The sequence below is a fragment of the Gastrolobium bilobum genome, unplaced genomic scaffold (assembly GCF_033153095.1).
Source record: "Gastrolobium bilobum isolate Gb01-03AN ecotype WA unplaced genomic scaffold, APGP_CSIRO_Gbil_v1 utg31796, whole genome shotgun sequence".
NCBI classification, from domain to species: domain Eukaryota; kingdom Viridiplantae; phylum Streptophyta; class Magnoliopsida; order Fabales; family Fabaceae; genus Gastrolobium; species Gastrolobium bilobum.
Window position 1 is genome coordinate 49,969 of NW_026898399.1, and position 50,544 is coordinate 100,512.

Genomic DNA, 50,544 nt, shown 5'->3' on the forward strand with positions numbered 1-50,544 from the left:
TTCGTCTCGAGACTGCCTCCGAGATATGGGATGCTTCTCTTCGAACATTTTATGACGGGTCGGATGAAACCTGTCTTTTTGAGCTCAATCAGCGGTCGTTCACTACGAAGCAACATGGCCGTCCTCTTTCGGTATATTACAATGAATTGGTTTCCATCTTTCAGGATATTGATTATCGTATGTCTTCTCAGGCCACTACGGTTGCAGAGGTTGTGGAGATGCACTCCACCGTGGCTCGCCTCCGTGTTTATATATTCCTGAGTGGTTTGGACTCTGAGTATGATTCGGTTCGTGGGGAGATACTTCGCAAGGACCCCAAGCTGGACCTCGAAGGGAGCTATGCTTACGTCCGTCGTGAACATCAACAACGTCTGACTATGGGACGTCCTCCAGTTGGTTCTGAGTCATCGGCTCTCTTGACTCACTCTGCTCGTCCTTCTCCTGGTGGTTCCGGTTCCTCCAAACCACGCAAAGCACCATTTCCCAGCAAGACTAGTCCTCTTCTTTGTTCTCATTGTGGTGATTCAGGTCACACTAAAACTCGTTGTTATGAAATCGTTGGGTACCCTGAATGGTGGGATTTCTCTAAGCGCCCTCGCCGAAACGTTCTTAATAAAGCTCTTGCAACAAAAAATGGTGCTGACTCGTCTGCCCCTCCCATTGCTAATGCTGTCTACGAAGGTATCTTAGGTAAGTCCTATGGTTTCTCCACTCAATCTCGGAATTCTACTTGGATAATAGATACTGGTGCGTCTGATCACATGATTTCTCATTCCCATGCTTTAACTGACTTCCGTTCCACTTCTAAAACCATGATTTCCACTGCCAATGGAGGTACTTCCGTTATCACTGGCCAAGGTTCTATTGTTTTATCTCCAAAATTAACTCTCCATTCTGTTTTAGTAGTTCCTTATCTTGAATTTAATCTTCTGTCTGTAAGTCAATTAACCTCACAACTTGATTGCAGGGTTATTTTTTGGCTTAATTTTTGTGTCTTTCAGGGAAACCAGAATCAGGAGATCCTTGGTTATGGTGTTAGACACGGCAAGCTGTATTTCTTGGACTCTTCCAGTTGTTCCCTTTCTCCTTCTGTCTACTCTTCTGCTGTTTCGACTTTGGATAATAAAACTGATTCTGTTTGGCTCTGGCACAAGAGACTTGGCCATCCATCTTTTAGCTATCTTAAAAAATTATTTCCACAGTTTTTTGTTCATTTAGATGTTGCTGATTTTAAATGTAAAATTTGTGAGCTGGCTAAAAACCACCGCAATTCTTTTCCTCCAAGTACGAATAAAAGTTCTATTCCTTTTGAAGTAGTGCACTCTAATGTATGGGGTCCCTCTAAAGTCTCCTCTCTGTCTAAATCTCATTACTATGTTTCTTTTATTGATGAATGTACTTGAATGGTGTGGATTACTCTGCTTAGAAATAAAAATGAAGTATTTTCTGCATTTAAGAAGTTTTATGCGATGGTACAAAATCAATATTCTTCCTCAATAAAAATCTTTCAATCTGACAATGGTTTAGAATATATGAATGGTTTGTTCTCAGATTTTCTATCATCTCATGGCATAAAACATCAATCTTCTTGTCCGTATACACCTCAGCAAAATGGCTTAGCTGAGAGGCGAAATCGACAATTGTTAGAAATTGTGCGGGCTTCTTTATTTGGAATGAATGTACCTTCTTTTTATTAGGGGGAAGCATTTGTCTCTGCTGCTTATCTCTTAAACAGAACTCCCTCTAGTGTACTCCATTTTAAAACCCCACAACAAACTCTTGAATCCCATTTTTCTATTCCTCATGTTCCTAATCTTGAACCGCGAGTTTTTGGCTGTACTACTTATGTTCATCTTCCCAAACCTACTCGGACAAAGCTAGAACCATGTGCAAAAAAATGTATTTTTGTTGGCTACTCTGATTCTCAAAAGGGATATAGATGTTTTGATCCTCTTTCTCATAAAATGTATGTCTCTGTGGAGGTCTCGTTCTATGAATCTGAACCATATTACTCATGGGGAGACTCAGTTTCTTCTTCTCAGGGGGAGCTTGTACTTGATCAGTTTGGAGAAGCAGAAATCTGGTTCTCTGATCCCACCAAACTAGTTGCACCTGTTATTCCTTCGGTTGTTGTCCATGATGCACCAACTATTCCTACAGCTGATTCTCTGACACTTGAAACACTGAGTCTAACTTCCATACCCGAGGACTCACCTCCACACATCCCTGAAAGATACACTGAATAGGTTAGTGACATACAAACTGAATTATTAAATCCTGTGGAATCTCATAATTTTCCTACTGAAGTTAGAAGGTCTACTCGAACAAACAAAGGCATACCCAAACACTTTTATGAACCAGACCCCAAAGTGAAAACCAAATACCCATTAAGCAACTTTGTTTCTACTCAAAACCTATCTGAATCATGTGCTCTAACCATCAATCAATTGTCTAGTGTATGTATTCCGAATAATGTGCAGGAAGCATTGGATGATCCAAAGTGGAAGGCTGCTATGAATGTTGAAATGGAAGCACTTCAAAAGAACAATACCTGGGAGCTTGTGTCTCTACCAAATGAAAAGACAACAATAGGCTGCAAGTGGGTATTCAATGTAAAGTTAAAGGCTGATGGGAGCATTGACAGATTTAAAGCAAGATTGGTGGCTAAAGGCTACACCCAAAAATATGGAGTAGATTACCAAGAGACATTTGCTCCGGTTGCCAAACTCAATACAATTCGAATCCTAATTTCCTTGGCAGCAAACAGAGATTGGCAATTGAGCAGTTTGATGTAAAAAATGCGTTCTTAAATGGAAAATTGGAAGAAGAAGTGTATATGGATGTGCCACCAGGAGTAAAACTTTCAACCTCAAAAGAAAATGTAGTCTGCAAGCTGAAAAAGGCACTATATGGCCTCAAACAGTCACCAAGGGCATGGTTTGGTAGATTTTCTGAAGCAATGAAAAAATTTGGGTATACACAGAGCAATGCAGATCATACCTTGTTCTTCAAACATAGAGAAGGGAAAATAACTATACTCATAGTCTATGTAGATGATATGGTGTTAACTGGAGATGATGTACATGAAATGAAGTCACTTGAACAACACTTAGCCACTGAGTTTGATATGAAGGATTTGGGCCAGCTGAAGTACTTCTTGGGAATTGAGGTGGCAAGATCTAAACAAGGAATAGTGTTATCTCAAAGAAAGTATATCCTGGATTTGTTGTCAGAGACAGGAATGCTAGCTTGTAAACCAGCTGACACACCAATAGAAATGAATCATAAACTTGGTATTTACCCAGACCAAGTTGGAACCGAGATCAGCAAGTACCAAAGGCTAGTTGGAAGGCTTATTTACCTATCACATACAAGACCTGATATTTCCTATGCAGTAGGAGTGGTAAGTAAATTTATGCATTCTCCTAGTGTAGAGCACATGAAAGCTGTCTTTAGAATTCTGAGGTACCTAAAAGGATCACCTGACAGAGGCATCTTATTTTCTAAAACTGGAAAAAAAGGCATAGAAGGGTATACTGATTCAGATTGGGCTGGTGATCATACTACAAGACAATCCACTTCGGGGTATCTCACATTTGTTGATGGAAACTTAGTCACATGGAGGAGCAAGAAGCAAAAAGTGGTTGCTAGATCAAGTGCAGAAGCTGAGTTTAGAGGTATGGCTTATGGCATCTGTGAACTGTTGTGGGTTAAAAATGTCCTTAGAGATTTAAAGTTAGAAGATGATCAACCTATGAATCTTTATTGTGACAACAAGGCTGCTATTGAGATAGCTCAAAATCCGGTTCAACATGATAGAACTAAACATGTTGAAGTGGATAGACATTTCATAAAAGAGAAGCTAGATCAACGAATTCTTAGTATTCCCTTCATCAAGTCAGAAGATCAACTAGCGGATGGTTTAACAAAAGCAATCTCTGGGAAGGCACTTGGAAATATAATTTGCAAGTTGGGCATGTTGGATATACATGCACCAACTTGAGGGGGAGTGTTAAAACTGAAAGTTTAATTTGAAAAATGAGTTTAAATTTCTGTTGTAAAGTCTGAAGATCTCTTAGGATTTTTAGGATATTTTTGAGGTGTTTGTTTATTAACAAATAGGTTAGTAGTTTGTTACTATCTTGTATATTTGTTTCATAGAAATTAGGAATTTGTTTTCATTCTTGTGTATAAATATACCTCACACGAGGAACAGAAATATGAGAGAAATGTACCAAACTACCAGTATTAAAGTTTTGACAGTATGGTTATGATCTTTTCACATGATCATATCATGTTTTTGTTTTTCACTATGAGATGATCTATTTCCCATAAAGAATGATGCAATTAATTTATATCGTAACTCCTTATCATATGTCTTAATTTGATCTTGATTATTCTTTGCTAAGAAAATGAATAGATTGAATGCATAGTTTGGGAGTCCCACCCGAAGCCATACGAAGCAAATTGGGATCCTGAAGCCTTCTCAAGGATGTATAATCTTAAATTACTTATCATTAATTTTCATAATATAAAACTTTCTCTTGGCTGCAAGAGTCTTGCGGTTCATAGAAATTTCTACGATGGACAGAGTATCCTTTGGAAGCTCTGCCCCCTGATGCGCAGCTAGATGAAGTTGTAGACTTGCAAATGCGTTACAGCAAAATAAAAAAAGATTTGGAATGAAATTAAGATCTTGTGCATTTAATTTAATACTAGCACAAAGTCTTCTAAAGCAAGTTAATTTTATTATTTACCTTATGTTCTGATAATTGGTCAGCATTTTGCAAAGCTGAAGTTCATTGATTTGAGCCATTCCAAAGAACTAAGTCAAACTCCTATCTTGAAAGCTTGTTTCTTGAAGGTTGTATAAACCTTGTTAAGGTTCACCAATCTGTTGTACAGCACAAGAAGCTTGTTCTATTGAACTTGAAAGACAGCATAAATCTTCGAACCCTTCCAAGAAAACTTGAAATGGATTCTTTGGATGAGTTTATTCTTTCTGGCTGCTCAAAAGTTAAAAAGCTCCCGGAGTTTGGAAAGAATATGAAATGCTTAACACTGCTTAGTTTGGAGAATTGCAAAAATCTTCTTTGCCTACCAAATTCTATTCGCAATTTGAAATCTCTTAGAAAACTCTATATTTCTGGGTTGCTCAAAATTTTCTGAGCTGCCTGACAGTGTGAATGAAAATGAGTGTTTGGAGGAGTTTGATATGAGAGGTACTGCTATTAGAGAAATAACTTTATCCAAAATTTGTTTAGAAAATCTTAAAGAACTCTCCTATGGTGAAGGAAAGAACTTCCATCCAACTCTCATAACTTACTTCTATGGATGTCGACATTTAGGAGGCAACAAGATCCAAAGGAGTTGATCTTGCCTCCTATCTCCAGCTTATTCTCCTTGACTTGATTGGATTTGAGTTACTGTAACCTTACCAATGAATCAGTTCCTGTTGATCTTGGTTCTTTATCGTTGTTGTAGGACTTAGATCTAAGAGGGAACAATTTTGCTAACCTACCATATGTTAGATAAATATAAAACTATTAAGGTAACCTCATTCGATAACTTACTCTTTTGGGTTGAATTGATTCTTTATACAATATTAAAGCCTCTATGATCAAGTGGTCATGAGTTCAATTTTACTTTCTTAGCACAGGTAGGTTGGTCTGATGCATCATCCACCCTTCAAGTCCAATAGGCTCTCGCGTGAGGGGCGTGTTAAATAAATATAAAATTATTAACTTAGTCTCACCCAATAACTTAAACTTTTGAGTTAAATTGATTTTTTAGCTACCGGAGCTTAGTGTCTTAGTAATCTTTCTATGTTGGGCTTGACTGGTTGTATTACTTGTATATCATCATGTATTTGTGATTAAAAAAAAAAACTACATAAGAAAATCCAAGCTGACTTTTTTTTTAGGTTCAAAAATCGCTATTTGACTGAAAAACAGTTGAGGTTAAGAAATGAATCCAATTGATCCAAACACAATTTTGACGTTGATCTGTTGATATTCATAATGGACTTCACCTCCAAAACCCAAACTGAATGAAACCCAAAACATCACTGTTTTACCAAAAATAAAATAAAATGAAATTATCCGTGAAACAAGCATATCCAATTATCCAATTACATATGGCCACAATGTCGCTCACTCTGACAGTGACGGAATCTGAAACCACAAGATGAGATCTAAGATCTGATTGTTGGTGTGGAAAGGATAATGCAAGCCTTTGATATCAGTGTATAATGCGCAATATGATCTTGGTCAACAATACACACTCTCATTGAGTCACTTGTAGCAACTGTGACATAAGACAATGCCCATAAATGAATGTTTGGAATTGCTGGGAGAAACATCATAGCATGTGACTTAGTGGTAAATGACAATTTGGGTTGCATTGATCTGACTAGTGCAACAGAGCTCGTGCTTGAAGCTTCAAGATAGCCCGACACACCAGGTGCTGCACCACCTACTCTATTTGTGTGCTTTCTATGGAACGTGAATGTGGCTTATCCTCTTGTTTTTACCCTTTTATAACCTTTACTTTCTAATTGAATCATAATATTGCCGAACAAGGATGTGGGTGATAAAAGTCCTCTTGATTTAATTTTTCCTAAATAAAACCCCAACACAATAAAAAATAAAATAAAAAAAGGAATCAATAGGACATGATAAGATCCTCATTGTTTAATTGGCAGAGTTGCATCACTTGCATGTTCTTCAATGATCATAGGATTTGAGAACTAGAAAAGACTATGTCAATGGGATTACTCATTGTGTTGAACACTTGTACATTTATGTAAGTAATCATCCAATGAAGACTGCTTCCACAAACTATGATGTGAAGATCCACCTCATATGCAACGAAGTTCACACACTACATACGGAATTGTATTAAAAAGTTACCAATTTTTAAACACAAACTAGCATAGTTGCATTATTGCATACATACATAGATGATACATAATGTCATAGGGTAACTGTAGGAACCTTTTGTCACATGGGTTCAACTTACCGGGCCCAGTCGGGGATATAAAAGGGAAAATGTATTATATAAAGAAGGTGCACTTTTAGGTTGTCAAATTGCCATTTTGATGCGGAGAATGTCATGTTTATTTTATGGCCAACTTTTGGACGTTTTTGTCTTTGAAAATTGTTGCCATTAGCTACTGTAGAAGGCCGTTGATGCCATTTCCCGTTCAGCGCTTCCCCCACCTAATTAAAAATTAAAAACAAACAGTGTTTATTTTTTTTTAAAGAGAATAAGAAATGGTAGAACTATTAAGTCATCAATTGCATCTGGTAGATTGAATTGTGTGGGATATTCTGTGTTCGTTGTATAAATGACAAAAAGAAATTGATCCAATCGAGATCCATATTAACTTTGAGCAGCATTTGTTGAAAATAAACTCTGCAATCACTAAAATTGCAAGCAGGAACTCTTGTTCGCTATTACCTTATCTGCTGAGAATTGGCTTTTACTTTTCTGCGGCCGTAGGCTGTTTGAGAGCTTCCCGTTCCCATTGACACTTTTTCCCTTCTTGTTTTGACTGCAACCAGATTATTCAATTCACGAAGGCTTGAACTAAAGTTTTAATTAAAATTTATTATTATTATTTATAACTGTTTTTATATTAATAAATATAAAAAGTATGTGAAAAAGGATTTGGTAGTTATGTGAAGAGAAGAGATATCAAAAGATATGCGAGTTTTTTTAACATGAAACTTAAAATGTTTATTTGTTACATAATTTTTTACGGAAATATCTTTCTTATGTTGAAATACACAAAAATGGATAGATCCATTTTTTTATTTTTCTCTTTTTTTTAGTGGATTTTATTCATTTTTCTGTGTATTGCATGACAGAAATTATCTGATGTAACATAAAAAATATATTTCCCAAATATTTCCCAATTTTTTTGTTAAAGTTATAAATAGTTGTATTAGAAATTGCTTCATTCGCTTTCTCAAAACTACTGTCCAGCACCTCCAGCTTGAGGTGAAATCTTGGCCTGGGGCAAAGTTTAGATAGGCCGAGTCTAACGTTGGAATGAAAGTAGGTGATTTTTTTTTCTTTAATTTCATGTATTTATGCTTATTTGTGAAAAATGGGATGTGGCATTACAGCTTGCGTCTTTTGAGTTTCCGCCTATTCAGAATCATAAACAGGCCCATATAAAAGGATTGAATGGGATACAATCTTATTCAAAGAACTCAAAGTCACGATGATTTGTAGAAAAGCACCAAGCTCTTTATATTCTTTATTTGACTGTGCTCCATTCGGCGTATAAATCATCTTTGATTTTTAAATTTCAACTATAGTGCATGTGATCACCACTTTGTTTTCATAAGATAAAAAAGCAGTACTCACTGATTTTTTGGATGGGTTACACCGCAACGTGTATGCAGGCCTAAAGGGCGCGAAACTAAGCACACTTGGATGACCTACCCGCCCATATAAAGCTAAATTTACTAAGTCAACTGCAAATCATAGTGGATACCCTGCTTCGTAATGATCAATAGTTGCAAAATATTTAAGTTCACGAGGAATTACAGTATACTCATTTTATTCGCCCAAAAAGACCGAAGGTGGTTGAGTTACATTCGTTAACGAAGAGATTAAACACAAGAAGGAATCAGTTCTTAACAGAAGTTACTTATATTATTCTTAGACATATTATGATTTTATTCTGATTAAATTTTCATCTATAAGAGTAGTGAGTTAATTTCCGAGGTGAAAAGATATAAAAGATTGTAATGCAGTGGAAGAAAAAGATATATTTCCCTTCAACTCTTTGCTTCAAATATACATAACGAAACCTAAAGAACAATGACCACTACTGACTGAGGTCACAAAATAAAAGACTAATGCAAAGTAAAAACTTAGATGCAATTTAGTCACCACCAACTGATTATTTAACTAATACAATCCAGAGAACCCCAAAAAATCTTCAAACTGATCATCAACAAAATAACTTAGCTGCTCTATTTCTAGCCCCTTGCCCTTCCAGACACTCCACCACCTTCTCATACTTTACACGAAAGCAAAATCAGCCAGATGCTATGTCAGTCCTCTTATGCCTTCAGTATCCAGTAGGAAATTCGCAGCTACCATACTCTGCACAAAAATGAAACTCTCTTAGATCATAAAATGATCCAATCATAAATGCAAAATTTGAATAAAAACAAGATAAAGTAGTACAGTTTTTGTTAGAAAAAGGCACCCATAAATTAAGATGGGATTTTTCAAAGGCAAAAGAAGAATCCAATGTGATCACACAACTCCATCTTTGACTAATTGACTGTCTTAATGACTGTTACCAATTTACTTGTAACGTTCGAATTAACCTTGTCCCTTCGGGTTCTCCAAAGTAGTTAAAGACATATAATTCCTGCTCCCAAGGCAACACTGTAGTGTACCCTAGTTGTAATGGGCCTATTGGCCTCCCATAGTACACTCTACCCAATAAAGGTACCACGTTGTTGTCAGAAAAGATTCCCTCTTGTCAACCTTATCGAGCACCATTAATCACCCGCTCACATTAGAAATCCAGTGCAACATTATTCTAAACTACGCCCATTTAAGTATCTAAGAAAATAAACCGAGACAAAAAGGGTTCTATTAGAATACTCACTGGGCTCCTGCGTGACCACATACGACGTACCCCCGAAATAGCAACTACCACCCGCGCGTGCTTTCTTCTGGTAATAACTGTTGAACGCGAACGAAGCATGGGCCACAAGCGTGTTAGGATCGTAACACGTGGCACCACGCTGGATCGGACGGCAATCAGCACCTCCCTCCCCACAAGCAAAATCTAGAGCCGCCTGCAGCTTAACTTTTTCCACATCCGGGTTCGCAACGCACCACGTGTTCCCAGTGGTGCTCTTCGAAACACCGCCACCGCCGACAACGACGGGGGCGGGGGCCTTCGGCGGCTGCTTCTGGCCGCCGCTAACCGGTGAAGGACGGTCGTGGTAATCCTTAAGCTTCTCCGCCGTTAACGGAATGTCGTAAACCTTCCTCTCGTCTGGGTAAAACAGACCGAAGTTCCTCTCCGAGGTGGGCCCCCCTTTCTGGTTCTCGTTGAAAAGCGCGAATAAATAGACGGTGAGATCTGCTTTGGGTCTCATGGGGGTCCCACCACCCGTCAAGATCTTGCGGACGAGATTGCCGTTGTACGCAGCTGCGTTCTGTAGGCTCGCACCCACCTCATTATTATCCCCCTTGGAAGGCCAACCTGTTTCCGTCACAACGATCTTAACGTCGTCGTATTTCAAAGCAGATAGTGCGGCAAAAACGGCGTCGATTTGGGCGTCGAACAGGTTGAAATATCTTAAACCGTTACCCGGATCCACCACTCCCGGGTTGTCCCGGAACAATGCGTAGTCCAAGGAGATGACGTCAGCGTTGGACTCGTACGCGAAAAAAGGGTACACGTTCACCATGAGGTACGACCCAGTTTGACGGAGAAAATCCAACATGGGTTTGAAAACGGGTTGAACGAGTTCGGGTCGGAACGACCCGGATGAAGAAGGGTATGAGTTTCCGAGTGCGGAGAGAGCAATAGGGGAAGAAACTTTAATGTCGGAGTGAAGGTTGTGTTTGACGAGAGCTTGGTAGATGTTTTTCATGGCGGGTACGAGGAACTTGGTAGTGTGGGCGGGATCGACGAAGACCTCGTTGCCGACGGCAATGGCTTCGATTTGGGTGTGGGGGTGGTAGGCGGCGACGTTCCTCTCGACCCATGAGAGTGCAAAGGAAGGTGCTTTGGCTGCTGCGAAGAGTTGCTGGTTAGGTAGATCCACGGTTACTTTGATTCCGGATCCGGATAAAGCCCGAAGCACTGACGGGTCGGTGTCGTAGACCTTGACGCGGTCTAGCCCCTGAGATTTTAGGAGCTGAACAACCTTCACCGCCGAGGGAAGGTTGTTAGCTATGCGACCGTAGTTCACTCCAATGGAGCCACCATCTGAAACAAACCAAGTAGAACAGAACAGAACAGAACTGTGTTAGCAAGCATTATGCAAAAATAACAGTTAACAAAAAAAAAAAAAAGCAAGTGATAGAGGTGAGCATTGCCTGAGAGAGTGAGAAGGGTGAGGGAGAAGAAGATGACGGAGACGGTGAAGCGCTGCATGCTCTGCTTCGTTGGGAAGAAACAGAGCGTGTGTGGTTATTAGTTTTGTTTGTTTTCGGTGTTTTCGATGATGTTTCTGAAAATGTGGGTGGAGAGGAGTGAGTTGTATGTATCTGTTGAGCAAGTGAGTGAGGAAAATGTGGTGGATTGGTCTCAGTAATGTATGAAGGAGGCATTGAGGGAACCGAGGTGGTGGTAAGGTGAGGGTAGTGGGACCCACTTTGTGGCAGTCACAGTAACAAAAGGACGAGTAATTATAGGACCACCATCCCTATTTCCCCCAAGTTGCTCCTCTTAGCATTCGGAGATGAACTACTGAAGCATGAATCCGTGTTTTGTTCCCTTGGTCCCACCCAAATAACACCGTTGGTTATTGGCTTTGAAGCCTTTTTATTGTTAAAATAAAATTTTAAATAAAATAATTATACACATTTCAATAGTTTTTGAAAAAAAATATGTGTATCTTACGTCCTTTTATTCTTACAAAAAGATGAAACACATATTTTTAAAAAAAATTTCTTCTACTTTCTCTTCCATGATTTATCTTTTTCTCTTACTTAAAATGACATAATTTTATATTTTTTTTAAATGATAAATATTTTTCACATAATTTTTTTGCATGGCTTATATGTTTTTTTCTTTTGTCTAGATTTTCCATATAACCCTTTCTTTAAATAAAGAAACGGCCAAAATTGAGTTGCCAGCTAAAAAAAAAAAATTAAAAATTAAAAAGAGCCAAAAATAAAATAAAAATAGAGCATTATAATTTTCGATCATTGCTGAAATAAAGTGTAGATGCTCGTGGAGTAATGTTTTGGAGCTGCTATCATCAAAGAATAATAAAAACAGCAGTCATGTTACTTTCATTGCACCCAAAATAAATGTGTACGTTCTCCCCCCTTGCATAATTGAAGCCTCTGTGAAGTGTGAAGGAGTAGGAGGCTCGAATAAATGAGCACGTTGTCGTTGGGGACATGATCAAACTTCCTTACCACTTATTTTCCTCAAAAGTATGAAGGTACCCCAATGCAAATAATTTATATCAATCCAAAAAATACTAACAAAGCTTAAATATTCAACCTAACATAAATAAGTTTTACGAGCACTTTTCTTTAACAAACACTATTTTTTAATTTTGGTACATTCGTTACCCATTCCACAACGGCGAACACCTATAAACTTCACTAACTTAAAAATTACAATCAAAATAAACCCCAATCTAGACCATTTATATTAATCAAAAAATAATAGCAATGCTTAAATATTCAACCTGACATAAATAGGGTCAATGAACTTTTGATGCAAATATTATTTTATTTTTTAAAAAACTAAGAGAACATAATATCAATTTAAGGCAATAAGTCTCATATTCTATCTACACCAATCTCATTAGGACTCCTATATAGGGCTGGCAAAAAAGGGATCGGTGTGTCCACCAAATAGGCTAGGATGAGTTGAGCTTTACAATTCACTCTCAAAAGTAGAATAGAGCAGGTTGATTCATTTTTTGACAGGTTGACGGTGATAGAGGTGATAAAAAAACTAGAGGTTTTTGACCCGACTCGTGAAGGTTCGAGTTTATATATCTAAAATTGGTTATTGGAATTATGCTTGAACTTGTATAAAAGCTCGTTCAATAAAGAGGCTTCAGACTCCAATTCAAAAGCCCGACTTTAGAATCTATTAGGCTGGCCTAGTATATATTAACTTTTATTTTTATTTTATATTTTTCATACTGCTCATACCAACCCCCTCTCTCTCCAACCCATTTCACCCTATTTTATTGGTTAAATAAATTTGTTGAATGATTTTGTTCTATGTTATGTTGTTTGAATATAAAAAAATTTATGAATCTTTGTGCAATTATTACCTAGAAAGCACAGACACGCAATTCGAATACGTGTCCGACACGGACACGCTCAGACACGCGTCCGACACGCGGTCAACTCTCCGACACGTTTTTCCGACACGCATTCAACTTTTTTCGACACGCGGTCAACGCTCGGACACGTTTTGGAACACGCTCGGACACGTTTTTTTTTAAATCTTAATTTTATTTTGTTAACTAAATATAAAAGAAATCATTTATAAATTAATTTTTTTCTATTATGAAATTTGACATGAAAAATTATTTCTATTTATATTTATGTTATGAAATCTAAATATTTGATTGGTTATATGACTTATTATAGACTCTTATACGTATTAAATATAAATTATATTATATATATTAAAAAATTTATTTAATATCAAAACGTGTCCCAACGTGTCAAAATATAACATTTTTTAGAATTAACGTGTCGGCGTGTCGTGTCGTGTCGTATCCCGTGTCCGAACATCGTAGATTATTACTGTTGTTGATCGTATATATTCTATTTGAATAATTTTTTGTTGTCTTATTTTTATTACTAGACTTTTATTTTTTTGTAAATAAGTCAGGTCACGAATCGATAATTATATTCATAACGGGTAACAGGTTAGGCTAGACTGACACATTTAAACACATGCTTAGTCTTTTAAAATCAAAGTCCGGCCCGTTAACACACCTAGATGGCGTGGTGCGGCGGGTTAGTATAAAACATATTTGGGTTGGCAGGTTGAGATTTTTTGTGAGTTGATAGCGAGACGAACTGACTCATTTTTTGATAGATTGATGGCGGAACGGAATGGGTCGCCCACTTTGTCATCTCTCTCATGTATTATTAAAAATATTAAGCATTTACTTTAAAAGAATTAATCACAATTTGAACCGTAACTAATTTTATAAAATTAGTTTCGCACCTTTTTCATAATATTTTTTTTTCAAATATGCATATATATAGTGATATGTGCTAGTCCTGCATAAGAAACGTGCTATATTAATCTTGCGTGAATAAGATGTGGAATCACTTTATTAAGCTAATATTATATTGAAAATAATTTATCTTTGAGAAATTTAAAAACAAAAATATTTTTTCAAATATTTTTGCAAAATAAATAAGTTTTTAAAGCATTTATTTTCTTTTCTTTAACAAACACTATTTTTTGTTTTCGGATACATTCGATAAACATTCTACGACAAAGGACACTAGAAATTTCAATAATTTAAAGATACAATTTTAAAAACTCCCTTACAAGTTTTCTCAAAATCATTTTTCCCTTTATTTAATTTTTTATCACTTACTTCCTTAATTTGATTTTTCATCCAAAATTTTGTTAAGAGAGTTAATTTTTTTTTAAAATTATCCTTAATAAATAGAAAAATATAATTTCCACACAAAGACAAACTCACGGAAGCAAGACATGAATGTAAATCAACGATTAAATTCTCCCTCTACTCTTAGCGACACAGAAAGACAATGAAATAGCACCTTCTGCATGTTTGCTTGGTAATACAACTAAGCATGGCTTGAGTTGATATATACTTGGACAAAAGGTCCTCCAAGCATTCATTCCATTAGGAATAGTGGAAGGTGAGGGACAAGATTGTATTACCAAGCAAACATATTTTGTTGTCTTTCTACAGCAATGAGAGTAGATGGAGGTTTCTATAGTTGATTTACATCCACGTATTACTCTTGTGAATTTGTTTAAAATTGCGTTTATGAGAAAATTGTATTTTTTTTATTAAGGCTAATTTTGGTATTTTTAAAAAAAATTAACTCTGTTAATAAAATTTTAGATGAAAAATCAAATTATGAGGTAAGTGATAAAGAAATTTTAAGTAAAGGAATAAATGATTAAAAATTTCAAGAAGAGGGTAAATAATTTTGAGAAAACTTGTAAGATTTTTTTTGAAGTTTTCTCTAACTTTAAAATTACAATCAAAATTAAAATTTTGATTTGCACTCTGTCGGCAACGCACTTATTAAATTAGTTGTTCGAGCTTGCAACAGATTATGTTCAATTATAGATGTTTGATATTCAGGTTACTTAAAACCCAAAGACTCAAGTCCAAAGGCAATAGGCACGGTCCACGGTTAAAGCTGGGAAATAGAAAGAGGTTGAGCTCAATGAGTTTCTTCCAAAACTGCCATAGACATATAGTATTGTTTGATTATGTGATAGAAAACATGTCTTGAGACATCAATTACTATGTTTTTAGAAATAATTTTTTCATCAAAAAAGTAAAAGTTATTTTTAACTTCAATTTTGGATTCACATAGTATTACTTTCTCGAGTAAGGTTATACTTACAATTTATTTTTTTGTTTACAACTAAAATTTAGCCGTTGATTTTCGTCAATCAACGGTTATTATTTTCACAAATCAAATTCATTAATTAATTATTAATTCACAATAAATGAAAGTTTATCTAATTAATTAATTATTTTTGCCAATCAACAATTAAGATATGATTGTAAGAAGTTATAAATGAAGATAAGTTGTATATATAGTCTTCCTCTATTTTCTCTCATGATAATTTTCATAAGATAAAAAATATAAAAGCAACATTAATAGATCTTATACCAATAAAAATAGATCGTATTATAAAACACTTGTACAAGTGATGGATGCTACAATGACCCAACATTAGGTGTGGATAATAAATATGACCAATTCGTTAGATACCTTTGGGAATTTGCAGATGTTTCAGAAAAGATCAACAAATTTAAGTTTATATTTTACTTCAGTCAAGGGAAAATAATTTTATTGCAAATCCTTATTTGGAACAACCACAATTTTGTTGTTTGAACCAAACATGTGGGTCTAATGTGACAGGGATGTGCTATCCAATGGGCTAATATCTACAGCCCGGTATACCAATTCTTGGCCCATAAGTGCTGCGTAATCAAAATAAAAAAGCGATTCCCAGAAAAGAAATAATCAAAATCAATATAAAACCCTAATTTTCAGAGGGAGTCACAGAGACGAAGAACGATGTCTGGGGCTACTCCTAACACGCACGCCGAGGAAGACAAGAAACCTAATGATCAAGCTGCGCACATCAATTTGAAGGTCAAAGGACAGGTTCGTTTGTTTGTTTTGGGCAATTTTTTCGGTTGATTTTTTTTTTTTTTTAAATATTCATTTTGGGTAGGTTCTTCTATACTTTTGTGAATTTTCGGTTCAGGGGTGTTCATTCATTATTAGAAATTTTCCGTTTTCAAGTGCGCTAAAGATCGTTCACCCATTCCGCGTTCTGATTTTATTTTCAGTTTCTTTTTCTGTTTTCATTATTTTTTAATTTAGTTTTTATTAATCTGCGACTGGAGATGAAGGGTCTGTTTGATCGTATTCTATTATTTTTCCTTAAAATTATTTTGTAAAATAATTATAAAAACATGTGTTTGCTGAGTTTTTTTTTTTAAGTTAAAAGTAAAAACGAAAAAACAAACACAACGTCACTCTATTGCCTTATCTTTAGGTCCCGTGTGCTAGGTGGGATTCTTCTGAATTTCAGGAAACTGAATTTTTTTAAATTTTTAATTTTCAGATATTATAAAAATCATATTTTTTAAAATTGAGAATTTTGGAATAAAAAAAAAAAAATTTGCGGGAGTGGATCTTGGTATGTTATTTGATCACACTCGTTGATGATGAAATAACTAAGAGAAAAGTGTATAATTTTTAAATAAGCAATTGTGATCAAATAACGTAAGTATTTGGATCCGCTCTCACCAAACGCCCCCTTAACACTTATACTTTGTTATTGTACTAATGACCCGTTGACGCTCTTGTTACTGTTTCGGAATACAAGTAACACATGTATACTAAATTCCCGTTCTAATTTAACTCCGGTATCAATATAAAATTCTTATGTTTTGATGTAGCAGCATCATATTCAAGTAAGAGAGTATCAGATGCGAGTTAGGCAACTGATTTTTTTATTGAGTTATTTCATTTTTTTTTTCTAAAATATTGGAACACCTTGGGATATTTGTTTCTAAATTTATTATAAATAAGCTATGCGTAGCAGTGCATACATGATACATGTCGTGTCGGAAGCTGAGCGATACCAATCGGTTGATGGGAGGTTTTGTACCAGACTGTAAACCGCTGTACCCTACAATTCAATATTGTACAATTCAAAAATTAAAGTAAGATTTGTGATTTTCAATTCCAAATTTTTTTGAGAAGTCAATATTAATTTGGGAAAGGAAACAAAAATAGGATTTGTGATTCAAATTTAAAAATGAATATGGAAAGTCACTATTGATTAGGGAAACAATACAAAAATATTTAAATTAATACAAATCTCTTTGTTCTTAAAAAATGACACCAATCCAAATCATGAAAAACAGAGACTTAAGCAGAAGAAGAGGAAAGACTCTTAGGGGGTGTTTGGTTCAGGAATTTTTTTTGGAATAGTAGGGAAATGAGACAGATAGAGAAATGATTGAAAGATAGATAAAGTGAGATAGGTAGAAAAATGTAAAAAAAAATTGTTTGGTGGGGAAAAACTTTATTGGGAAAATTAGGTAGCTTTATGAAATCAACAGTGTATTAAAAGTCAGATAACCGGTTTTCCGAAAAATCCCACCTTCAAATTGGGTTTCTAAACAGTGCGGATATCTATGTTTCTCATAAATCCAGACAAATTGGATAGATGGGTTTTTGGTGAAAAACGTTGAAACAAACATGGTATTTCTAAAAGCCATACTTGAGAAAGATAGATATCCGCTGAAAAGCTCCAACCAAACACCACCTAAGAGAAGTATTCAAAGAGCTACCGCAAAAATACAGGGAGAGAAGTTGAAGGCTTAGAATACGATTAATATATTATGTATTTTTCAATTATTTTTTATCATCTTTCTGAATTTTATGATTCCATACGATTTAAGATATAAAAAATCAGCCAAAAGAGAATTGTGATTCAACAACCTTATGGCAACGTAGGTTTAAATCCACACGATTGTGTGGAACCTAATACTGATATCACTTAATATTACTTATTTATTGGAGTGTTGGATAGTTTTCTTGGTAGATGTGGGGTTTTTCAGGGTATCTCTTACTGGCCCAAGGCTTTTTACCTTGACAAGAGAAAGTGCTGTTTTTTTATATTTGCTCAATTGTAGGGCAGTTATACCTCTAAAATGCTTGTTTGATTTCTTTTTAACGTTCTGATCTGGTTGAATGATCTATGAGATGTATATTTGAATATGACTTTTGATTCAAAGAATCATATTTGCCAGTCTTTGTCCTTTTTGATTCGTTGGACTGTTCCTGCTTCATATTAATGTTCACCGACCAACTTAATAGTGTTGGTTATTTCTTTCCCCTGACCCCCTTCTCTGTCCTCTCCCCCACCCATCAAAAAGTGTGTTTGTTTTATTCAATTTTACTGTGAAATCACTTAGTACCTTTTTGTTTTTATCTTTTTTTGGCACATCCCCTGTCATTATGTAGGCTTAAAGTCATAAGAGAACATTTTAATATTCTCAGTGTGTTAAAAGTTCCTCTAAGCACCCTTTCAAGCAAAGCATGATGTCCCCCTACCTCATAAATTCATTGCTGTGACTGTGAATTCAATCCTTTTAAGTACTATTAGTTAATGAATGGTTACTTAGTGTTTGGCGTATTACATTTCTTTGATGTGATGTTTTTATGTGTAACATGATGAGCATATGATCCATTCGAGGCTATATTTCGTTATTTATTTGATTATTTATATTTTTAAATATCATGATGAGCACGTGGTCTAAGACATTTTTATTTCATTGTAGGATGGAAATGAGGTATTCTTTAGGATCAAAAGAAACACTCAGTTGAAGAAGCTGATGAATGCATATTGTGATCGTCAATCTGTGGACTTGAATTCAATCGCTTTCTTATTTGATGGTCGCCGTCTCCGGGCAGAACAGACTCCTGATGAGGTTTGCCCCTCACCTTGACTCTTTCTTCATACTGGGAAATATATGTAACCATGCATCATAACCCTGCTTGTTTTATGTCTTTTGATTCAGCTAGAAATGGAGGATGGGGATGAGATCGATGCGATGTTGCACCAAACTGGTGGAGCCCTGTTAACTTAATCTGTTTCTACTGGTTTGGTGAAAATTTGACACATAATATAGTGTAGTTACTTTGGTTTATGTAATCTATGGATTTGAATTATGGGAATTGTGTTAGACATCTTCATTGTAGACCTTGTTTAAAAAATCTGACTTGCTCTTTGGGAGTTTTGTCAGTTACAAACTCGTATGAAATCAGGAGTCTGAGTTAATAGTTTGATCTTTTGAGTGGAGTACACTAATGTTGTCGGATGAGAGAGCTCTCTTTCTTGCTGGTATAAGAATTGCTAAGAAATAATATTGTTCATATTTAATCGTGAGGATTTTTTCCCTAGAAGCGAGTTTGTATCTCAAATGAGCAAATAAAAATGGATTTGAAATATAATATAGTTTTTGTTTAATTTAAAGCATTATATATTAGTAATTTATCATAATTTTGTGAAACATACATCTTATTGACTTATTTTAAAGATAATTTTATTTTAAAGGATTCTTGTCCTTTGGTAAAGTAATATTTTAGGTACTCATAAGTGGTATAAAATGGAAAAGGGTAAAATTTGATACATAATATAGGGTAGCTATCTTGTTTTATGTAACCTAGGTATTTGAATTATGGGTATTGTGATAGACATCTTCATTGTGGACCGACCTCGTTTGAAAAACTGACATGCTCTTCATGAGTTTTCTCAGTCGTATGAAATCAGAGTCTTTAAGTTAATAGTTTGATTCTTGAGTAGAGGTTGTCTTCGGAGAGCTCTCTTTTTCGCTCATCCAAGAATTGCTTAGAAATAAAATGTGCAAAGGAAAAAAAAAACAAAATCTATAGTTTGCGTCTAAAATGAGCAAATAGAGATCGATTCACTTCTGATTTAATTTAAAGTACATTATAATATTATTTTAACAAATTTTTACGATTGGATGTATTTTTAGACGCTTATTTTTAAGGATTTTTAGACGCTTATTAGTGCAATAACGCTACAATATTGTGTAATTTAACAAAGGGATAGTCGGGAGATTTTAAATTGGCATATCTGAACTTATTTGGAAAAGAAAAAAATTACTACTACCCTTACTCACAGTCACAGCACAATGGGAATATCAATTGATCATGAGAAGAGGGTACTATTGACGTAATAAAATTGATGATATGATAATGACGAGAATCTAAAAGTAACCCATTAACAATGTAAGAAATGATTGTCACCATAATTTAATTATTCAATAAGCATTACTCATTGATTATATATACTTACCTTACAAATACTTCGGACCTAAATTGGCAGCTATTAAAAGTGAATTTAAAAAAGAAAATTGACAAGAAAATTTGAATTGGAAGATAAAATCCGACATTAGATTTCCATCTTGGCTGGTTCTTCATTTAATCGGTGTATCTCAAATTACAATACAGACTTCGAACACAATCACTCGATCAACGCATTCAACTCATACACACTTCATCTCTGCCGTTCTTTTTGGTACATTCGATTCACAATTACTCTACAATTTCGAACACTTCAACTTCAATAACACATAAATTACAATATCTCTAATTTGCGCTGCTTTAACAACTCCTTTATTAGATTAGTTATTCTTTTAATTAGTATTATATTAAATGGACAACACTAGTATTATATTTTTTAAATCGACTTTTTTATCATTAAAGTTAATTTTACTTTTTTTTTTAATATGTGATAACAATAACATTAGGTCATGTTAGAAAAGCACTTATACAAGTGATGGATGAAAGTATGAAACAATGAACCAACATTAGGTGCGGACAATAAAAATGACCAATTCGTGAGATGTCTAATAGGAATTCTTAGTGTGGGTAAATGGGCCAGCCCACCATGTCCTATATAATGGGCCAATCTCTCCAGCCCAGTATACTAATTCTTGGCCCTTTAGAGTACAACGCAATCAAAATGCGAAAGTGACTCCTCTGACAGAAGGAAAAATCAAAATCAAAAATAAAAACCCTAATTATCAGAGAGAAATACAGAGACGAAGAACGATGTCAGGGGCTACTCCAAATACGCATGCTGAGGAAGACAAGAAACCTAATGATCAATCTGCGCACATCAATTTGAAGGTCAAAGGCCAGGTTCGTTTTTTTTTTTTTTTTTTTGGCAATTTTCGCAGATGATTTTTTTATTTATTATTTTAGGAAATGATTTGATATTTATTTTTTTGGTGAATTTTCTGGGTGCTCCTTCATCCTTGGTTAGTTTCCGTTTTCAAGTGCACTCTAGTTCAACCCCTTCTGCGTTCTGATTTTATCCCGAGTTTCTTTTTTTATTTTCATGATTTTTTTTATTTTTTTTATTGTTTCTGCTTTTGGAAATGAAGTTTTCAGGCGTTAGTAATGCGCTTCAATCTGTTTTATTCTTTCTTTTCTTTTGGTCTAGAAATCATTTGGTCATCTGAGAAAAAATGGAGTGAGAAACGATTGCATCAGGGAGTGTTTGATTTCTGCTCTTCGTTATTGATGTTTGTGTTTCAATGTCTATACTTATGGCCTATATTCATGGCCATCGCTCATTAGTTTGACACTTTTTTCAATTCTTTTTTTTTCAAAAAAAAAAAAATGATAAATAGGTTTGATCCCTTATGGGTTCTTATGCTTGTGTTGTGTGTGTTTACGCCTGCGGCGGGGTTGGCTACAATTTTTTAATCATTGGAAATGAAGGTTCCGTAAACGATTGATTTATAAAGATGTGTAGGATAAACAAAATATTAATCGTGTCTCTAGAATAGAGGTGTTCTGAATGGATGCATCACTTTATTGCCTTAACTTTCATATTTTATTGTTTCACTGATGACCCGTCGACTCTTTTGTTACTGTTTCGGAGAACGTGTTACTCAGTTATGCTAAATTCCCGTTCCCAATGTAACTCTGGTATCAATATAATATGCTTGTGTTTGATTTAGCGGAAGTATTATATTCAACTATGAGAATGTGAGATACGGGCTAGGTACCTGGCTTTTTTATTGCGTTATTTCATTTTTGTATACTATTGGAATTGGAGATACCTTTGGATGGAACCAACATTGATATTACTTATAGGTTGTGTTCTTGGTCTCTTGGATAGTGTACTTGGTAGCTCTGGGTTTTTTTCTATGTATCGCTTCATAAACCAAGGCTTTTACTTTTACAAGAGAAAGTGCTGCGTCTTAAATATTTGTCGGGCAATTATGCCTCTAAAATGCTTCTTTGAGCTCTTTTTCATGTTCTGATCCACTTGAGTGATCTATGAGATGTGTGTTTTCAATATGACTTTTTTAATTACAAGAACTATATTTTGATGTAGACTTTTTCATCAATTTTATTCTAGAGTTTAATATTTGCAAATCTTTATTCCTTTTTGATTTGTTGGACTGTTCCTGCTTCAGGTTAATGTTTACCAACCAACTTAATGAGTTGGTTATTTCTTTCCCCTCCCCCCCTTCTCTGCCCTCTCTCGCACCCATCAAAATATCTATCTATTTTGTACTTTTATTTCAATTTTACTGTTAAATCACTTAGTAATTTTTTGTTTTTATCATTTCTCTGGCACATCCCCTGTAAATATGTAAGCTTAAAGTCATAAGAGAACATATTAAGATTCTCAGAGTTAAAAGTTCCTTCAAGTAACCACAGGGCGGGCACAGTTGGTAGCGAAATGTGCCCCAAGAATCAGGTCATGTATTCGATCCTTGGCAGACGCTCTACCCTTGCACTCTAAGCCTCGGTTGGGGGATTAGTCTCATCTTCTCTACGTTGACAAATGTCCAAAGCTCCTGCTGTACCAACGAGGAGCTAGCCTTAAGGGCTGTACTCTGAGGGCAAGGTGGCTAGAGGGGTTGAATGAGGATACCTCGTTCGTTCCAACAAGAAAAAAAAAAGGTTCCTTTAAGCTCCCTTCCAAGCAAAGCTTGGTGTCCCCCGACCTTATAAATTCAATCCTCTTAATTACTATAAGATAATGAATTTGTACTTTGCTTAGTGTTTGGTGTATTATTTTTCTTTGAACTGATGTTTTTTGTATGTAACATGATGAACATATAATCCATTCCAGGTTATATTTCGTTATTTGTTGGATTATTTGTTTTTTTTATAGATCATGATAAGCACATTGCCTAAGACTTTTTTTTTTTTTTGGTAGGATGGAAATGAGGTATTTTTTAGGATCAAAAGAAACACTCAACTGAAGAAACTGATGAATGCATATTGTGATCGACAATCTGTGGACTTGAATTCCATTGCCTTCTTATTTGATGGTCGCCGTCTCCGGGCAGAACAGACTCCTGACGAGGTTTGCCCCTTGCCTTCACTCTTTCTTCATACTGGGAAATATATGTAGCCATGCATTTTAACCCTACTTATTTTTTGTATATTGATTCAGCTAGAAATGGAGGATGGGGATGAGATCGATGCGATGTTGCACCAAACTGGCGGAGCCCTGTGAACGTATTCAGTCTGTTTTTGCTGGTTCTTGTGAAAATTTGATACATGATATAGGGTAGTTATTTTGGTGTGTGTAACTTATGGATTTGAATTATGGGTATTGTGATAGACATCTTCGTTGTAGACCTTGTATGAAAAATCTGACATGCTCTTCGGGAGTTGTATCAGTTACAACTCGTATGTAATCAGGAGTCTTGAGTTAATAGCTTGATCCGTGAGTTGATTACGCTACTGTTGTCATAGGAGAGCTCTCATTGCTAAGAAATAATAATAATGTTAATATATTAGTCGTGAGAATGTGCGCTCCTTTTTCTTCTCTCTCCTAAAAGTGAGTTTGTATTGAAAATGAGCAAATAAAAAAGTGGATTTACTTTTGATTTAAATTGAACTATGATATACTTTTTGTTTAATTTAAAGATACATACATTTTAATGGCTTATTTTATAATAGTCTTAACTTAATTAATTAGCAAATTACATGTAATTAAATAATTAAGCATGTTTTAGTGAGTAAAATTAAGTATAAGGCTTAATTAAATGAATTTGAGTCACTTTGGAGTTAAAAAGTGTACTCAGTGAAAATTAAGGGGTATAAATGGGTGTAGGCAAAAGTACCTAAAATATAAAAATAAAAGTGGAAATATTCGTAGAAAAATATTTCAGACTTTTGGATAAAGTTTGGTAATTAATGGAGTTGAATAGATAGATGAATCAAAATCCGCATGATTCTACTTAACATGTGTTAAGTGATAAAACAACTAAAAGAACCCAAACCCCCCCCCCCCCCCAATTCCCCGTCGAGGAGAGGGAGAAAAGGGAAGAAGAAGGGGGAAACCATAGAGTGATCAAACTTTTGCCAAATCGACTCATTCCAAAGCCTAAACCACTCCAAATCTTCTTCTCTTTCATAATCCTAGCTTAGTTTTTAGTGGGGAGCATTGTGGATAGGGATATCCTCCTCCAAAAATTTGGCCCATTGGAGAAATTGAGGTGTTTGAGAGCTTCAACCTCCATTGAAGCTTGAGGAGCCATCAATCCTTGGTTGTGTGACCATTGGTGGTAAGATTCTAACCCTTGAACCTTGCTCTCTTGAAAATTTCATGATTTAGGGTTTTGAATGAATAGTGTTATGGGTTTTATGAAAATGTTAGTAGATTGGAGCTTAGTGTATGTTATGAGAAATGCTAGGAATGATGATTAATCGGTGAAAATGAGCTTAGATAGTTATATGACTATACTATGAATATTGCAAGAATATGATACTTGGTTGTGAGTTTTCTTGCAATTACGCTCAATGGTTTGGCTTGGTTGATTGATGATTGTGTCCTTGTGATGTCTAGGATTGAGACATTTGGACCAACCGCGAGTGATCAACCGTTGGAGCAAGCTATGGAGCTTGATTAGCTCATCGAAATAGGTGAGTCCATGCTTTAATTGTGGCATGATTGAGTAGTGGTTGGCAATTATGAGACACTTTGGATGCAATATGTTTTAATTGCATTAAACCTTGTGTAGGTCTTGTTTGGGAAATGGATTATTGTAATTGGTTGCTGAACCGTTGGTGGAGAACATAGGTTGGCAGAAGCTTGAGGTAAGCCTTCGGACCTTGGGTGTAATTCCCTTGATTGTTCCACCAAGCCCTGAAAGGGTAGTGGTAATTATGGTGTATATAAATGCAATGAAATAGTGTAATGCTTTGTTATACGTATGTGTATGCATTTGGTGTGGCATATGATGGTGTTTCCCTATGTGGTATGTTGCATGACGATGCGTAAATTATACTTGGTAGTTAGCTGGTCAGTAGGGCTATTTGCATCTGAGTTTCCTTAGGACAGCTTGAGAGCTCGAGGGATTTCTCCTGGAGATGTTATTGCATTTTGCATAGATATGTATTTACTGCATTATTATTGTTATTGCTATTACACTGATATGGAACTGTGGGGTGGAGAGATGCTCCAAAGACCCTTGGTTTACTGGATATATTCGTATATCTCACCCCGTGTTGTGGGGAACCCCCTTTCAGGTAAGGATGCTGCAGGAGCCACCAGTGGCAATGGCCATACTTGGACTAGTAGTGATGCATGAGGATCCTGTATTTTGATATTATACATGTTGTTTTGTAGCTCACATGCATAGGATTGTAATTAATAGACAATTGATAGATGTATGTTCTGTTTATTTGGAATGGACTTAGCCTATGCTCATGCCTTTAGTTATCTCTTTGTTGATGAGAGCCAATGGAGTGATCATAGTGTTTTGTAAGCTAAGTTTCATGCATTGTAATGAACATGATTTGTAATTGATGATTACATTAAGTTCATTATATGCATGCTCATTATGTATTGGATTGTTGAGCTGGAAAACTTGATTATATACCTAGTGCTAAATTGGGGAATGTTGAGAAAACAAAGGTTATGCTGCCCAAATTTTAGTATAATCCATGAGGAGAAGTTTAATCCATTGAGGCTTGCCATGGGGATGCCCTTTTCCCTAGTTTTGGACTTGAGAAATGAGAGAGGGAGAATTCCTTGGCAGCGCGCTCGAGCGCCCAGGAGCGCGCTCGAGCGCCCTGCTGCCCCTGTGAGAGCTAATGCTCTCTGCCTCCTCGCGCCGGAGCGCCCAAAGTGGGGGCTTAAGCACCCAGGATTGCGCGCTTGAGCGCCCTGGTTTGCGCTTAAGCGCCCTACGCTGAGGAAAGATGGGATGCTTACTGTCTCCGCGGGCTTTAGCGCCCAGAGTGGGGGCTAAAGCGCCCAGGGTTGTGCGCTTGAGCGCCCAAGGTTGTGCGCTTGAGCGCCCTGGTTCGCGCTTGAGCGCCCTTAGCCACTGAAGGAGGAGATGCTTCTGCCTCTGCGCGCTAAAACGTCCCAAATGGGGGCTTAAGCGCCCAAGATATCGCGCTTGAGCGCCTTGGTGCGCACTTAAGCGCCCATTTACACTGAAAGACATGATGCTCTTTGCCTCCGTGCGCTTAAGCGCCCAGATGGAGGCTTTAGCGCCCGATAACGCGAGCTGAAGCGCGGCGGGGCCTGTGTTCAACACCCTCTTTTGTTGCTTCAAATTGTCATAACTTGGGCTACAGTGCTCCAAACGAGGCGCGGTTCGAAGCCACGCGTAGCTAATGATTGGAAGAAGACATTTAATAACCTTTGGTCTAAGGATATAAGAGTATGATGTTAAGCTTAATTCATTTTATTTCGCAATGTAATATGATTATGATCACGCAATTGGACATTATAAATTCGGCATGTTTTAAAATGAAAAATTTAACCAGATTTTAATTTAACCCATGTGATTGTAACTGCGCTCAATATCATAATGCGATGTTAACAAACTGGTTCTAGAACGGGGTGTTACATATTTTAAAGAAAAAGGTTAGGTTATATTTATAAAGCGGTTACAAAGAGTAGTTACAATTATAAACTCTTAGTTAATGCTATTAACGCCATAATAGTTTGTAAAGTGGTTTTTTCTAAACTACTTGAATAATCGGATAATTGGGCATATTTCATAAAAGGAAAATATATTTTTCCTGTTACACAAAATAATTTTGTTTTATGTAATACACAAAATAAATAGATTTTTTTTTTTTTTTTGTAAATTACAGGAAATAGAACACACAACCACACACTCACACACACCCACACCACTAGGCTAGCCCTAGTGGATTAATTTTTTTTTCTTTTCTTTTCTATCTCTTTGTTTGTCTTAGTAGACTTTATCCATTTTTTTTTATGTGTTGTATCGTATTCCCTTTTCTTCAAATAAAGAAACGAAAACAAACTCATCAATACAAATATTCACAGCCAACACAATGGGAGTACCAATTGGTCATGAATTCTGAAACACGGAATCGTTCTTTTTTGTGAATTGTGCGTGTCGGACATTTTCCGACACGGACACGCTCTGACACGTGGTCAATATTTTAGAACACGTGGTCAACTCTTTGACACGCTCCGACACATTTTTTGATACGCAGTCAACTTTTTTCGATACGTCGTCAACGCTCGGACATGTTCGGACACTTTTTTCTTTAGTCTTAATTTTATTTTATTAACTAAAAATAAAAAAAATCATTTATAAATCAACTTTTTTCTGTTATGGAATTTGACATGAAAAATTAACAAGGTACGAAAAATTATTTTTGTTTATATTTATGTTATGAAATTTAAATATTTGATTGGTTATATGACTTCTTATGGACTGTTATATCTATTAAATATAAATTATATTATATATATTAAAAATATTATTTAATATCAAAACGTGTCTCAACGTGTCAAAAGTTGTCATTTTTTAAAATTAACATGTCGGCGTGTCGTGTCGTGTCCCGTGTCAATGTCCATGCATCATACCTCACGACTCATGACAAGATGGTACTATATACGTAAAATAGACGTAACCCAATAATAAAGAAAGATGTGTATTTGCTTGCTTAATTTAATTAATCACTAAGCCTTCATTGATAATTTACATGCCTGTTGAATCCTTCGGACCTAAATTGGCACTTGTTAAAAGGGATTTTTTTTTCTTTTTGGTACAAACGTTAAAAGGGAATTAAATAAGGATTTTATAAGAGTTATGTTATAGGAAAAGTGATTGTGTAATGTTATAGAGATTCGTTTTGGGTGCCTTAATTTTTTATTTATTTTTTTGTTTTAAAAAGTGTGGGCCCCACAAAATATTGTGAGGGTAGAAAAGTTTGTTGTGTTATGTTAAAGGATAAAATGAAAACCCATTAAATAATGGCTTTAATATTTCTTATATAGTAGGAGAGAAAAATATCTTTTATATATACATAAAAATGTGTGAAACTGGCCTAATGTGAAAAGAAAAGAAAAGAAAAATATGAATTTTACATACTTTTATATATATGTAAGAAATAATTGTATCTTTTATAACATGAGAAACATTAAACATTAAACCTTAAATAAAATAACAAAGTGACAGTAGCACGTCGGCCATTTCACGGGTCTATAGAGATTAGAGATTGAGAAATTCATTTTAATCGTCTGCTGATCGTGACTAAACAATTTTTTACTCCTGATTTGAATTCCAGCTGCACTTCGGAAAGTTTTACTCCGGATGTGAACAAAACAAATTTGAAAAATTAGACTTGCAAGATGACAATCTGAAAGCAACATAATAGGAGTTCCATTCCATACATATATTTAGAAATACTGTTTCATGGGATCGGGTTTACAACCGTATGTTGGACTCGCATGGATACAGCATATGAGTTCCATACATTATTGTGAGTGCAGCTATTACAAACATAGCTCCAACATAACAAAGTTCAACAATACAGCGACATTAGTAAAAACGATTATTATTACAGCCTATTTACAAAAAAGCCAAACACAAACACACATACTAAAATAGTAATTATAACATAAACATTCCTCAGACTAATTTCTGACGTGCAAGGACCACAATAGGACTAGTCACTCTGTGCTTGCCATCTGTCCACGACAAGTTCCCAAATATTGGTAAACCATGACGTGGCACGCCCCTCGCCTGCATAATAACCCGAAAGGTCTTCTTTTCTCCAGTTGTCTTAAAAGTCAAGGAACTTGGTTGAACAAGAACCTTAAATCCTTCAAGCAGGTGAGTTTTCACAACGTATGTACTCGGAGGCCCAACGTTTGTAACTGTACGACTAACATTTATAAGGTTTGTCCCCCGATGAGTTACCGTGATTGAAGGGTAGTTGAAATCTTCAATGTTGTAAGACTTAGGACAAGTGTGAGAGATTTTCAACTTAGAAAACAACATGAGTAAAGCTTGGTTGTAACCAGATGCACATAAGAAGTCCAAGTAATCATTTGTGCTTAAATCATAAACAAGTCCAGGATCCATTGCGAGGTTTGGCTGAATATGCCCTGCGCCGTATTCGAATGGAGTTGCTATCTGATCAAATGCATCCTTAATAGGCCGATTCGTGTTATCTAGCGTTGTAGCTGGAATTAAGACCATAATTTTTATTAAGTCATCAATGCTTTTCCAAAATGTATGCGGCATTTTAACATTTTATGTAGGACAATGCATCTAGTGTTAAACATGCACGTGAAAATATTGCTTTGGTTTTCGGAATTCTGGGTAGAAGTAACTACTAAATTAAGATTCGATATATATACATGCAGTAACTACCTAACATATATATATATATATATATATATATATATATTTAATGTCGTTTAATACTATATTACTGCATATTGTGCATATATATATATATATGTTGATTTATATTGTAATTTTGGCAACATACCAGTAGTCATGATGGCTGATTTGATAGCTGCTGGACTCCAATTAGGATGAATTGTTTTGAGAAGACCTGCAACCCCAGCAACATGAGGGCAAGACATAGAAGTTCCCTGTTGTGCATTGAAAAGAACTCTACGTGCATCTGATGCTAGATTAGAGGGACCTGCTCCTTGTGTAAAAGCGGCAATTACGTTAACACCAGGAGCAGTTATGTCAGGCTGAAACAGAAAGCAAAAGTATTGTGACTGCAAAATCCTCTCCACACGAGTCAAGCAGTTATTGCAAGAAGAATGTAAAATAATCTGGTCATGAAGATGAAACAAAATATAGACCTTGAGTATCAATGGTTGCACGGCACTGGGACCCCTAGATGAGAATCCAGCCATAATTGGAGCTGGTTTTATTCCTATATATGTTTTTGCTGCAGTCAAGTAAGCCTGAAGCTGCCTGCAATATGTTTATAAATGAAATGGTTCATTTGCTGCAAGTGTATATATATAGAATGCAACATTTAAAGGGATTAATGATTGATTACTTGCTGTTTCCGTTGGAACCTCCTTGACCTTGATAATCCTGTACATTGATACTTGCAGCAGGTAAAATATGAGGCTCAGCTAAAAGTGTATTTCCACTTTGCTTATCATTTTTCACAAACACTGCCACAGCGCCAGCAAGAGCACCCTGCTGCCCCTCACCAACTGATGTTATTTTATTACTTCGAAGGCAGATTAGTATTTTCCCCCTTACTTTTGTAGGATCAAGTGTTCCAGGCTTGCAAAGGCGACTACATCAACATATATATATATATATATATAATAGATATTTATATATGTAATAGAAAAGGAGCAAATATTTAACAGATCGATTTAGTATAAATATTTGAAGAAAGCCATGGAAATTTGTGCTTACGCATCATTAATCGACACATTGGGAAGTCCAGCATTATTAGCACTTATCAAAGGATAGAACTTTCTTGATGCTGGTGGCAAGCCTCTATTAAGACTGGCACCCTGATTGATATACACACAGACACAGTACAATAATTAAGTTGATAGAAAATTAAACGAAAGAATAATAATAATAATACCAGCAGCAATGCATTAATGTTGCTGAGATGGTATACGTGTACCTTTATGTAGTTTTTGTTTCCAACAGAAATGTTGCTGAGAAAATCCCTGTCCATTGTACTAGCAGCAACAGTGAAGGACCATGGTGCCACATTTGCGACAGTTCTGGGTGCTGGACCATCATTCCCAGCTGAGCAAACAACAACAATATTTCTTGCAACTGCATGGAAGGAACCTATGGAAATACCATCTGATAACAAATCTTCAGCATGGGGAGTACTCCAACTCACAGAGGCAGATATGACATCAACTCTATCATATATGGCTTGATCAAATGCTGCTAGCAAGTCTGCTCCCTGGCACCCACCTGTATCCATTCTATTCCAACATGCTTTGTAGGCAACAACACGAGCTCTTGGGGATCCTCCCTTAGCAGTACCGTAACCATTACCAAACACATTTGCACCTCTAGCAAAATTACCACCAGCAGTTGACAGAGTGTGTGTACCGTGGCCTACAAAGTCACGTGCAGTGCGTTCCATTGGGTCCAGTTTGCGGACTTCTGCTTCGTGACTTTTGCTGAAGATTCTTGCTCCAATCAGCTTCCTGATTCATCATCATATCATCATGTTGTATGCCTGTGTTAGGCTCTAGTTCTATTCTAGTTCTAGTTCTATTCTAGTTCTATCAGCAATAACAAAATTTTCAATGATTTAGTCTAGACTGTCACAAACACTGTAAGTTAATTAAATCGTTACATCATTTTGTTATAGCAAACCATGTATCTAACATATAAATTACTTGTACACTTTTTTGTTACCTTTCATCTTGTTGGAATAGAAGATTCTATATGTTGTTATGATTTGCTGTGATATGTTGTAACCTGTAGTTTGTTAGGATATGTATAACTGAGTCCTATTGTAATTAGGTGTAGTTACTTATCTTTAGGAAGTTGTTTTACTATTTGGTAACAGACTGTTTGGTAACAGCCGTAACAGCCTATTCTATTTAAGATACATTGATGTACAGTTTTAAATCAATGGAAATACTATCAATTGATACCATTTATCATGGTATCAGAGCGATCCCTTGTTAAAAAAAAAAAAAACTTCCGAAACGTGTAGACTCTGAAAACAGTGAGCAGGAGATAGCTTCTGTTCAAGATGGCCAATGAAAACAGCAGCAGGTTGAAGCCATCAGACCCTGGATCACCATTCTATCTGACTGGATCAGATAGCCCAGGGATTCTTTTAACAACCGTTATGCTGAGAGGAGAAGCCAACTACGAGAATTGGGAAAAGTTTGTTGAACGTCCTCCATGCATTCACTGCGGGAAAACTAATCATGAAGCCTCTCGATGCTGGCAAGCATTTGGCTATCCTGGACGTGGTGGTAGCAGAGGACGAGGACCTGGACGAGGACGTGGACGTTTCGGTGGTGATAGGAGCAGTAACCCACAAGGAGGATTCCATGCAAAGCCATTTGGTGCACACGCAGCTCAAACGGAGGAACCACTAGAGCAAGCAAATGCATTCGCCGTTCTGACACCTGACGTGGTGACACAATTGTTATCATTGGTTGACAACCTGCAACGCTCAAAGGACAAATTAAATCGTAAAGATTCCCATTGTCACTGGCTTATAGATAGTGGTGCATCACGCCACATGACAGGGGTATTGGAATTGCTGGAGAATGTTACAGATGTTGAACCTTTGGCAATCGGTTTACCCAATGGAGCTATTACTTATGCTGTGCAACAAGGATCTGTTTCGTTTACTCCTTCTTTTTCATTATCCAATGTCTTATTTGTGCCAAATTTAAAGTGTAACTTGATATCTGTATCTCAGTTGGTACGACAACATAATGTTGATGTGGTATTCACTAATAATAGTTGTGTTTTGCAGGACCGCAAGCTGAGGACGGAGATTGGATTGGGTGATCACAGGGATGGTGTGTATGTGTTTCGACCAAGCCAAGCAGCAGCTTTAACAGTTCGCTCCAGTGATACGCAAGAACTTTGGCACAAGCGGTTGGGCCATGCATCATCCGAAGCACTTTCTCTGATTCCTTTTTCTAGTAGCATTCGATTTGGCAATGTAAACAATAAGGCATGCGATATTTGTTATCGTGCCAAACAAAATCGATCCTCGTTTCCCATTAGTGATCGAAAGAGTAATAAAATTTTTGATCTTCTTCATTGTGATACATGGGGTCCTTACCGCACTTCCTCTTTCTCTGGTGCTTATTATTTTTTAACGATAGTCGATGACTTCAGTCGTGCTGTTTGGGTTTGTTTGATGGGTGACAAAAGTGAAACTTTTGGTGTGTTACGAAAATTTCTTTTAATGGTGCAAAATCAGTTTAATACAACAGTTAAGAGTATTAGATCAGATAATGGAACTGAATTTACTTCCAACAAGATGATTGAATTATTCACTGCCAATGGTATATTTCATCAGAAATCTTGTGTTCATACGCCGCAACAGAACAGTCGGGTAGAACGGAAGCATAGGCATATTCTAAATGTGTCTCGTGCTCTTTTGTTTCAAGCAAACTTGCCAATCAAATTCTGGGGAGAGAGTGTGATGACAACAGCTCATATTATTAATAGAACTCCCACAAAGCTTCTCAATGGCAAAACTCCTTATGAGCTTTTGCATGGATCTGTTGCTGATTACAGTCACTTAAGGATATTTGGCTGCCTATGTTATGCGGTGACACAACCAAAACCTACAAACAAATTTAGTCCACGGTCTAGGCGGTGTATGTTTGTTGGTTATCCTCATGGGCAGAAAGGTTGGAGAGTGTATGATCTTAATACTAAGGAATTCTTTGTGTCACGAGATGTCAGTTTCCACGAAGATGAGTTTCCTTTTGTTGCTATAAGTGTGCCTACACCTAGCCCATCATTACCTACATTTATACCAATAGATTCTAATGATTCTGCCAATCCAGTATCTCAATCAACTTCAAATGATTGTGAGGCAGAAGTGCAGTTGGAAGATAGGGGGAGTGTCCATCAGTCTGAAAGGGAGCCGAATGAAGATTCTACATCAAATGCTGATCAAGTGCAAAGGAGTGAGGATCCAGCTCCTGCTCTCGTACAAAGGAATGAAGATTCAGCTCACGAACTTGTGCAAAGAAGTGCAGAATCAGCTCAAAACGATTCTCTTCGTCCAGCACGCACACGAAGGCCTCCGTCCTATTTGAGTAACTACAAATGTAATCTGATTGAGGCACATACATACACTCCCAGTCTCACCTCTTCTAGCTCCACCTCAGGTATACGGTATCCAATTGCCAACTATGTGAATACTAACAATTTTTCTTCAAAACATCGAGTTTTTGTTGCTGCTATTGATGCAGGTAGTGAACCTCGGTCATTTAAAGAAGCAATGACCAATGATGTTTGGCGTAAAGCTATGGCTCAGGAGATACATGCACTAGAAGAAAATAATACGTGGACTATCACTGATTTACCTGCAGGCAAACATGCCCTTCCATGTAAATGGGTATATAAAATTAAATATCATTCCAATGGTAGCATCGAGCGCTACAAAGCAAGGTTGGTAATTGCAGGTAATCATCAAGTTCCAGGAGAAGATTCCATGAAACTTACGCTCCTGTAGCGAAAATGGTGAGTGTTAGAACTCTACTCTCGGTTGCAGCTGCAAAAGGTTGGTACTTGCACCAAATGGATGTTCATAATGCGTTTCTTAATGGAGAACTGGACGAAGAAGTGTATATGCGCATACCGGCAGGCTTTAATCAAGGACAAGGAAGAAAAGTGTGTCGTTTGCAAAGGTCGTTATATGGCTTACGACAATCTCCCAGGAATTGGTTTGCAAAGTTGAGTTCCTCACTTATTAAATACGGTTTTGTTCAATCCGAAGCAGATCACACTTTGTTCACTTTGAAGCGTGGTTCTACCTTCTTGACCATACTAGTCTATGTTGATGATTTGGTGTTGGCAGGCAATGATTCCCAAGCATGTCAAGAGGTTAAGATTTATCTTAACAAGTGTTTTAAAATTAAAGATTTGGGTCACTTGAAATATTTTTTGGGCATCGAGGTTGCCCGTAGCAATGAGGGTATCTTCTTGTGCCAACGAAAATATGCATTAGATATCCTCAAAGAAACAGGTTTGTTGGATTGTAAACCGGTTCAGTTTCCAATTGAACAGAATCATCGCTTAGCTCTGGCAGATGGACCTGACTATGATGATCCAGGTCGCTATAGAAGAATTGTCGGCAAGCTAGTGTACCTTACGATCACTCGTCCTGATTTGAGTTATGTAGTGCACACTCTTTCACAGTTCATGCAAGCTCCAAAGGAAGCACATTATGAGGCTGCCATTCGGGTACTAAGATACATCAAAATGAATCCTGGCCAAGGTATCCTCCTTTCTTCCAAAAGTGATCTCAAAATTCATGCTTTCTGTGATTCAGATTGGGCCAGCTGCCCTTTAACTCGCCGGTCAGTTTCTGGGTTCTTCATTATGCTTGGAACCTCACCTGTTTCTTGGAAAACAAAGAAGCAACTCACTGTCTCACGCTCCTCAGCAGAGGCTGAGTACCGCTCCATGGCTGCCGCGACAGCAGAATTGATATGGTTGAAGTCTTTTCTTGCTTCACTTGATGTTATCCATGATGATCCTATGGAATTATGTTGTGATAATCAAGCCGCTATACATATCGCGGCAAATCCTGTGTTCCATGAGCGAACTAAACACATTGAAATTGATTGCCATTTTGTCCGGGAAAGGTTGGTTTCTAAGACGATTCGAACTACTTTTGTTCGTTCTCATTTGCAACTCGCAGACATTTTCACTAAAGCACTTGGTCGTGTTCCATTTCTTGCCGTTCTTTCCAAGTTAGGCATTTCATGTCTTCATGCTCCAACTTGAGGGGGAGTGTTGGAATAGAAGATTCTATATGTTGTTATGATTTGCTGTGATATGTTGTAACCTGTAGTTTGTTAGGATATGTATAACTGAGTCCTATTGTAATTAGGTGTAGTTACTTATCTTTAGGAAGTTGTTTTACTATTTGGTAACAGACTGTTTGGTAACAGCCGTAACAGCCTATTCTATTTAAGATACATTGATGTACAGTTTTAAATCAATGGAAATACTATCAATTGATACCATTTATCACATCTTTTCTAAAATTCTGCTCTGATCATTTCACATTGAATAATGCTTGTTAATTTCTCTCTAAGAATTGATAATGTACATGCAACCGAGTTTAATAATCCTTTAATAATTTTGATTTTTACTTTAACTTGATTATTAATTTTTAAAAGCACTCATTTAATTTGCTACAAGTTGGAATCGCTTAACTCACTTTTCACGAAGTTAAATAACAATTAAAGAAAGGGAAAACTTTTTCTCATGTTGCATGAGAATTCAACTCTTATGTTAGTGACCTTTCGATTTGCGTGCAAAGCTTTTCTTTTCTTTTTCTTTTTTTAATAAATATGGGACCCACCACTAGTTGAGTCACAACATGAGAAGTGAATTCTCATGCAACATGAGAAAATTAAATCCCTTAAAGAAAATATGACCTGTTGCAGAACGTTTTCTTTGTAGCATTAAAGAGATCAATCTCACAGAGCCCTTTACCCCGCCACTTCGATGGGACAGGCCCGTATCCTTTGTCGCTGAAACTCGGGTGTTCGGGCCAAACGCCTGTTCAAGAAGCACTTATCAACCTCCAAATATATATTATATACAAAAATTAAAACATATTCGGAGTACAAATTTATGAAGAAAATGTATACAATTTAAGTGAGAATGAAACCGCTTATTTCTTGTAGTGACTTCCTTAAAGCCTAATGAGATTTGTGTACGAAATTTTTTTATAAGAATAATAATACTCTTTAACAAAAAAACAAAAAAAAAGTTTAGGAGAGTCCGTCCTAAAAAAAAATCTGAGTTTAGGATAATATAATCTAGGAATGGTAAGACACAAAGCAATGGTTGTGAACTGTCCAAGTACTCAACCTTGCTTGGAAAGACCCAAATTAGTATAAATTAGTTTAAAGTCCATGTTTATTTATTTTGTACTTCTATGCATTTACTTCCCAAATTTAAGTTTCTTAGTTTTTGTTTCAGATAAAATGAGATATTTGTGAAAAATTAAAAAGTTTTAGTTAGTCGAATTTTTTTTCAATGAATTAACTGCTGAAATTTACATTTAAGGAAAAAAATATATTAGGTAATCACTAATCAGGAAAAATTAAGGAATACGCCACGATTATATATTACCTTCGTGAGTATTCATATACCCTGGTCTTGCTTTCCTTTCTATTACGGGTGCTAAATAAATCAGGGGCCTTTGGCTCGGCTTGTGAATGCATGAGCTTACATGTCTAAAATTTGTTGTTGATATCAGGCTTGAACTTGTATAAAAGTCCGTTTAATAAAAAAGCTTCGAACTCTAATTCAAAAGCTCGGCTTTAAAGCCGTTCAGGCTGGCCTAGTATATTATTTTTATACTACTTGTAATAGCCCTCTCTTTCTCCTCAATCCATTTCACTTCATTTTATTGGTTAAACAGACTTTTTGAATGATTTTGTTCTATATTATGTTGTTTGGATATAAATTAAATTTATGAATATTTATGGAATTATTAGTGTTGTTGATTGTATATTCTGTTTGGATAAATTTTTGTTGTTTTATTTTTTTCAAACAGGCTAAACAAGACTTTTATTTTTGTAAATAAGTCAGGCCACATGCCTGTAGTTATATTTATAACAGGTAACAGGCTCACATGCTTAGCCTTTGAAGACTAAAGCTCGGCCCGTTAACACTCTTACTTTCTATCCAATATATATATGATATAGGATCCTTTGACACCGGTGTCAAATTTAAAGTTTGACACCTCATCTGAGAGCCGTTAGATAAAAAAAGATCAATGGTGTCACATGTTCACAAATCAGAGTCATTGATCTTTTTTGATCTAACGGCTCTTATATGAGGTGTCAAACTTTAAATTTGACACCGGTGTCAAAGGATCTGCCTATATATATATATATATATATATATATATATATATATATATATATATATATATATATATATATATATATATATATATACCCTGATCTTTTTCTACGATACTAATAACAAATTAAAAAAGAAAAAAATATAGTCCTTTATTTTATGGCTTCATACAGCTCATACATTTATGGGGCGTTTGGTGTATGAGAAATTTTTTTTTATCAGGAATAAAAGATTGTTGGGGATTTGGTAGAAATTTTTTCATCCCGACTAAGTTACGAAAAAGTGTTTTGTTGGCCAAAATTTCTCCAGGAAAGTTGGGTTAATTTTACTGATACTATATTTGGTTAATGGTAAAATATTGATGAGAATGTGAACCGAAATTACCAAAATACCCATCATTTTTTAAATATTATCAGTCATCATCAAACGTGCCCATTAATGACCTGGGAGAATTCTTGTGTCTTCCCCCTCCTTACGGTCCTTATTAGAAGCATGAATAGAAAAATGAAGAAAAAATGCAGCACCATATCGTGCCCATTAATTTCAGAAACCTTCAAACCTTACAGCGCTCATATACTATAGGCCAATAGGGTATTTTGGTCTCAAAACATTTTGTTCAGAATCTGAGTTAATGGAAAAAAAAATACAATGGTGCAAGTGGGATACTTTTTTAGATGTGTGTAGTTGAAAAGGAGAATGATGGGAAGAAAAATTTGATGAGATTTTGTTCACTTTTCTTATATCAAACATGGTAGGTAGAGTTAATGAAAAAAAAAAATACAATGGTGTAAGTGGGATACTTTTTTTGTGTAGTTGAAAAGGAAAATGACGGGAAAGAGATTTTGTTCACTTTTCTTATACCAAACATGGTAAAGAAATTTACTCCACCCCAGTCTCTTGTCGTTTGAACTAAAATACTCGTACCAAATACTCTTTGGAGCACGGGAAACGTGAGTGCGTGACAGTGACAGATTACTATGGGTCGTATAGTAACTCGTCTTGATCCGTTGGATTTTTAGCCAGATTTGAACATATAATTAAGGAAAATTAATTCTCACGTGAGATTTTGACATGACAAAAATTACTTTAAGTTATATTAATATTTATTTTCAGTATTGATGATAACTAATTTAAATTAATATCTTAAAAATAATATTTTTTTTGTAGAATAAAAATAATATATTTACATTTTATATTAATATGATTCTAAATTTGAAAATAAAATAAATATAAGGATATATAAAAAAAGAAAAATTAAGAAATTAAGAAATAAAAAATAAAATGAAAGGAATATAGAGAAAAAAGAAAGAAAAAAGACATAAATAAATAGGTAAGAAAATAAAAGATTGAAAAGAAAAATAAAAGAAAAGTAAAGAAGGGGAAATAATGAGGAAAAAGATTACAAAAGTAATATCTAGAACATAAGAATAAAAATGTGTCCAACCCTTCACTATGCTTATAATTTTTTTTTTCACTCTCTCTCACGACTTATGATCTGTCAATCTATATCTCATTCCATTGAATCTTATTTTATTATTTTTTTTAAGTAAATTTCAGTTTACCTTTGTCTTTTTTGTGTGTGTTAAACTCTTGTTAACAAATTTTTTTTAGAGTAAATATCATTTTTGGTGCTCAACAAATTTTACGATGCCCGCTTTAATTCCTAGCAAATAAAAAAGCTATTCGTGGTCCATAAGAAATTCAAAATAGACATATTTAGTTGAAATCGTGATTCTTCACAAATTCAAAAAAAATTCACATTAGCCCCTCAAAAGGACTAAAATGAGTTCACTTTGAATTTCTTAAGAACCACGAATAACTTTTTTATTTGATAGAAACTAGAGCGGATATCGTAAAATTTATTGAGTACCGAAAAAAGGTATTTACTCTTTTTATTTTATTTTATCTCATATTGATTATTTATTTATTTTTTGTTTTAAAACTACTGATTTCAAAACAACCAATTAAAATTCAAGGCCTGTAAACTTGAAAATACCTGTATCGATGTTGGCGATGATTGTATTTTCACCGAATCTTGCCTTTCTCCAAGCAGAGTTTGCAGGTATTCTTCCATTTTTTTCCAGTCCAAGAAAGTCCCATGACCTTGTAGTGTGCAATTTATGCTCTCTGCTCAAGAATACTGAAACTACGTTTGGGTTTTCTGCACCAAAGGAAACATGGTATCAATTAGTGGCTACACAATGACTAGAAAATCATGGCCATGGCAATCTTATATCTTTGCTCACTTGCAAACTCTGAAGCTTCTTTCTCTTCGAGTAGGGCAGCAAAACCATTGATGTGCTTATTGTATGAGTACATAATTGCTTCCTTGGCCTTCTCGTGACTGTCAAGAAAAAAACATGTACATTTAAGTCAATTGTTTCTCACGTCCCAGAATATTTAACTTCATACATACATATATATATATATAGTTGCTAACCTTCCCAAGACAGAACCCAGTAAATCATAATGGGAATTTGTGGCTGTTTCCAGATCATCAGGCGAAGGGTCTGGACCATGAGAATGCCCTCCCAAGTAAACAATGTAGGTCTGAAACAGAGAATCAAAATCAAACAATTGGTTTAACGTTATATGGTACATCAACAAAATTTAAATTTGGAAATTCTCCAAGTTAATCGTAACTTGGGAAGAGACAGGGCCAAATTAAGCTCTGTATCAGATACTTGAATGAAAATTAGTCGTAATCAGGGGAGTAAAAAGCAAAACATACTAGCCTTTTTAAGGGCATTGGTAGGTTCCTGAAAGAAAATACAAAGAAGGAATGATGATAAAACAAGTTTGAAGATGAAAGATGCCATCATATATCTTCAACTGGCGTTTTGGAGTAGCTGGGAACGGGCTTTGCTTCTTCTTATATAACTCTTGTTTACTGTTTGTTACACATTTTTTTTTTTTTTTTATATTTGTTAAACTTTTTTATTTAAACTTTTTAATAATATTTACATAAAATTAATTTTTGTAAGAAATGTTTTTAATATTAGTTGTCAGTATTTACAGAATAATATGTTATTCGATAAACTAAACGCGAGTAATTAGTACTTACATATTGACATTTAAGGATAATTTTTCATTAATGATTAGTTCGTTTTATAAATTAAATTTTCATACAATATATTTCATTTCTCACTTTGGTCCGAAATCGTTTATAAAAAAAGAAGAAGAAAAAATTAATCATTATGTGCCCTAATTAAATGCTTTGAATCGTAATTTTGCTTTATAGGTTAACTTTCCGTGGTTACATGCAAGGGAAAAGTGTTTGTACTATTAACGGCACAATTTATATTATTTCACTCTTATAAAGAGGTATGATCCACAATTTTATATTTTTTTGGTCAACTCTCTCCTCCTTTATCTATCTCTTTCTCTCATTTAAAATGACACAATTTTACATTTTTTAAAATGATACATATTTTTGCTTATATGAAATATATGCCTCTCGTGCCATTTAACTATGGGAATTTTACTTTTCTTTTAATTGGAAAAAAAATTTCCTGCACCAACCGATTATATTATATATTACAAATAGTATATAATTATAATGATAAATTATTCTCTCTCTTCATCACGTCAGTCAATAATATTTGAGGAGATAAAAAAAATAATTTTATTATTATAATTATATACTACTGACAATGCATAGAGTAATCAATTGCTCTGCAAAATAAAATAAAATTATAGCACAGAAAAGATGCACCCTTTAACTAAAATAAAACAGTTCAGGCTCACTAAAGATCAGTTTGTGTGGGCTCGGATTTCAAAACTCAAATATTTTAAAAATTTAAAAAGAATTAATATTTATTATGTTATAGGAGATAATTTTTATGTTTTATGTGATTACGTATATATAAAAGTATGTAAGGTTTATTTTTTTCTTTTTAAATGGTCACATATGAATTTCATATATATATATATATATATATATATATATATAAGATAAAATTAATTTTATAATATTAGAAACATAAATTCCATAAAAAATAAAACACTACATAATTATTTTTCTTCTAGTCTTGCTTAGATTTATTACCTTTTTTAAAATAAAATAAAAAAGACAACCTTAAAGAAAAGAAAAAATCAAAAAAGATAGATCATCATAGGTGACATCATCAAACTAGACCATCAAGCAAATTCATAGAACGACAAACACAAGAAGTAAATTATTTTTTCCAAGTTTGGAGTTATTCTCACTCAATTATTTCGGGTTATCTTGTCCTCCTCGAAGTACGATATTGAAATTACTTAATTAAACCGGAGATAGAATATGATTAATTTTCCACCACCGACACTTGCAAAGCAGAAATAAATTTAGCCTGTAATCCCAAAAAGAATCAAGACTTCAATTCAACCCTTCAGACAGACTCCGGTATCTGATGTTGGAGTTTATTTAGTGTGGGCCGGGACTTAGTAGTTCCTAATTAAAAATGAAAAAAAAAAAAGGATTCAGATAAAATTTAAAAAGAAGAAAAGGATTTCAATGATTTTCTTTTTCTTTTTTTGGTAAAGGTGCATCCAAAAAAACACGAGCCCAGTGTATATTAAAAAAAGGTTTTATAATTCTCATTCAATATAAGAATTCAAATTTTTCTATACACCCTTCGATTTTCATGCTAACATGAGTCCCACATATAATTTTTCTAACACATGGGTCCCACATGTTTTTTATCTACACAACATGATAATTGAATTCTCATTCAACATGAGAAAATCAAACCCCGTTAAAAAATCCTCTGATGTTGGTAAGAGATATAAAAGATAATTTTTCTTTTTTTCATATTATTATTTTTTTCTTTTTTTAATAAAAAAGTACCTACAGTTATTGTGCCGAAAATACACTCATAAAAATGGGGTCGCCAGCAAGCAATTTCAAGAAGAGTGACTATTTTGTCATATTTGGCAAAAAAATTTACCAGACTGCCACGTCAACAGTAAACTTTGCCAAAATGCCACGCGTTATATTTCGCTACATTGTGTAGCGAAATATACAGTGTAGCGAAATATGTTTGCAAGTAATTCGCTACTCAGTGTAGCGAAATATGCCATGTCAGAATGCACAGTCAGCAAAAAATGACACATGTCAAGCAGGTAGAAATTCGCTACACTGTGTAGCGAATTATGTTTGAATTCTGCCTGCTTGACACGTGACATTTTTGGTTCTGAGCATTCTGACGTGACATATTTTGTTACACTGTATAGTGAATTACTTGCAAACATATTTCGCTACACAGTGTAGCGAAATTTGCCGCGTGGTATTTTGACAAAATTTACGGTTGACGTGGCAGTTTGGTAAAAAAATTTGTCAAGCGTGACAAAATAATCACTGTTGCGCAATTTCATTATATTTATTCAGTGGAAGTAGTACTGTGTGATGGGTAGTACAATACTACTAATGATATTCTACCTTAAGTCCCGTCAGAGTTAAATGTGGTTTCTTCAGTGAGGAAGGCATAAAAGGGGAGTCGCCTGCAAGCAATTTTCCTTATAATGAAACAGGACAGCTAAATCTTTCGACGATATTGATGGTCAGTGGTACGAGAAGTTCCCTTCATTAAGTCTTCTTCACTTGTTCTCACCTGACTTTCCTATCAATGAACGAGAGTTATGTTCAACATCACCCTTACAACCCCCCCATACTTTGTTGTTCACTGAATAAGACATGCGTGTAAGATCTTTGTGCTTTTGTTTTCAATATTCAAACCCATATTCAACAAGGGAAAATTTCTTATTTTATACTAGGTAAATTGTCTCGTATAACACAACCAAGAATAAGTAGATTCACTTATTCTTTTTTTCTCTCTTTTTAGTATTTTTCACTTTTTTTTTTAATTACACCAGATAATTTATGTCATGTAATATAAGAAATATGAATAAATTCACATTTGAAAATTGTTAATGTTATTTTTTTATTTAAAACTATTGAAAAATATGAAATTAATAATGTGATTTCATCTAACAACTTCAATTATAAAAAAAAAAACATGTTAGTAGCATTTTGTATTATATCTGTGGTTCAGTCCTGAACATAGGTTTAATGGACAAATAGGGAACTGAACCACATATATAATGAAAAGTGTACTAACATTATTTTATATTTTTTAACACATTTTTATTATCAGATAAACTTTTATATTCATTTTATCAACAGAAGTAAATTAAGGTTATTTAATAAAATTAATATAAAATTATATCTAATGAAAAAAAAACCCTATTAGAAATAAGTACCACTAACGTTCCTTAAAATAGCAATGACATTGCAGCCAAGGTTAAAATCTAACAATTCAGTGAGAAGAGTTCTTTATTCTGTGGTAGTTGGACAAATGTTATACACGCTCCACTTTACAGCGAGAAGAGTTAATCCATTTCATAATGGGCCCACCTACACATGTTATTTATGAGTTTTGTTTTAGTGGACCAGGCACACATAGTCTCATTCCAAAAGTAAAAAAGAAAAAGGAGTGAAAAGAAATTTTGAAAGAAGTGAAAGACAAAAAAAAGAAACTTATTTTTTCAAAAATAGCAAAAGGACCACCGTAAGAAAATAGGCTCGGATCATTTTAAAAAATTCCGTTATTTATGAACAAATAACTCCTCTTTTTTGCTGAAAAGGCTTTATTAGAATGCTGAATCCTGCGTCCTTTTTCCTGAATTCTTGCGTCGGATGTCACATGGAACTTATTTGCAAAATGCTATATTAAATTTGCAAAATGCTCCTTAGACAAAAGGTTATTATGTGAAATACTATATGCAAGTAAATCCCTCAAATCTTCAATGATATTCCTGAATTAAAACGGTGATAAATTCATTCAAAAAATATAAATCTTCTTTAATTTTTTTTTTAAAATTTTGCATCAATGGCCATCATTTCCCATTCGAGGAAAGTCCAACTTTCACGGTCGTAGCAAGAGCCGGGGTCGTGACAAGTCCAGAGATCAGTCTAGGTTGAAGTACGAATTGATTTGCTTCTATTGTGGGAAGACGGGCTATAAAAAGTCCGACTTCCAGAAATTAAAGAAAGATTAAAGAGCGGCAATGTGAAGCCGGATCAAATCGAGCATAAGAAGAAAGAAGACAAAAGCACAACTGTAGTGACTGCCAACACTGATGTCGTTGTGTTCCTCCTTGGTAAAGATAATTTATTGAATGTTGCTTACGATGACTATGCCTATATTATTTACTCTGGTGCCTCCTTCCATGTTACTCCACACAAAGGTTTCTTTTCTTCTTACAGAAGTTGTGACTTTAGAGTTGTGAAAATGGAAAATCAAATTACAAGCAAGATTGTTGGAGTCGGTGATGTAGCCCTGACCACAAACGTTGGATGTCAACTCATGTTGAAAGAAGTAAGGCATGTGCTAGACATGCGTTTGAACCTAATCTCGGTAGATAAACTTGATGATGTTGGGTTAGTGAATTATTTTGGAGGCGGAAGATGAAAATTGGCCAAGGGAAACTTGGTGGTTGCCCAAGGCAAGAAAGAGGGCTCTTTGTACATGATGCAAGAAAAAATAAATGGTGGTGTTATGGAATATTTCCATATCCTAACCACCTACCCAAGGATTCCTTAAAGGATAACTACCCAATTATCCTAACAATATAAAACAGTAAGGCTGCTAAGGATAGAGTCCCTATCCCAACAGAAAGGAAGTTAAATCCTACTACAACTGGAAGATCTACACAAGCCCAAGAGGTAACCCTTATAAATAAGAGGTTAAAGACCCCAGGTACATACCTCTGAACTCATTTACTACTTCTGCCCACACTGTGAACACACCCACGTCTCGGCTATAAGCCAACCAAGTTACCTATCCATAGGATATCTCTGAGCGCATACCCTTGAGGTATCATTATACGATTTAATAGAACCGAACAGGTGGAGAAGCCAACTCAGTCCGGGATGGACCTATTACGGAATTGTGGCACAAGCACCACAACTACACGAGTTAGAAAAGAATTCAAATTTTGAACAAGAAAGAACTTCTGACTGGATTAAAGGGCCAAGTGTTGGAAAATTGTATGCACTACCTAGTTGGAAAGAGTACCGAGTTTCTTTTGTGAGACCGAATCAGCCCAGGAGACGCATGTATGTTCTTGACCTCGTCCACACTGATATTTGCTCCATGAAGGAGAAATTACTTGGTGGACCTCAATACTTTGTTTCTTTTATTGATAACCATTCTCGCAAAGTGTGAGTGTATTTGTTTAAATCTAAAGACCAGGTACTCAAAGTCTTTAAAGAATTTCATGCTATGGGAAAGGTTATACTTACAACCTTTTTTTTTACAACCATATCTTAACACCGTTGATTTCCGCCAATCAACGGTTATGATTTTTATAAATTAAAATCATTAATTAATTATTAATTCCCAATTATTGTTTCTTAAGTTAGTTGAGATAACTTTATCTCCAGTTATTAAATCATAATCGTACAAAGACTGATCAATGACGATAAAAGAAGAGAGAGAAAAAGAGAATCATAACTATTCAAAAGTGAATCAGTTAATATAAGAAAATAAATAAACTAAACGACGTAATTTTGAGGTGATAGGTGATAATATCTCAAGCAGCTTAAGAAATATTTTTCTCGTATAAATATATAAAATTTATATGGGATCATATGTAGAGAAGAGAGAAAAATAAATATGGGCCTGTGTATTTAAGAGATAAAATTATTTTTTATAATATGAAAAATATTAATCCTATCTTTTAAAAATCAAGATATAAAACACTACATAATTACTTTTGTTCTAGTCTTACTCATATTTATTAATTTTTGTTTTTCTTCTTTAAAAAAGACAACGTTAACGAAAAGAAAAAATCAGAAAAGATAATCATCATAGGTGACATCATGAAACTAGATCATCAAGCAAATTCATAGAACGACGAACACAAGAAGGAAATTATAAGAGAGAGACAGAGTGTGTGTGTTTTGTAACAACAATATATCATGTCGTACAATCCCAAGTTCAAGAAAATGATAATTACTCTTGAATTTTACGGTTGACGTGAAAAATGTGATTTTGTGAAGGAATTAATATTTTTCATATTATGGAACATAATTTTATTTTTTATACACGCATAAAAATATGTAAATTTTATATGAGATTATATTAAGAAAAGAGAGATAAATAAAATATGGTTCCACATATTTATATTTTTATGTAGAAGATAAAATTATCTTCTATAACATAAAAAATACTAATTATTTTTATAAATTATGAAAATAAATAATAATAGAAAATAGTAATTGAAATGAAAATCATATTTCAATTACATAATTTACTTCTATTAAAATTAAAATAACATCAATCACAAAACTAAGTAACTTAACCAGTGATTATAAGTTGGATCGGATCCATTTCATATATTTCCCTCCAGGAAAACTGTATATCATTTTTAAAGAAGGGAAATAATATATTTATCAACAAAAAAATTTATCACTCTTACAACCAATTTAATCATCGTTGATTTTCGTCAATCTAATGATTATAATTTATTGAAAATTAATAATATTTATTGAGTCATACTTATTAATTAATTATTAATTTTCAATAAATCATAACTGTTAGATTAGGTAAAATCAACAGTGATTAAATTAGTTATAAGAATGGTAAAAAAAAATTGTGGTAAGTATACTGTAAAAAATACAAATTTAGATCCTTTTAAAATAGAGATAGACACAAAAAAAGATGGGATTTTTTGTTTTGTTTTGTTTTTGTTTTTTTGTTTTTAATGAAACCTACATCTCTTTATATCTATCTCTCTTCTAAAATAGCTTATATTTATGTTTTTTAAAATGATACAGATCTTTCCTTTCCACTAACAAGTTACAAACACATGAATCTGTTCATTGTAGAATTAAATGCATAATGACTTTTCGTTCGCTAACGAGGCAGAAATTTTAAGCAGCGGGGACAAAATTGAACACAATCATAAAACATAAGTAATTTCTTAGAAGTATTTTTATATTTAGGGAAAAACAAAACCAATGACGATTAAAGAATAATATTTAAGAGAAAGGGATAAAAAAAATAAAATTATTAATAAGGGCCATTTTAATTTTAATCGGAAATACAACCATAAATTTTTTCTCATATTTAAAATTATCTTGATTGTGAATAACTATTATCTTTGATTGATCAATCGTAGTCACTTGATGACTATTATGTAAATATTTTTTAGTATTTAGTGGTTTAGGATGTCATATTTGTTGTCAACAATTATTACTCATTATTGATTTGTCAAATAGTTAGTAGGCAACCATCAGTTAAATGGTTACTTATATTTTACTTCAAACAAGATAATTAGAATTGGTATAAAAAAAAAAAGTTATTTGAATGGCCGTTACTTATTATTTGAATGAGTATTAATTATTTATTGCAAAATAGTTAGTTATTATTAATTGCATTTTCGCTCTTTTATTTAAATACACATTCGTCCCCATGTACTAAAAAAATATAGGTGATCTTTTTATAATAACTTGAATCTTTATATTATTTAAAATTAAATATGTTATTAGCTATCTTTGAGATTATTTTTCCCATTAAATTAGGAAGGGACTATAAAAAAAAAAAAACAGAAACTGGATTTTGAGAAGGATTCTCTTTTTGTCGTTCTAATATGCTTTAGAATTTTTTTTTTTAAACAATATGCTTTAGATTTGATCGGTGCACGTTAGGTACATAATGCTTTTTCAACGAGTTATGGCATACTTTTTAGAAATGCTAGTCACCACTACCACAGTTTAAAATATATGTTATTTAAAAAAAACCATTGAGCGATGAGTGAGAGAGAGAAAGGTGATCATGGGAAGAATCCTGGCAAATCAAGTGAAGAACTTGACATTCTTCAAAGAAGTAATAAGAGGAATAAAGGTGAGGGAGATCAGTTTTCAAATGATGTATCTATGATACCTAGACATGAAGGTTGGATGGAAGATGAGAATGGCCAACGTTCAACCTGGAGGGAAATTCTGATGCGTCATAATGGAGAAGATGATGAATGGGAAGGAGAGGCGTCTGCCGAGGAAGACTTAGATGGGGAGGAACCTGCTGAGGAAGAGGATGTCAACCATGGAGGAATTAAGATGTGGGAGGAAGATGATGGGCGTACTTATTTTAGTTGCACCAAAAGAGCAAGGAAGAGAATGAGGAAACCTTGGGAGAAAGCTCTGATTGTTAAACTCCTTGGGAAGAAAATTGGGGTGGAGTTTATGAAGAAAAAAATAAATGTCTTATGGGCTAGAAAAGGCAAAATCAATGTCACTGATATTGGTAATGACTTTTTCGTAGTCCAGTTTAGTGAGAAGGATGATCTCAATTTTGCGTTGAACGGTGGTCCATGGATTGTTTTGGGTCATTATTTATCGTTGAGGAAGTGGGAACCAACTTTCAGACCTAATAGTGCTGGAATTGCTAAGATTGCTGCTTGGATTCGTCTACCGGATATTCCCATTGAATTCTATGATGAAGCTTTTTTTAGAAGGATTGGAAACTGGTTAGGCAAGATGATCAAGGTAGACAGCAATACAAATGCTCATGTAAGAGGACGGTTTGCAAGAATATGTGTGGAACTGGACCTATCTCAGCCATTAAAGGGTGATTATGTGCTGGAAGGATTTACCAAACAAATTGAGTATGAAGGATTAGGGCTCATTTGTTTTGGTTGTGGGAAATATGGACATAGCACCGAGAATTGTTCAGCTGCTCCAAAGCAACGCAGTTCATCCGATATTCATAATGACGATCAAATTCATCAAGAGGAACCTGGCAACTCAGAATTCCATCGAAGTAAAGGATTGGGACCTTGGATGGTTGTTAATCGTCAACGCAGGAGCCGGCAACCTCCTCAGACGGCCGGTGCAGTCCAGCCAGGCGCTGGTTCAAAAAAGTTACAAAGGAATAATGATAAGGGAGTTATGACCAGCGATAATCATGGAGATAATCATGGTGATAAGAGAGTTATGACCAGCGATAATCATGGTAATCATGGTAATAAGGGAGTTATGACCAGCGGTAATCATGGTAATAAGGGAGTTATGACCAGCGATAATCATGGAGATAATCATGGTGATAAGGAGGAAATTACGCAATCACGGTTTGCAATCTTAACAGCTGGACCTATTAATGAGGAGGATCATAATCAAATAATTAATTCTGTTACTCCTCATATGGGAGACCCTCAGTTTGAAATTCCTCAGAAAATATGGACTAAATCCAAAAAGTCCAAAGATACCCCTAGGACTAAATCAACGGTTCCTACTATGCATGCGGCTCATTCTTCAAGCACGGGTAAGAGGTGTCCAGTCCAGAGTGAAAATCGTGAAGATCATACTCCCATTCCACCATCTCCATCAATTGCTACTCCCATGGCGGTTAGTCCTATGCAAGCAAATCAACATGATCAGGAAAATGGGATGAAAGCAGATAGCACTTTGAACCAGAATCAAGAGCAGTTATATGACACATTTCATAAAACTGGTCCTGATATATCAGTTGACAACAGCAGCGACATCCAAAATCCTGAAACCTCAACCATCTCTACGTGCATGGAGGTGGACAGAGTTCACCAGGAAGATATTTCAAGAATGAAGGATGCAAGAACCTTGGAGTCTTGCGTTCAACATAGTTTTTAATGAACTTATTCTTCTGGAACTGTAGGGGAGCAG

At 34.9% G+C, this 50,544-nt stretch overlaps 5 protein-coding genes across 5 annotated transcripts in view; 3 read left to right on the forward strand and 2 right to left on the reverse strand.

The window, feature by feature from the left end:
- Positions 1 to 9,027: 9,027 nt before the first annotated feature.
- Positions 9,028 to 11,172, reverse strand: LOC133315740 (glucan endo-1,3-beta-glucosidase-like). Its single transcript, XM_061517399.1, has 3 exons — positions 11,089 to 11,172; positions 9,641 to 10,978; positions 9,028 to 9,123 (listed from the first exon to the last, which is right to left on the reverse strand). Exons 1-3 carry the CDS (start codon positions 11,144 to 11,146, stop codon positions 9,089 to 9,091), a joined length of 1,431 nt encoding a protein of 476 aa, XP_061373383.1. The 5' UTR covers positions 11,147 to 11,172; the 3' UTR covers positions 9,028 to 9,088.
- A 4,765-nt stretch (positions 11,173 to 15,937) lies between these two features.
- Positions 15,938 to 19,373, forward strand: LOC133315741 (small ubiquitin-related modifier 1-like). The gene is made up of 3 exons (XM_061517400.1): positions 15,938 to 16,095; positions 18,792 to 18,941; positions 19,032 to 19,373. The coding sequence occupies exons 1-3, from the start codon at positions 16,006 to 16,008 to the stop codon at positions 19,098 to 19,100; spliced, it is 309 nt and encodes a 102-aa protein (XP_061373384.1). The 5' UTR covers positions 15,938 to 16,005; the 3' UTR covers positions 19,101 to 19,373.
- Positions 19,374 to 21,025: 1,652 nt separating this feature from the next.
- LOC133315743 (small ubiquitin-related modifier 1-like) lies at positions 21,026 to 23,812 on the forward strand. Its single transcript, XM_061517403.1, has 3 exons — positions 21,026 to 21,180; positions 23,222 to 23,371; positions 23,462 to 23,812. Exons 1-3 carry the CDS (start codon positions 21,091 to 21,093, stop codon positions 23,522 to 23,524), a joined length of 303 nt encoding a protein of 100 aa, XP_061373387.1. The 5' UTR covers positions 21,026 to 21,090; the 3' UTR covers positions 23,525 to 23,812.
- Positions 23,813 to 28,925: 5,113 nt separating this feature from the next.
- Positions 28,926 to 40,681, reverse strand: LOC133315722 (subtilisin-like protease Glyma18g48580). The gene is made up of 11 exons (XM_061517386.1): positions 40,598 to 40,681; positions 40,303 to 40,412; positions 40,109 to 40,206; positions 39,859 to 40,023; positions 36,422 to 36,545; positions 30,919 to 31,462; positions 30,699 to 30,799; positions 30,325 to 30,573; positions 30,122 to 30,236; positions 29,794 to 30,007; positions 28,926 to 29,482 (listed from the first exon to the last, which is right to left on the reverse strand). Exons 1-11 carry the CDS (start codon positions 40,679 to 40,681, stop codon positions 28,926 to 28,928), a joined length of 2,361 nt encoding a protein of 786 aa, XP_061373370.1.
- A 7,976-nt stretch (positions 40,682 to 48,657) lies between these two features.
- LOC133315723 (uncharacterized) overlaps positions 48,658 to 50,544 on the forward strand; it is a 3,803-nt gene continuing 1,916 nt past the window's right edge. Inside the window, exons 1-3 of the mRNA XM_061517387.1 lie at positions 48,658 to 49,756; positions 49,937 to 50,486; positions 50,537 to 50,544. The exon at positions 50,537 to 50,544 is cut by the window's right edge and continues 287 nt beyond it. Of these exons, the coding sequence (XP_061373371.1) occupies positions 48,658 to 49,756; positions 49,937 to 50,486; positions 50,537 to 50,544 (1,657 nt within the window). The remainder of the gene's footprint in view (positions 49,757 to 49,936; positions 50,487 to 50,536) is intronic.

What these genes read in the sequence shown, in the direction of transcription:
- LOC133315740 (XM_061517399.1), bottom strand. Translation starts at nt 11,146, where the DNA reads ATGCAGCGCTTCACCGTCTCCGTCATCTTCTTCTCCCTCACCCTTCTC. An exon ending in CACCCTTCTCACTCTCTCAG is followed by an intron (nt 10,979 to 11,088) that starts GCAATGCTCACC and finishes GGTTTGTTTCAG; the next exon opens with ATGGTGGCTCCATTGGAGTG. An exon ending in TGTGGTCACGCAGGAGCCCA is followed by an intron (nt 9,124 to 9,640) that starts GTGAGTATTCTA and finishes ATTTTTGTGCAG; the next exon opens with AGTATGGTAGCTGCGAATTT.
- LOC133315741 (XM_061517400.1), top strand. Translation starts at nt 16,006, where the DNA reads ATGTCTGGGGCTACTCCTAACACGCACGCCGAGGAAGACAAGAAACCT. An exon ending in ATTTGAAGGTCAAAGGACAG is followed by an intron (nt 16,096 to 18,791) that starts GTTCGTTTGTTT and finishes ATTTCATTGTAG; the next exon opens with GATGGAAATGAGGTATTCTT. An exon ending in CAGAACAGACTCCTGATGAG is followed by an intron (nt 18,942 to 19,031) that starts GTTTGCCCCTCA and finishes CTTTTGATTCAG; the next exon opens with CTAGAAATGGAGGATGGGGA.
- LOC133315743 (XM_061517403.1), top strand. Translation starts at nt 21,091, where the DNA reads ATGTCAGGGGCTACTCCAAATACGCATGCTGAGGAAGACAAGAAACCT. An exon ending in ATTTGAAGGTCAAAGGCCAG is followed by an intron (nt 21,181 to 23,221) that starts GTTCGTTTTTTT and finishes TTTTTTTGGTAG; the next exon opens with GATGGAAATGAGGTATTTTT. An exon ending in CAGAACAGACTCCTGACGAG is followed by an intron (nt 23,372 to 23,461) that starts GTTTGCCCCTTG and finishes ATATTGATTCAG; the next exon opens with CTAGAAATGGAGGATGGGGA.
- LOC133315722 (XM_061517386.1), bottom strand. Translation starts at nt 40,681, where the DNA reads ATGGCATCTTTCATCTTCAAACTTGTTTTATCATCATTCCTTCTTTGT. An exon ending in AGAAGCTTCAGAGTTTGCAA is followed by an intron (nt 40,024 to 40,108) that starts GTGAGCAAAGAT and finishes CCTTTGGTGCAG; the next exon opens with AAAACCCAAACGTAGTTTCA. An exon ending in AATGTGTCGATTAATGATGC is followed by an intron (nt 30,574 to 30,698) that starts GTAAGCACAAAT and finishes ATGTTGATGTAG; the next exon opens with TCGCCTTTGCAAGCCTGGAA.